General features: G+C 45.1%; 1 protein-coding gene across 1 annotated transcript; it reads left to right on the forward strand.

Moving 5' to 3' along the window:
- Nucleotides 1-215: 215 nt before the first annotated feature.
- On the forward strand, nt 216-50,259 carry LOC121576759 (serine/threonine-protein kinase STK11). Its single transcript, XM_041890190.2, has 11 exons — nt 216-553; nt 1,608-2,497; nt 2,898-2,981; nt 5,038-5,127; nt 5,232-5,364; nt 5,537-5,673; nt 5,760-5,887; nt 6,387-6,444; nt 39,237-39,439; nt 47,433-47,719; nt 49,668-50,259. The coding sequence occupies exons 2-10, from the start codon at nt 2,211-2,213 to the stop codon at nt 47,675-47,677; spliced, it is 1,365 nt and encodes a 454-aa protein (XP_041746124.1). The 5' UTR covers nt 216-553; nt 1,608-2,210; the 3' UTR covers nt 47,678-47,719; nt 49,668-50,259.
- The last annotated feature ends 1,117 nt before the right edge of the window (nt 50,260-51,376 follow it).

Raw genomic sequence — 51,376 nt, forward strand, 5'->3', positions numbered from 1 at the left:
TGCATTTGGTCCAGAAAAATATAATCTACAAGTGCTGCCATCAACTGGTGAGTGTTGACATCACATCCACATAAGGGAAGGCTGAATTAAATGTGTTTTTATAATTATTAACGTAATCCAATAATGCATTCACGCAGCCTCAGAAACAATAATCACCTGTGATAAGTGACATGACAGAGCCCATTTCACATGGCCCTCAATGGTCCTTTGCTCATAGACAGACGTTTGCATTGAGGTCAACGCACTGAAACCATCCTTTTCTACAAGAAACTACACATTTGGTAAAAAGCCCGTTTTTAAATCTTATTTTTTTTGTACCATAAGCAACCTTAGTAGCAGGCAGCCTATTGTATGGCTTTGATATCGATACTTTTAACGCCTCGGAGGATCGCACAATGTATTCCTATACCACAATTCTTAGCAGTTGATATATATTTCCGCATGGTGAATTTCTATGGTTTGGAGCATGGATAATGTAAACAAGATGGAGGCGTTTCTGACAGCCAGCACTTCTTCATAGGCAATCGATGACACCGGTAAAGGAGCATACAAGGTAAAGTTGACCTCTTTCAACATACAGCCAATATACCCCATACCTGAAAATGTAATGCAAAATGACATAAGACAGGAAATAAATGTAGCAATAGCTAACTTGTCGTGCATAGCTAGCTTGCTAGTAGCTTACTAAGAGATAGCTAAATACTAATAACATTGCTTGGTTTGTGGATGTGACTGCGAAACGTTGCAGTTGCTAAGATAGCTAGCTGGCAAGCAGGCTTGTTGGGGAGATGTTTATTGCACAAGAGTCGGCTGCTACAATGAGTCTTCTCAGAATTGTTATTGTGCCTTTATATGTGTTTCCTTATAGCTAAAAAATGAACGATATCTAGCTAGCCTTGCTGTTTCAATATGCTTTGTGTTGTAGCTAGCCGACTAAACTCAACGATTTACGATGGCGTTGAGCGGCGACTAGTGTGGGCGGGCTGGCGCTCCGACGTCACATACAATGAAGGTTTTATCCAAAACTATTGATTTCAGCACCCAAAGAATAGCCCCAAATTACACAGAACAATGTCGTATGTAATTGCGGGCTATTCTTTGGGTGCTGAAATCAATAGTTTTGGATAAAAACTAGATTGTATGTGACGTGGGAGCTCCAGTTCTAACTATTGTCGCCGCTCAAATCCTGGAGTTGAGTTTAATCGGCTATGTTGTAGCTAGTCACGACAGACAAAGACCGCTAGTTTGCACTTTCTGACCTCACTGGCACTGATTATGTTATTCATGGAATGCTATGTTGTTGAGTGGATGTGATTATAATATAAATATTTAGCATTGCCGTTTGTTGTAATGATAGGAGCTAGTTAACTAGTATTCAAATGCGTACCGTTATGACAGCACATCCAAATCATTGGTAGTGTGTATTGCAATGGTGGTATTGCAGTGTGTATGGACATCGTGTGTATTGCAATGGTGGTATTGCAGTGTGTATGGACATGGTAGTGTACAAATACATGGACTACACCATTTTGAAATGCATGGAAAGTCCAATCTCATGTGAATTTAATCAAAATGCTTATGCATGTGATTGTGCATTTGTATTGCAGATCTGAGGATCCCTACAACGATTAATTGAATCTGGCCAGCCAGTTGTGCAGTCTTGGCAAGTACACAGGATTTTTTCGGTACATGGATGGAAGTAGAACATTAGATTATCCAAGCTTTGTAACAGACTTCATTGAAAATCTATCATCATACACCAGATTCACAATTCATTATTACACTTGAATAATAGCAATTATGCAAACAGAACGTTATGACTTGGTTTGCCCTAAACATGATGACATTCACCAACAACCAAAGCACACATCACAGCACTGCAGTTTCCAGGTGTCACAGGGACATGGCTAAGAAGGATGGAATAAGCTTGTATCATCTGAGAACATAGACAGAGAACCAAACATTGTTAACCAAACTTGTTATCAGAGCCAAACTCTGTAGACCTGTAATATTGGACACTCACCTCTCTGGACACCCTACTGAGCAGGTTAAGGAGAACCTTCTGTTGCATTTCTTTAGTTGCAGCTTCCCACATTTGAATACATTAGTCTGCATTCGTATTCAGTATTGGAGTATTGTCCGACCCAGGATATCCAGGAACATACAGTACATAAGTATTAAAAAACAGTCACATCGCTGAAGGGGCAACCATGAGTGACGAGGACTTCCATGAACACATGGACTACTTGGAGAATCACCTGACCATGGGCATGGACACCTTCATCCATCGCATCGACTCCACAGAAGTCATCTACGAGCCGCGGAGGAAGAGGGCCAAGCTGATTGGGAAGTACCTGATGGGAGACCTGCTGGGGGAGGGCTCCTATGGGAAGGTGAAGGAGATGCTGGACTCTGAGACGCTCTGTAGGAGGGCCGTCAAGATCCTCAAGAAGAAGAAGCTAAGACGCATCCCCAACGGGGAGCAAAATGTCAAAAAGTATGTGAGATGCTTTGCATGGGTCTTCACAGTAATTTTAGTGTTGATAATGCAGAATAGACTAGTTGTGTTTTTTTGGTGTGTGAATGTGCTTCTAATCAGTGCATGTACCTCAGGCGTTACTGTGCCTTTTTAAGAATCACTGAGCGTAATATTAACCACTATTGATTGAAGTGTGATTAAGTTGAGCTTTTTAAGAGTAATTCTATTTTTCTCACTAAATCCTGCCTTTGAAAGGCCAGAAGATAAAACAACGTTGAGGTTGTTCAATTTACTTTGTCCCTCTGTATTTTTTGTTGTTGTTATGAGTGCTGATGAAACTGCATAATTATTCCATATTGCAATTAATTCAGTTTTCCCATTGCCAAATATTGAAACATTAAAAACATTTTCCTTACAGAGAGATTCAGCTGCTACGAAGATTGAGGCACAAGAATATTATCCAGTTGGTGGAAGTTTTATATAACGAGGAGAAGCAAAAGATATATCCTTTAAAAATGATGAATATGTTTTTATTCTTTAGCAGGAGTCTATCTAAACCATAGAGATGTGTCACTAGTTGTACGAGTCGCACTAACGAAGCCTTTGTAAGCACTGCATAAGATTTGTCCAAGCATAATAATGTGTGGATAGTGGGATAAGCTAGTCTATTTTGGGGCGACTTTTCTCACAGTTAGGGAATTATTGTTTTCCCATGGAACAGTAGAGTAAGCTATGTAGATCAACTGTAAAGGCAAGTATGCGCTGTCCTTCAAATGAGTTTGAATGCACCAATAGTCACTTTCACCGGAAATGTCATGTTGCTGTAATTCAGCGGTATGACCACAAGGGGTCTCTGTTGGCCTGTTGGGGGAATACGGCAACATGAAGCTCAGGATCAGATGGACTAACTAACTTCATGAGGGCTTTACCTTCTGCTCTCTTCCTCCCCCCAACACACTCACTCTTTGACTCTAATAATCTCTGGCTTGTCCTTAGAAGTCTGCCGCTCTACACCACATAAAACACTCATTACCCTTTGTGTCTGACATTAGAAGGGCCTCCCCAATTGATTTAGTACTCTTAAGACAATTAATGATTCAGCCAGTCAGTCAGGTAACATTTTTTCCCAATTTACATTTTAGAACAGGTAATTGTTGAGGTGAGAACATATTATAGGAAGTTATGACGTGGTTGTCTTTTTAATTGCTGAGTCATACTAGCTAGATTGACTTGATAGAATGTCTCCGCTTTGACTAGCAACACGTCTTTGTGAACGCTCTGTGTTTTTATTTTAGTGTGTAGGGGTCTATTATTTTCATCTGTGGCACGCTCTTCCTCTGTTCCCTTTCTCCTGATTGTCTGAATTGCTCTGTTGGAAAGTTGTGGCACACAGGTCACTTTGCATTGCGGCTGTAAAAGAGCAGTGGTGATGAAAAATGTGACTGAGTTATTTGTGTGGAACACGAAGATGTTAAGGGCATGAGAGCTCTGGCTTCTGCTTCTAAACAACTCTGAGAATAGTTGCAAACTGAACATCACAGTTTCTAAAGGAAACATTGAACCATATGTTTTTGCTACCCATCTTTTTGCACAGAGCCAGAAGTGCGAATACGTAGAATTCTACCTTTAAAAACAGAATATCAAGGGCACCAGCCTCCGATAGCAATAAAAAAATAGTTTTTGAGAGGCAATGATTTTTGTTTCTGCCCACCCCCTGTCTGAAAGCCCACAGCTCCTACGTCAGATGGGCCCATCAGTGGTGAGTACTCTTCCAGCCCCGTCTGACTGCAGCCCAGCCCGCTGCATCATCTATTCACTCAATTCACTCCTAATGTGTGTTACTGATTGAACCGGCAATGGGGGCAGCCGCCCTTTCCCTTCCCTTTTCCTCTCTCCCGCTCCTTCCTGTGCCTTTCTCACCGGTGTTGTGAAGTCCCTCCAGCGGTTAGTTAATGGGGGTTCTAATATGGGTGTGCAGCTCATACTGTGGGCTGACTGGGCTCCCCCCCCCCTCCTCGGGAGAAAGGGCCACTGACGCAGTCGTGACTAATGGACTCCCACTGTCATAGACCTGCCTGTTTACCCAACCAACCCTCTCCAATCCAACAGGATGGAAATATCCCCACCTTTCACGTCTCTCTCCTCCCCACTCTCCTTCCTCTCTGGCTGGGGCTGCTGGCTAGATAAGTGCCTTTTATAAGTGACCCTGAGAAGTGTGACTACAGAATTGAGTATTGTTTTGACATTCAATTTCACAATCCATTTGTACACTTTTATTGTCTGTCATCTTTGGTCCATTCAGGAAAATACATTTATTCTCAAGGACAAATTGCATGTCTTGGATCGACTATATTTTGTGTGTGTAGCTAGTTTGATGGATTAGTGACATGTCAGTCAACCACATATTGATTAGTAATGTAGACAGGATTCAAGGTAATTTGTGTTGAATTAATACAGATCCTTTGGTGATGAAGATATAGCACTTTTGTTTTGACGCCTTGCTAAGTTACCAGTATGAAACCATTGCCACCTTGTCTCTTTTCCTTGACTCTGCTTACGTATATGGTGATGGAATATTGTGTATGTGGAATGCAGGAGATGTTGGACAGTGTTGATGAGAAAAGGTTTCCAGTTTTTCAAGCTCATGGGTATGTTTATCTTTTATCTCAATTAAATAGTTGTAGATATGTGGCTTAAAGATGTCTGACCAAACACCGAAGTTAATATAATATATTTTTCTGTTTTTCCCCAGGTACTTTTGTCAGCTGCTAGATGGTTTGGAATATTTGCACAGCCAGGGAATAGTTCACAAAGATATTAAACCAGGGAATCTACTGCTGACGACGGACGGTGCACTAAAAATCTCTGACCTGGGTGTAGCAGAGGTAATTATAGTCTCTAATAGTTTTTAGATGTCTACTTTATTGCGTTTCAATTTCGGCCTAGTTCAAAATCAGTGGGCTACATTTGCAAACCCCAAAACAAGAAACTTGCCCAGGAAAAGCTCTGGGCCCTTCTGATGATGTCAGTGTGTCTCCATGGTGTTCTCCCTCCCAGGCGCTGCACCCATTTGCGGAGGATGACACGTGTTGTACGAGCCAGGGCTCTCCGGCCTTCCAGCCTCCAGAGATTGCCAATGGCCTGGACACCTTCTCGGGGTTCAAAGTGGACATCTGGTCTGCTGGTGTCACACTGTGAGTGGTCACTCGCAGATTAATGGTTTCAGATGGTATATTTATTTCATGCCTGATTTTTGAATGTATTGAATTTTTCCTTTCAGATATAACATAACGACCAGCCTGTACCCTTTTGAAGGGGACAACATCTATAAGCTGTTTGAGAACATTGGGAAGGGACACTACAGTGTTCCAGAGGAGTGTGGCGCTCTGCTCTCTGGCCTGCTGAGAGGTAAGAGTCTAGACTGACTAACACTACTGCTGGCACTCCCAGTATTCTATTTCATGGTATTAAGCCTTATTAGAGATGAAAGCATTAGCTGCAGTAGTAAGAGTATTACAAGAAGGGTATGACCACAGAATTATAGATTTTCCTCTTTATTGGACTTAATTTGTCCACTCAGATGTACTTTACTGTAAGTAGCGGTGATTCATTCTTGGAGGTTTTTCTTTAGGAGCTGTAGATGGCACTGTGGTTTTACATTAGCACAACAATTATCATTTTGATGTATCATGAATATGCAGTTTATAGAAAATGCATTTCTAAGATAAAGATGTGTTTAAAGGACACCCTTTTTTCCTCTATGGAAACAGTCATTATGCACAATTGTCTGTTCATTGTTTTCAAGTAGTCCTGATTTGAACACACCACAGAAATAATGAAAGGAATAAATGCATCTCATCAAATGGTTACAAAGCTGTCAATAATTTATTTTGTATTTTTCTTCCAGGAATGCTTGAGTATGACCCTGAGAAGAGGTTCTCAATACAACACATTAGACAACACAAGTAAGTAATCGTACCCTCTTTGTACAAATTGAACAGGAAATTAATTGGGGAAAACAGCAGTCCGATGATGAGCGATGTCCAATCTATTTATTTTCAACACACGATGATGAATGTAATATGCATCTCTTCTGTGATAGATTTGTTGTCATTTGCATCTGAGCTCCACTGAATGCCAAATTGTCTCATTTTGATAATGGTGGGGGAACAGGGGACTGGAGGAGAAAAAATAAAACACACTGCCTCGCTCTATCATTTGGAGCTCTTATGTGAGGCCCATTGTCTTGGAACAGGCTTTTATGATCATTTAGCGCCTGTTTGTTTTCTCTCTTTTATCTGCCTGTGTGTGTGTGTGTGTGTGTGTGTGTGTGTGTGTTTGACCAAGCCTTCAGCTCAGTGTGGAGGCGGACTCCTGTCCAGTGGTAAACAGGAGCTCTGGAAGGTCAACAACCTTCCCCTCTCTGAATCTGAGTCACGACATGCTGCTGCTTACAGATTCACATATTCATCTCTTTTCATGGTGTTAACCTTACTTTTCTTTGGCCTTGCCCAAGGAATGCACTCTCTAGTCTAGAACACCAAGTAAAATGGCGCTGGAGGAGATGGCTGCTGTTTTTCGGGCTCCTAACCAATTGTGCTTTTCTGTGTGTTATTCTGCGATGTTTATAACTTATTTTGTACATAATGTTTCTGCCACTGTCTCTTATGACCGAAAATAGCGTCTGGATATCAGAACAGCGATTACTCACCTCAAACTGGACAAAGATTTTTTCTTTAACGAGTCAGACGCAAAGGATTTACTCCAGATACCTGACCAGGCCCAAATCCCCATCATTCACATGAAGAGAAGACGTCGATACAGGGGACGCAGGTCCGGGTGCCTTGTGAGAATTCGTCGGCGAGTGGGTAAACCATCTCTACCATGCGTCCTATTGGCCAACGTGCAATCATTGGAGAATTAACTGGATGAGCTCCGTTCAAGACTATCCTACCAACGGGACATTTAAAACTTTAAGAACAGCTGCCTCCGGTAAGACAAGGGGTGGCGGTCTGTGTCTATTTGTCAATAACAGCTGGTGCGCAAAATCAAATATTAAGGAAGTCTCAAGGTTTTGCTCGCCTGAGGTAGAGTATCTCATGATAAGCTGTAGACCACACTCTACCAAGAGAGTTTTCATCTATATTTTTCGTAGCTGTCTATTTACCACCACAAATCGATGCTGGCGCTAAGACCGCACTCAACGAGCTGTATAAAGCCATAAGCAAACAAAAAAATGCTCATCCAGAGGTGTCGCTCCTAGTGGCCAGGGACTTTAATGCAGGGAAACTTACATCCGTTTTACCTAATTTCTACCAGCATGTTACATGTGCAACAAGAGGGAAAAAATAACTCTAGACCACCTTTACTTCACACACAGAGACGCGTACAAAGCTCTCCCTCGCCCTCCATTTGGCAAATCTGACCATAATTCTATCCTCCTGATTCCTGCTTACAAGCAAAAACTAAAGCAGGAAGTACCAGTGACTCGCTCAATGTGGAAGTGGTCAAATGACGCAGATGCTAAGCTAGAGGACTGTTTTGCTAGCACAGACTGGAATATGTTCCAGGACTCAGCCGATGGGATTGAGGAGTATACCACATCAGTCACCGGCTTCATCAATAAGTGCATCGATGACGTTGCCCTCACAGTGACCGTACGTACATACCCCAACCAGAAGCCATGGATTACAGGCAACATCCACACTGAGCTAAAGGGTAGAGCTGCTGCTTTCAAGGAGCGGGACTCTAACCCTGACGCTTATAAGAAATCTCGCTATGCTCTCAGACGAACCATCAAACAGGCAAAGCGTAAATACAGGACTAAGATTGAATCCAACTACACCAGCTCTGACGCTCGTCAGATGTGGCAGGGCTTGCAAACTATTACGGACTACAAACGGAAGCCCAGCCACGAGCTGCCCAGTGACACAAGCTTACCAGACGAGCTAAATGACTTCTATGCGCGCTTCGAGGCAAACAACACTAAAGCATGCATGAGAGCACCAGCTGTTCCGGACGACTGTGTGATCATGCTCGGTGTAGCCGATGTGAGTAAGACCTTTAAACAGGTCAACATTAACAAGGCTGCAGGGCCAGACGGATTACTAGGACGTGTACTCCGAGCATGCGCTGACCAACTGGCAAGTGTCTTCACTTACATTTTCAACCTGTCCCTGGCCAAGTCTGTAATACCTACATGTTTCAAGCAGATCACCATAGTCCCTGTGCCCAAGAACACCAAGGTAACCTACCTAAATGACTACCGACCCGTAGCACTCACGTCTGTAGCCATGAAGTGCTTTGAAAGGCTGGTCATGGCTCACATCAACACCATCATCCCAGAAACCCTAGACACACTCCAATTTGCATACCGCCCCAACAGATCCACAGATGACGCAATCTCTATTGCACTCAACACTGCCCTTTCCCACGTGGACAAAAGGAACACCTACGTGAGAATGCTGTTCATTGACTAGAGCTCAGCGTTCAACACCATAGTGCCCCCTCAGGAGACTGAAAAGATTTGGCATGGGTCCTCAGATCCTCAAAAAGTTATACAGCTGCACCATCATCAAGAGCATCCTGACTGGTTGCATCACCGCCTGGTATGGCAACTGCTTGACCTCCGACCGCAAGGCACTACAGAGGGTAGTGCGTACGGCCCAGTACATCACTGGGGCCAAGCTTCCTGCCATCCAGGACCTCTATACCAGGCGGTGTCAGAGGAAGGCCCTAAAAATGGTCAAAGACTCCAGCCACCCTAATAATAGACTGTTCTCTCTGCTACAGCACGGCAAGCAGTACCGGAGCGCCAAGTCTATGTCCAAAGGCTTCTTAACAGCTTCTACCCCCAAGCCATAAGACTGCTGAACAGCTAATCAAATGTCTACCCGGACTATTTGCTATTTTTTTTACACTGCTGCTACTTGCTGTTTATTATCTATGCATAGTCACTTTACCCCTACCTACAGTACATGTACAGTACCAGTCAAAAGTTTGGGGAGACCTACTCATTCCAGGGTTTTTCTTTATTTTTTACTATTGTAGAATAATAGTGAAGACATCAAAACTATGAAATAACACGTATGGAATCATGTAGTAACCAAAAGAGTGTTAAACAAATCAAAATATATTTTATATTGGAGATTCTTCAAATAGCCACCCTTTGCCTTGATGACAGCTTTGCACACTCTTGGGGCATTCTCTCAACCAGCTTCATGAGGTAGTCACCTGGAATGCATTTCAATTAACAGTTGTGCCTTGTTAAAAGTTAGTTTGTGGAATTTCTTTCCTTCTTAATGCGTTTGAGCCAATCAGTTGTGTTGTGACAAGGTAGGGGTGGCATACAGAAGATAGCCCTATTTGGTAAAAGACCAAGTGCATATTATGGCAAGAACAGCTCAAATAAGCAAAGCGAAACGACAGTCCATCATTACTTTAAGACATGAAGGACAGTCAATCCGGAAAATGTCAATAACTTTGAAAGTTTCTTCAAGTGCAGTCGCAAAAAACATCAAGTGCTATGATGAAACTGAGGACCGCCACAGGAAAGGAAGACCCAGAGTTACCTCTGCTGCAGAGGATAAGTTCATTAGTTACCAGCCTCAGATTGCAGCCCAAATAAATGCTTCACAGAGTTCAAGTAACAGACACATCTCAACAACAACTGTATGATTCATTTCATTATTATTATTATTATTAATTTTTTTAACCTTTATTTAACTAGGCAAGTCAGTTAAGAACACATTCTTATTTACAATGACGTCCTACACCGGCCAAACCCGAACGACGCTGGGCCAATTGTGCGCCGCCCTATAGGACTCCCATTCACGGCCGGTTGTGTGTCATGAATGTCTGTGGAATGCGGTAGGCCACAGTCAAGCGCAGGACACAGAATGAAATGAAAATCTACTTTACTGAATAGTAAAGAAACAAGCAAAACCTCCAAACACAGGGAGGAGCAAACCCGCTCACAAACGACACTTGTAACAAACACGCACAACACACAGTGGGGGCGAACAGGTTAAATAGGGAATGACATAATACTATAATGGGAAACAGGTGCGCAACACTAGACAACAATCAGGTGAACATGGAAACATAAAACATAGATCAGCAGCAGCTAGAATTCCGGTGAGGACGAACGCCGTAGCCTGCCCGAACCAGAAGGAAGGGCAGTCTCGTCAGAATCCGTGACAGTACCGCAGGCTCAAGCCGTGCGTCGACACCGGCCTCGGGGACGGCCAGGAGGACGCGGCGCAGGGCAAGTCGGATGATTTCGATGAAACTCTCTCAACAAGGAGCGATCGAGGATATCCCTCCTAGGAACACAGCATCGCTCCTCCGGACCGTACCCCTCCCACTCCACGAGATACTGCAGGCCCCCCTTCCGACGCCTCAAATCCAGGATGGAACGGACCGAGTATGCCGGTGCCCCTTCGATGTCTAGTGGGGGTGGATTAACCTCCCGTATCTCAGATTCCTGGAGTGGGCCAGCTACCACCGGCCTGAGGAAAGACACATGGAACATGTAACCTATAACATACCTCGTTCAATCTCCTCAGGACTTTAAATGGGCCCACAAACCGCCTACCCAACTTCCGGCAGGGCAGGCGAAGGGGCAGGTTTCGGGTCGAGAGCCAGACTCGGTCCCCCGGCGCATACACCGGGGCTTCACTGCGGTAGCGGTCGGTGCTCGCCTTCTGCCGCCTGATGGCCCGCTGCAGGCGTTCATGGGCAGCGTCCCAGGTCTCCTGCGAGTGCCGAACCCACTCATCCACCGCAGGTACCTCGATCTGGCTCTGATGCCACGGTGCCAGGGCCGGCTGATAACCTAACACACACTGGAAAGGAGTGAAGTCAGTTGAGGAGTGGCGGTTGGAGTTTATTGCCATCTCTGCCCAGGGTAGGAAAACCGACCACTCCCCTCGCCGGTCCTGGCAATACGACCTCAGAAACCTACCCACCTCCTGGTTGATTCTCTCCACCTGCCCGTTACTCTTGGGGTGAAAACCTGAGGTAAGGCTAACCGAGATCCCCAACCATTCCATGAACGCCCTCCAAACCCTTGAGGTGAATTGGGGACCCCGATCAGACACTATATCCTCAGGCACCCCGTAGTGCCGGAAGACATGTGTAAATAGGGCCTTGGCAGTTTGTAGGGCCGTAGGGAGTCCGGGCAGAGGAAGGAGGCGACAGGACTTAGAAAACCGATCCACAACGACCAGGATGGTTGTGTTCCCTCGGGAGGAAGATCAGTCATAAAATCCACCGATAGGTGGGACCACGGTCGTTGTGGAATGGGTAGGGGTTGTAATTTCCCTCTGGGCAGGTGTCTAGGAGCCTTACACTGGGCGCACACCGAGCAGGAGGAAACATAAACCCTCACGTCCTTAGCTAAGGTGGGCCACCAGTACTTCCCACTAAGACAGTTCACTGTCCGACCAATTCCAGGATGACCAGAGGAGGGTGACGTGTGAGCCCAATAGATCGAACGATTGCGGACCTCCAGCGGTACGTACATACGACCCTCTGGACACTGGGGAGGAGTGGGGTCGTTATGTAACGCCCGCTCAATGTCCGCGTCAACCTCCCATGCCACCGGTGCCACCAAACACGACGCCGGAAGTATGGGAGTGGGCTCCATGGAACTCTCCTCTGTGTCATACAGTCGGGACAGAGCATCTGCCTTAGCATTCTGGGAGCCTGGCCTGTAAGAAAGGGTGAAAACAAAACGGGTTAGAAACATAGACCACCTTGCCTGGTGAGGGTTTAACCTCTTCGCCGCTCGGATGTACTCCAGATTGCAGTGGTCAGTCAAAATGAGAAAAGAGTGTTTAGCCCCCTCAAGCCAATGTCTCCACGCTTTCAGGGCTTTGACCACAGCCAACAGCTCCCGGTCCCCCACATCATAGTTGCGCTCCGCCAGGCTGAGATTCTTCGAAAAGAAAACACAGGGGCGGAGCTTGTGTGGCGTGCCCGAGCGCTGAGAAAGTACAGCGCCTATCCCAGCCTCGGATGCGTCCACCTCAACCGTGAAGGCCAAGGAGGGATCCGGATGAGCCAGCACTGGAGCCGAGGTAAACAGGTCCTTCAGGCAACTAAAAGCCCTGTCCGCCTCAGCTGACCACCGCAGACGTACCGGTCAACCCTTCAGCAACGAGGTAATGGGAGCCTGACCAAAGCACCGGATAAACCTCCGGTAGTAGTTGGCAAACCCCAAGAATCACTGCACCTCCTTCACCGTGGTTGGAGTCGACCAATTACGCACGGCCGAAATGCGGTCACTCTCCATCCTCACCCCAGACGCGGACATGTGGTACCCTAGGAAGGAGATGGACTCCTGAAAGAACAGGCATTTCTCTGCCTTAGCATACAGGTCATGCTCCAACAGTCTTCAAAGCACTTTACGCACCAGGGACACATGCTCGGCACTTGTAGTGGAGTATATAAGGATGTCATCAATATACACCACTACCCCTTGTCCGTGCAGGTCCCTGAAAATCTCATCCACAAATGATTGGAAGACTGATGGAGCATTCATTAACCCGTATGGCATGACAAGATACTCATAATGTCCAGAGGTGGTACTAAATGCCGTCTTCCACTCATCTCCCTCCCGGATACGCGCTCCTGAGATCCAATTTTGTGAAGAAGCGTGCCCCGTGCAATGATTCCGTCATACTAGCTATCAGGGGTAATGGATAGCTGTACTTGATGGTAATCTGATTTAAGCCACGGTAATCAATGCACGGGCGTAAACCACCATCCTTCTTCTTCACAAAAAAGAAACTTGAGGAGACCGGTGAAGTGGATGGCCGAATGTATCCCTGTCTCAGAGATTCGGTGACATATGTCTCCATAGCCGCCCTCTCCTCCTGAGACAAAGGAAACACGTGACTCCGGGGAAGTGCAGCTCCTACCTGGAGATTTATCGCACAATCCCCCGGACGAAGGGGTGGTAATTTAGTCGCCCTCTTTTTACTGAAGGCGATAGCCAAATCTGCATACTCGGCAGGAATGTGCATAGTGGAAACCTGGTTTGGACTTAGTTGCCCCCAAGGAAACTTCTACACACCTCCCTGAACACTGACGTGACCATCCCTTGAGAGCCCTCTGTTGCCATGAAATCGTGGGGTCATGAGAGGTTAACCAGGGAAGTTCCAACACCACAGGATACGCAGGAGAGTCATTCAGATAGAGGCTAATCCTCTCCTCATGACCCCCCTGCGTCCTCATCAGAAGTGGAGTGGTGACCTCCCTGATTATGCCTGACCCTAACGGGCGACTATCTAATGCATGCACAGGGAAAGGTTTATCAACAGACACAGTAGGGATCCCTAAACTACGAGCATACTGCCGATCAATAACATTCCCAGCCGCGCCTGAATCTACTAGCGCCTTATGCTGGGAATGGGGGGAAAATTCTGGAAAAACAATATCAATACACAGATTAGCAACAGGAGGCTCTGGGTGAGTCGGGTGCCTACTCACCTGAGACGGTCGACCAGTGCCCTGCCTGCTGCCTCGACCTGCTGAGGACCCTCCCCAGCACCGACCAGCAGTGTGTCCTCTGCGGCCACAGTTGGTGCAGGGGACGGTCCCTCTCCCCGTCCCTCTAACCGCAGCACCTCCGAGCTCCATGGGGGTAGGCTCGGAGGTGCTGGGGGATGGAATGGATAGCCCCTGATCAGAACGTCCGCGGGCTGCCAACAGGTTATCCAACCTGATGGACATGTCCACCAGTTGGTCCAGGTTGAGATCGGTGTCCCTGCAGGCCAGCTCCCAACGGACGTCCTCCCTTAAGCTCTACGATAATGGTCGATCAGGGCCCTCTCATTCCATTGTGATACAGCCTGGAATCGAACCAGGGGGTCTGTAGTGACGCCTCAAGCACTGAGATGCAGTGCCTTAGACCGCTGCGCCACTTGAATTGCTGCAGAAAAACACTACTAAAGGACACCAATAATAAGAAGAGACTTGCTTGGGCCAAGAAACACGAGCAATGGACATTAGACCAGTGGAAATCTGTCCTTTGGTCTGATGAGTCCAAATGTGAGATTTCCGGTTCCAACTGCTGTGTCTTTGAGAGACGCAGAGTAGGTGAATGGATGATCTCTGCATGTGTAGTTCCCACCGTGAAGCATGGAGGAGGAGGTGTGATGGTGCTTTTCTGGTGACACTGTCAGTGATTTATTTAGAATTCAAGGCACACTTAACCAGCATGGCTACCACAGGATTCTGCAGCGATACGCCATCCCATGTGGTTTGCGCGTAGTAGGACTATAATTTGTTCAACAGGGCAATGACCCAACACACCTCCAGGCTGTGTAAGGGCTATTTTACCAAGAAGGAGAGTGATGGAGTGCTGCATCAGATGACCTGGCCTTCACAATCATCCGACCTCAACCCAATTGAGATGGTTTGGGATGAGTTGGACCGCAGAGTGAAGGAAAAGCAGCCAACAAGTGCTCAGCATATGTGGAAACTCCGTCAAGACTGTTGGAAAAGCATTCCAGGTGAAGCTGGTTGAGAGAATGCCAAGAGTGTGCAAAGCTGTCATCAAGGCAAAGGGTGGCTATTTGAAGAATCTCAAATATAAAATATATATATACTTTTTTGGTTACTACATGATACCATATGTGTTATTTCATAGTTTTGATGTCTTCACTATTATTCTACAACGTAGAAAATATTCCAAATAAAGAAAAACCCTTGAATGAGGAGGTTTGTCCAAACTTTTGACTGGTCAAAAGTTTGGACAAACCTTTCAAAAGTTTGGGGTCACTTAAATATTTTCCTTTTTTTTGAAAGAATAGCAATTTTTTTGTCCATTTAAAATAACATCAAATTAATCAGAAATACAGTGTAGACATTGTTAATGTTGTAAATGGCTATTGTAGCTGGAAACTGCTAATTTTTTTATGGAATATCTACATAGGCGTACAGAGGCCCATTATCAGCAACCATCAGTCCTGTGTTCCAATGGCACATTGTTTTTGCTAATCCAAGTTTATCATTTTAAAAGGCTAATTGATCATTAGAAAATCCTTTTGCAATTATTTTAGCACAGCTGAAAACTGTTGTGCTGATTAAAGAAGCAATAAAACTGGCCTTCTTGAGACTTGTTGAGTATCTGGAGCATCAGCAATTGTGGGTTCGATTACTGGCTGGTAGGTAGTGCAGGCCAAGGACAATGGTGAAGACCGCTAACGGTGGCTAATAGCAAGTAGCTAGTTAGCTGGCTAGCTGACTAGTTTCAGCCAGATGTTCTAGATAAGAAGGTATAAAGAAATAATAGAATCCTTCCACATTGGGTGAGGCGGGTTGCAGGAAAGTATATTTAGTTAAAGGATGGAAAGTGAGATTGAGAAATATATATGAAAAAGACAAAAAAACTGGCTATTTACATGAGGACACTACAGAAAACACGACCGCACTGCTACGCCATCTTGGAGATTTTGATTGTTACCCAGAAATGAGATAAAAACAGCTGCATTGAACCTTTTAAAAAGGCATCAGTCATCGCTGCCTCGCTCTCCTAACTTTCCAGTCTTTTTTTACAGCCCTTAAAGACTCTTTACTTCACAAGAGCTGATGCTCTGGCGAATGTCGGCTGCAGTTACTATGGCAACAATTGGCTGAAGCATATCTGTATGCTGGTGTGATGTTAGACCACTCAGAGAGAGAGAGAGAGAGAGGAAGGGGCTGTGGGCGTCTCGAAACGGCTTTAAAATCATATTTCATTTTGGCTCACTGTATTTGGTGCTAAATAGAATGAGAGAAAAATGAGGAAAACAGGCAGATTCTTGTAGAGTGTAGACAAGTACACATACACACACACACTTGTAATGAACTATGTTGGAGAGTTATAGCCTAGTAATAGACACATTTGTAGTTACTTTTACATTAGAAGTTTGTCATGGTTAAGATATGTGTAATATACGCTTTTTGAATATTCTGTTTATTAAAATAGCTTATTCATGATTTATTAACATGATAGCAAATATGACTCATCTGACGTCAAAAACTATAGACCTGTATGCCTTCTTTCTTTTATTTCCAAAACACTTGAGCGTGCTGTCTCTGATCAACTCTCTTGTTATCTCTCTCAGAACAATCTTCTTGACCCTAACCAGTCAGGCTTCAAGACGGGTCACTCAACCGAGACTGCTCTTCTCTGTGTCACGGAGGCTCTCCGCACTGCCAAAGCTGACTCTTGCTCCTCTGTTCTCATCCTCCTTGACCTATCCGCTGCCTTCGACACCGTGAACCATCAGATCCTCCTCTCCACCCTCTCAGGGCTGGTCGTCTCAGGCTCTGCACGCTCTTGGATTGCATCTTACCTGGCAGGCCGCTCCTACCAGGTGACATGGAGAGGATCTGTGTCTGAACCACGTACTCTCACTACTGGTGTCCCCCACGGCTCAGTTCTAGGCCCTCTCCTCTTCGCTCTATACACCAAGTCACATGGCTCCGTCATATCCTCACATGGTCTCTCCTATCATTGCTATGCGGATGACATTCAACTACTTTTCTCCTTCCCCCATTCTGACACCCAGGTGGCGACACGCATCTCTGCATGCCTGGCAGATATCTCCGCTTGGATGTTGGCCCACCACCTCAAGTTCAACCTCGACAAGACAGAGCTGCTCTTTCTCCTGGGGAAGGCCTGCCCGCTCAAAGACCTCTCCATCACGGTTGACAACTCCACAGTGTCGCTCTCCCAGAGTGCAAAGAACCTTGGCGTGACCTTGGACAACACCCTGTCGTTCTCTGCAAACAGTGACTCGCTCTTGCAGGTTCATGCTCTACAACGCTTGTGCCATCAAACCACTACAACTTATCCAGAACCCTGCAGCCCCTCCCTCCCTTCAGGCTATGCACAAACCCAACACCCCAACCCGAGCACACTTTTGGTCTCTTGGCCCTCTCACCCCTACAGGAGGGTAGCTCCTGCTCAGCCCAGTCCAAGCTCTTCTCTGTCCTGGCACCCAAATGGTGAAACCAGCTTCCCCTTGAAGCTAGGAAAGCAGTCCCTGCCCATCTTCCAAAAGCACCTGAAAACCCTACCTTTTCAAAGAGTATCTTAAATAGTCCCCCCTCCTCACTTCAAAGTGTACTTACTATGCCTGTGATATGTGATTGTCCCACCTAGCGATCTTAAGATGAATGCACTAACTGTAAGTCGCTCTGGATAAGAGCGTCTGCTAAATTTCTAAAATGTAAATGTAATGAGTTTAATTTTAACAACTTTATTTCACTTCCAGGTATAAATTAGACACCATGATAGAATGTGGTGTGTCCTGTGTCACCTAACCTAACCTACCTTAGTGCATGTTAATACCAAAGTTAATAACAATTAATTAATCAGGAGAATCTAATCTCTCCTTCATATGTGATCCTTCCATGTGTGGCCATGCCAAAAGCCGAAAGGAAGGATAAGGAGGAGTAAATAGAAGCTGGGGAAAAACGACTGTATAAATATTTAACCAGGCAAAAGGGCAGATGGGTCTTTAAAATTAATTACCCAGCTCTGTGCAAATATTAACAATAAGGGGAATTACAATGGATAGAGAAGCCATGCTGAGTCAGTGTAACTTTAATGACCTGACTCCTGAGGTGCACTTTATTCTTAAGGTGTAGCAGCTTCACTAGGCTGCATTATGGAGGCTTGATCACTTATTATCCTACACACACACATACACAGGGCTGTGCACAGACCAGGGTCAGGTGCTCAAAACGAAAACAGTCCACACCCAGCGCTTGAAACAAATATGACTGTCATTCATACTGTATGTCTAAAATCATTACTTACCAACTGCCGCATAGGCATATTTATTTCTGCAACAACACACATCACAAATTGTAAACAAGCTAGTTACATTGCCTCCTAAAGACATGACTGACATCGGGTTTTTCGGATTGTGATTTATCTTCAATGCTCTTAAAATTCTTACATAATAACTTCATAATATTAATAATCTTCTAACTCATGATATATAGCTGGCTTGTGTGGATATTTTAGTCTATGGTGGTTAGCTAAGGTCTAGACTACCTGTATTGCTGCTGCCCTGACACGTGCAATTCCCGACTGAAGAAGGGATGGAGTTTGGTCGGAGGGTCGTTTTGGCAGTACGGTTGATATTTAAACTAGGTAGCTAGCTACACACACTCGACCGGTGACTGCATCTCAAGCCATGCATGTTTAGATACCCGGCGTCCGCAATCTCCGTACAGGGCAGACAAACAGGTGCAACCAACGGACGGGGTGGCGAACTTGACGATGTCACGACGACTTGTGGGCAGTGGGTTCAAAAACCCCAATGACAAGAACTACATTTTTATTTTACCTTTATTTAACTAGGCAAGTCAGTTAAGAACAAATTCTTATTTACAATGATGGCCTACACCGGCCAAACCCGGACGACACTGGGCCAATTGTGCGCCGCCCTATGGGACTCCCAATCACGGCCGGTTGTGATACAGCCTGGAATCGAACCAGGGGGTCTGTAGTGACGCACGCCTCAAGCACTGAGATGCAGTGCCTTAGACCGCTGCGCCACTCGGGAGTATTCACACCCCTTGGCATTTTTCCTATTTTGTTGCCTTACAACCTGGAATTAAAATGGATAACTACTGAGGCAAAACTGCTCCAGCTCCTTCAAGTTGGATGGGTTCCGCTGGTGTACAGCAATCTTTAAGTCATACCACAGATTCTCAATTAGATTGAGGTCTGGGCTTTGACTAGGCCATTCCAAGACATTTAAATGTTTCCCCTTAAACCACTCGAGTGTTGCTTTAGCAGTATGCTTAGGGTCATTGTCCTGCTGGAAGGTGAACCTCCGTCCCAGTCTCAAATCTCTGGAAGACTGAAACAGGTTTTCCTTTACCCTATATTTAGCGCCATCCATCATTGCTTCAATTCTGACCAGTTTCCTAGTCCCTGCCGATTTTAAAAACATCCCCACAGCATGATGCTGCCACCACCATGCCTCACTGTGGGGATGATGTTCTCGGGGTGATGAGGTGTTGGGGTTGCGCCAGACATAGCGTTTTCCTTGATGGCCAAAAAGCTCAATTTTAGTCTCATCTGACCAGAGTACCTTCTTCCATATGTTTGGGGAGTCTCCCACATGCCTTTTGGCGAACACCAAACATGTATTTTTTTCTTTAAGCAATGGCTTTTTTCTGGCCACTCTTCGTAAAGCCCAGCTTTGTGGAGTGTACGGCTTAAAGTGGTCCTATGGACAGATCTTATTTAGGGGCTTCATAGCAAAGGGGGTGAATACATATGCACACACCACTTTTCCGTTATTTTTATTTTTTATTTTTTTGAAACAAGTAATTTTCTTCATTTCACTTCACCAATTTGGACTATTTGGTGAATGTCCATTACATGAAATCCAAATAAAAATCCATTTAAATTACAGGTTGTAATGCAACAAAATAGGAAAAATGCCAAGGGGGATGAATACTTTTGCAAGGCACTATATATATATATATATATATATATATATATATATATATATTGTGATGTCACGAGAGGCTACACAGCTTTCAGCGGGATTGCTCAAGTAGTGCAAGGAGACCAGGTTCAACCAAAACAAGGATTTTATTAAAGGTCTTGGGAAACTAACGAAAGTATAACACAATTCTGTTCTCTGGTGGCTCTTTAAGGGTTAACAGTTCAGGGATGTCTCTTCCACATCCAAAATCATAACTCTCCCTCGCTCAAATAACTTTTCCCCAGTCTTACTGTATTCCACGTTGCAGCTAGTGGCCAACCCAGCAAAACGTCCTTCCAAATGTCCCACACGTATTTCCACAGGTGCATATATCCAAAGGTGAGTATTTCCCAAAGGTAAGTATCTCCAAATCCTTATATTCCTCATGGAAGTGGACGTGCAGCACTCTTGTCCTCCCGAGAGCTCAGCTTGAGACCGTGTCTCTTCCCTTCAACAAACCTTCAGCTCATCAGCTCCTGATTGGTTTCAGCTGCGTGGGAAGATTGGCCATAGAGGGTTGGAGTTCCCGACCATACCAGCAGATGGAGCCATAGCTGTCTGGGTTTGCAGCCATCTCAGGGGGATGTAACGTCCCTCCAGGACACAGCCTCTCGTGACATCACACATCCCCCTCCTCGGGACCGACGTCCTCGTCGGGGTAAAGGCAGCGAAGAAGGCATCACGCCGGGAGAGGGCGTCCGCATTGCCGTGGTGCTTGCCAGCCCTGTGGACAACAGAAAAGTTAAACGGTTGCAAGCTCAAAAACCATCTGGTTACTCTACTGTTTGATTCCTTGTTCTTGGCCATCCACTGCAGAGGGGGCGTGATCAGATACCACCATGAAACGTCGGCCCAGGAGATAGAACCGAAGGGACTCCAGGGCCCAGACTACAGCCAGACATTCTTTCTCCACCGTTGAATAGTTCTTCTCTCTTGGAAGTAACTTTCTGCTTAGGTAGAGAATGGGATGTTCTTCACCGTCATGTGCCTGGGTGAGGACAGCACCCAGACCCACCTCCGAAGCATCCGCTTGGACAATGAATTCCTTCTTGAAGTCTGGTGCCACCAGGATCGGACTGGAGCAGAGTGCTCGCTTCCAGGTTGAGGAAAGCCGCCTCCGCCGCAGGGTTCCACTTCACCATTCGTGAGTGGCGTTTTGGTCGTCAGCTCCGTCAACGGTGCAGCTATGGTAGCAAAATCTGCAATAAAGCGTCTATAGTAGCCAGCGAGGCCCAAAAATGACCTTACTTGCTTCTTGTTGATGGGCTGCGGCCAGTCCTGTATGGCCCGCAGTTTGGCTTCCTGTGGTTTGACCAACCCCCGCCCAATGGTGTACCCCAGGTAGTTTGTCTCACTGAAGGCCACCTTGCACTTCTTCGGGTTTGCCGTGAGCCCTGCTTCCCTGAGCGAATCCAGCACCGCTTGTACCCGGGGTAGGTGGCTGGCCCAATCCTGACTTTGTATAACAACATCATCCAAATAAGCCGCTGCGTGCCTCTTGTGGGGCGCAAGGACTCGATCCATCAGGCGTTGGAACGTGGCAGGTGCCCCGTGGAGACCAAACGGAAGTCGGGTATACTGGTAGAGCCCCTCCCGGGGTGGCAAAGGCTGTCTTCTCCTTAGACGCCGGGGTCAAGGGCACCTGCCAGTAGCCTTTTGTGAGATCAAGAGTGGTTAGGAAACGAGCATGCCCCAAGGAGTCTATTAAATCATCGACACGAGGCATTGGGTATGCATCAAATTCAGACACTTCATTCAACTTCCGATAGTCATTACAAAATCGTACTGAACCGTCTGGCTTGGGAACTAGTACGATGGGACTTGCCCAGGCACTGTGGGACTCTTCGATTACTCCCAACTCCCGCATCTTCCTTACCTCCTTCTGTATAACCACTTTACGAGCCTCTGGCACGCGGTACGGGCGCTGGTTTACCGTTCGGCCAGGCATGGTGCGGATCTCATGTTGGACCACCTCTGTGTGACCGGGAATGGAGGAGAAGACATCCTGGTTCTGCTCCACGAGTTCCAGGGCCATCTGTCGTTGATGTGGGGACAGATTTGGACCCAGCTGAACCTCTTCTCGCGCCGGTTCCTGGGTCTCTGTGGGGGTAGAGAGCTGAACAGCGCCTCTCTGGCGTGCCACTTCTTTAAAAGGTTAACATGATAAATCTGCTCAGTTTTCCTTTTATCTGGTTGCCTCACCTTGTAGTTTACTTCTCCCATGCGTTCAATGACCTCATATGGTCCTTGCCAGGTTGCCAGGAATTTGCACTCAACGGTTGGCACCAGGACCAGCACTCTGTCCCCCGGCTAAACTCCCTGGGTTGAGCAGATCTGTTGTAGGAGGCTTGCTGTTGCCGCTGACTGGCCTCCAGGTGTTCCCGCATCATGGGATAGATGGCCTTCATTCTCTCCCCTCATAGCCCCTACATGGTCGATCAGTGTCCGCTGTTGGCATGGCTGCTCCTCCCAGGCCTCCTTGGCGATGTCGAGCAGTCCTCTGGGTCTGTAGGAAAGCAAGAGCTCAAAGGGTGAAAAACCAGTAGAAGACTGAGGTACCTCTCTCACCGCAAATAATATGTATGGTAACAGCTGATCCCAGTTGCGCCCATCTTCCCCTACCGCTTTCCGCAGCATGGATTTTAGTGTTTTGTTAAAACGTTCGACTAGGCCATCTGTCTGGGGGGTGGTAGACCGAGGTTCTCAGCTGTTTGATTTTCAGTAAAGCACAGAGTTCTTTCATCACCCTGGACATGAATGGAGTCCCTTGGTCCGTCAATATCTCTTTTGGGATTCCCAGACTAGTTGAGAGACGGAACAGCTCCTTGGCGATTTGTCTGGATGTAGCCTTCCTCAGCGGAATGGCCTCCCGGGTACCGGGACGCATAGTCCAGAATGACCAGAATGTATTGATGTCCCCTGGCACTTTTCGGTAAGGGCCCGACTATGTCTAATCCAATCCTCTCAAAAGGAGTTTCGATAATGGGCAAGGGAATGAGCGGGTTTCTATATGTGGGCTTTGGCGCAACCTGCTGACACTCAGGGCAACTACGGCAGTAGTTCTCTATCTCTTTGTGTACTCCTGGCCAAAAGAAACGTTGCATGATTCTTTCCTTAGTCTTCTCTACCCCCAAGTGGGCCCCTAGCGGGTGTGTGTGGGCTAGGTTGAGTACTGTGGCCCGATAGGGCTGTGGCACGAGGAGCTGTTCATGCACTTCCTCATTTTTCTTGACTATCTGATATACTAACCCCTCGGTTTACGGCGAAATGGGGGTAAGTAGGGGTTGTCTTATCACCTAACACTACACCTTCTAATACCTGCACATTTCTTAAGGCATTTGCAAGAGTAGGATCTTGTAATTGAGCCGTACCATACTGGCCTGTGAGAGGGGGAAGCTCTTGGGTGCCTGGGACGTCTTCTTCACTGGAGAACGGAGCACTTTCCTGGGCTGCGTTCTCTTCTCCCGTATCCGGACCAGTCTCGGTGTCGGTCTGGGCACCTGCCATCCCTATCAGAGCCCGGGCGGGAGTGAGTAACTCGGAGGATTGCACCGGAGCCTTCCCAGGATGAGTCTTGCCTCTCCGTTTCCGAGGTACTCGGGTTATCCTCTCCTGAGACTCTCTCCAGAGTGGGTAAAAGGCTGGGCAGTCTCGGCCCAATTAGGACAGGGACGGGGAGGGAATCAACCACCCCGCCGTCGTGTGTATGGTTCCCCGTGTGCTGGTCATTGTAAGTTCAGTAATGGGGTATTCTCTGGTGTCCCCATGGACACAGGAAACTGGGAGGACTTTCCCCGGGGTCAGACACGTTGGGCCCACCAAATCCCTTACGCACCAGGGTGGCCCGGCTACCAGAATCCAGTAAGGCCTCCACATCATGGTGATTCACAGTTACCGGGCAGGTGGGGGGTCGATCTGGGCCGCCATCTACGACTCCCAAGAGCGAGGCAAAACGATGTGTGGGTGCTGAGCTGGAGGACTCCGCAGTGGGCATAGGTTCATCGGCTGGTTTCCCACACTGCCAGGAGATATGTCCCATCTCCCCACACCGGTAACACTGTCGAGTTTCCCCCTCCTGGTGTACTCTTCTTGGCCCCGCCTGGTTTCTGGCTCCCCCTGGAGCCGGGATAAGTCCTGACGTGGCTGGGTTCGAGACCTTGGGGTCCTTTGGACGGGTTCTTCCCATTTGTGGTGGGGCCGCACTCCTGGGGTCTTTTCGGGAAGCATTCAGCATCTCCGCTGTGGCCTGGTACTTTTCCACAGCTTCCACGGTCAGATCAGCCGTGGTCAAGGCCTGTTGACTGATGAACCGTTTTGCCTCATAAGGCAGGGCGCGTAGGTAACGATCCACCACAACGGCCTCCACCACCGCCGCTGCTGTATTCCTCTGCGGATCCAGCCATTTCCCTTGCGATTCGGACAAGTTCATGCATCTGCGCCCGAGGAGGTTGGTCTGGTTGGAAGGTCCAGCTGTGAAAGCGCTGGGCCATACCAAACTTTGTGAGTCCATATCTGCTGAGGATCTCAGACTTCAGGGCATCATAGTCAGTAACCTGGTCAGGGCCCAGGTCCCGGACAGCATTCAGCGATTCCCCGGTTAGAAAGGGGGCTAACAGACCAACCCACTGTTGCTTGGGCCAGGCTTCCCTAGTGGCCGTGGCCTCAAATGCATGCAGGTATGCCTCAATGTCATCGGTAGCTCCCATCTTAGATATAAAGTCACTTGCCTTTATTGGGCGGGTATTTTGGACAACCCTCTGTCTCTGCAACTGCAATTCCTCTGCCTTCAGAAGGTTGGCTTTCTTTTGCTCCTCCAAGAGAGCCACGTTTGCTTGCATCTGGGCGTGCTGGCCAGCAACAAGGGCTTTCAATATGTCCTCCATTTCAGTCGGCGGGGAGCCTACGGCCAACTTGGAAAACTGGGTGATCAAACCTTCGGTATCCTCCTCTGACATGCACTATTAACGCTTGAGCGTGCCTGTATTCTCCACCATCTGTGATGTCACGAGAGGCTACACAGCTTTCAGCGGAATTGCTCAAGTAGTGCAAGGAGACCAGGTTCAACCAAAACAAGGATTTTATTAAAGGTCTTGGGAAACTAACGAAAGTATAACACAATTCTGTTCTCTGGTGGCTCTTTAAGGGTTAACAGTTCAGGGATGTCTCTTCCACATCCAAAATCATAACTCTCCCTCGCTCAAATAACTTTTCCCCAGTCTTACTGTATTCCACGTTGCAGCTAGTGGCCAACCCAGCAAAACGTCCTTCCAAATGTCCCACACGTATTTCCACAGGTGCATATATCCAAAGGTGAGTATTTCCCAAAGGTAAGTATCTCCAAATCCTTATATTCCTCATGGAAGTGGACGTGCAGCACTCTTGTCCTCCCGAGAGCTCAGCTTGGAGACCGTGTCTCTTCCCTTCAACAAACCTTCAGCTCATCAGCTCCTGATTGGTTTCAGCTGCGTGGGAAGATTGGCCATAGAGGGTTGGAGTTCCCGACCATACCAGCAGATGGAGCCATAGCTGTCTGGGTTTGCAGCCATCTCAGGGGGATGTAACGTCCCTCCAGGACACAGCCTCTCGTGACATCACAATATATATATATACAGTGAGGGAAAATAGTATTTGATCCCCTGCTGATTTTGTACGTTTGCCAACTGACAAAGACATGAACAGTCTATAATTTTAATGTTAGGTTTATTTGAACAGTGAGAGACAGAATAACAACAAAAAAATCCAGAAAAACGCATGTCAAAAATGTTATAAATTGATTTGCATTTTAATGAGGGAAATAAGTATTTGACCCCTCAAACATGACTTAGTACTTGGTGGCAAAACCCTTGTAGGCAATCACAGAGGTCAGACGTTCTTATAGTTGGCCACCAGGTTTGCACACATCTCAGGAGGGATTTTGTCCCACTCCTCTTTGTAGATCTTCTCCAAGTCATTAAGATTTCGAGGCTGACGTTTGGCAACTCGAACCTTCAGCTCCCTCCACATATTTTCTATGGGATTAAGGTCTGGAGACTGGCTAGGCCACTCCAGGACCTTAATGTGCTTCTTCTTGAGCCACTCCTTTGTTGCCTTGGCTGTGTGTTTTGGGTCATTGTCATGCAGGAATACCCATCCACGACCCATTTTCAATGCCCTGGCTGAGGGAAGGAGGTTCTCACCCAAGATTTGACGGTACATGGCCCCGTCCATCGTCCCTTTGATGCGGTGAAGTTGTCCTGTCCCCTTAGCAGAAAAACACCCCCAAAGCATAATGTTTCCACCTCCATGTTTGACGGTGGGGATGGTGTTCTTGGGGTCATAGGCAGCATTCCTCCTCCTCCAAACACGGCGAGTTGAGTTGATGCCAAAGAGCTCGATTTTGGTCTCATCTGACCACAACACTTTCACCCAGTTCTCCTCTGAATCATTCAGATGTTCATTGGCAAACTTCAGATGGGCCTGTATATGTGCTTTCTTGAGCAGGGGGACCTTGCGGGCACTGCAGGATTTCAGTCCTTCACGGCATAGTGTGTTACCAATTGTTTTCTTGGTGACTATGGTCCCAGCTGCCTTGAGATCATTGACAAGATCCTCCCGTGTAGTTCTGGGCTGATTCCTCACCGTTCTCATGATCATTGCAACTCCACGAGGTGAGATCTTGCATGGAGCCCCAGGCCGAGGGAGATTGACAGTTCTTTTGTGTTTCTTCCATTTGCGAATAATCGCACCAACTGTTGTCACCTTCTCACCAAGCTGCTTGGCGATGGTCTTGTAGCCCATTCCAGCCTTGTGTAGGTCTACAATCTTGTCCCTGACATCCTTGGAGAGCTCTTTGGTCTTGGCCATGGTGGAGAGTTTGGAATCTGATTGGTTGATTGCTTCTGTGGACAGGTGCCTTTTATACAGGTAACGAGCTGAGATTAGGAGCACTCCCTTTAAGAGTGTGCTCCTAATCTCAGCTCGTTACCTGTATAAAAGACACCTGGGAGCCAGAAATCTTTCTGATTGAGAGGGGGTCAAATACTTATTTCCCTCATTAAAATGCAAATCAATTTATAACATGCATTTTTCTGGATATTTTTGTTGTTAATCTGTCTCTCACTGTTCAAATAAACTTACCATAAAAATTATAGACTGATCATTTCTTTGTCAGTGGGCAAACGTACAAAATCAGCAGGGGATCAAATACTTTTTTCCCTCACTGTGTGTGTATATATATATACAGCTCTGGAAAAAATTAAGAGACCACTGCACATTTTTCTTAAATCAGCATCTCTACATGTATGACAGCCATTCCATTCCAGTGTCTGTTGAATTCCAACACAGGCACACCTCATTCTACTGAATGAGGTATTGATTAGGTGGTCACCTGAACCAAATCTTATTTAACGAGGAAAAGTATAAAAACCACTGCTGTGGTCATCACTATCCTCTTGCAATAGGACCAGCTGGATGGCAAAAACAGTGCTAATAGTACCTCAAAAGTAATATTAATCAAAAAATAGCTATTGACCATGCCAAAAGTTTTTAGTGAGGAAAAGAAGGGTTCAATTCTGGCTTTACTGGCAGAGGGATACAGTGAGCGTCAGGTTGCTTCCATCCTTAACATTTCAAAGACGGCGTTTCATAAGACCAAGGTCAAGCAGAAGACTTTGGGGACAGCAAAGCTACAGACCGGCAGAGGGCGAAAACGACTCTCTACTGACCGGGATGACCGCCAACTCATTCGAATGTCACTCAACAACCGTAGGATGACATCAAGTGACCTACAAAAAGAATGGCAAACGGCAGCTGGGGTGAAGTGCACGGCAAGGACGGTTCGAAACAGGCTCCTAGGGGCACAGCTAGAAAAAAGCCCTTCATCAATGAGAAGCAAAGAAGAGCCAGGCTGAGGTTTGCAAAAGACCATAAGGATTGGACCGTAGAGGACTGGAGTAAGGTCATCTTCTCTGATGAGTCCAATTTTCAGCTTTGCCCGACACCTGGTCGTGTAATGGTTAGACGGAGACCTGGAGAGGCCTACAAGCCACAGTGTCTCGCACCCACTGAAATCTGGTGGAGGATTGGTGATGATCTGGGGGTGCTTCAGCAAGGCTGGAATCGGGCAGATTTGTCTTTGTGAAGAACGCATTAATCAAGCCACGTACAAGGTTATCCTGGAAGAAAACCTGCTTCCTTTTGCTCTGACATTGTTCCCCAACTCTGAGGATTGGTTTTTCCAGCAGGACAATGTGCCATGCCACACACCCAGGTCAATCAAGGTGTGGATGGAGGACCACCAGATCAAGACCCTGTCATGGCCAGCCCAATCTCCAGACCTGAACCCCATTGAAAACTTCTGGAATGTGATCAAAAGGAAGATGGATGGTCACAAGCCATCAAACAAAGCCTAGCTGCTTGAATTTTTGTGCCAGGAGTGGCATAAAGTCAGTCAACAGCAATGTGAAAGACTGGTGGAGAGCATGCCAAAACACATGAAAGCTGTGATTGAAAATCAGGGTTATTCCACCAAATATTGATTGCTGAACTCTTCCGAAGTTAACATTAGTATTGTGTTGTTTAAAAATGAACATGAACTTATTTTCTTTGCATTATTCGAGGTTTGACAACACTGCATCTTTTTTGTTATTTTGACGAGTTGTCATTTTCTGCAAATAAATGCTCTAAATGACAATATTTTTATTTGGAATTTGGGAGAAATGTTGTCAGTAGTTTATACAATAAAACAAAAATGTTATTTTTACCCAAACACATACCTATAAATAGGAAAACCAGAGAAACTGATAATTTTGCAGTGGTCTCTTATTTTTTTCCAGAGCTGTATATACCACCACCCAAAAGGGGACTTGTCTAGTGGAATGGCAATGGGCATGTGCTCGGCACTGGTAGACTCCTATCTGTGAACGTGCCTGCACACACATACACGCACATACACAGACACGTACACTGAGTGTACAAAATATTAGGAACACCTTCCTAATATTGAGTTGCACCCCCTTTTGCCCTCAGAACAGCCTCAATTCGTCGGGGCGTGGACTCTACAAGGTGTCAAAAGCGTTCCAGAGGGATGCTGTCCCATGTTGACTCCAATGCTTCCCACAGTTGTGTCAAGTTGGCTGGATGTCCTGTGGGTGGTGGACCATTCTTGATACACACGGGAAACTGTTAAGCATGAAAACCCAGCAGTGTTGCAGTTTCTGACTCAAACCGTTGCGCCTGGCACCTGCTACCATACCCTTTCAAAGGCACTTAAATATTTTGTCTTGCCCATTCACGCTCTGAATGGCACACATGCACAATCCATGTCTCAATTGTCTCGAGGCTTAAAAATCCTTCTTTAACCTGTCTCCTCCCCTTCATCTAGACTGATTTTGAAGTGGATTTAACATGTGACATCAATAAGGGATCATAGACTGACCAGGTGAATCCAGGTAAAAGCTATGTCATGGAAAGAGCAGGTGTACACTCAAACACAAACACACACACACACACTGGGAAATAATAATACTGCCTGAATTGAACATGCTCTAGCAACCCTACCATGTATAATGTTTGGAGTAATACTAATACATTATACATGGTAGGGTTTCTAGAGCATGTTCAATTCAGGCAGTATTATTATTTCCCAGTGTGTGTGTGTTTGTGTTTGAGTGTACACCTGCTCTTTCCATGACAGGTTATTACCCTACACACACATTTTACCAGCCATCTCTTAACTGTACACCACAATTATACATATACAGTGGGGAAAAAAAGTATTTAGTCAGCCACCAATTGTGCAAGTTCTCCCACTTAAAAAGACGAGAGAGGCCTGTAATTTTCATCATAGGTACACGTCAACTATGACAGACAAATTGAGAATTTCTTTTCCAGAAAATCACATTGTAGGATTTTTAATGAATTTATTTGCAAATTATGGTGGAAAATAAGTATTTGGTCACCTACAAACAAGCAAGATTTCTGGCTCTCACAGACCTGTAACTTCTTCTTTAAGAGGCTCCTCTGTCCTCCACTCGTTACCTGTATTAATGGCACCTGTTTGAACTTGTTATCAGTATAAAAGACACCTGTCCACAACCTCAAACAGTCACACTCCAAACTCCACTATGGCCAAGACCAAAGAGCTGTCAAAGGACACCAGAAACAAAATTGTAGACCTGCACCAGGCTGGGAAGACTGAATCTGCAATAGGTAAGCAGCTTGGTTTGAAGAAATCAACTGTGGGAGCAATTATTAGGAAATGGAAGACATACAAGACCAGTGATAATCTCCCTCGATCTGGGGCTCCACGCAAGATCTCACCCCGTGGGGTCAAAATGATCACAAGAACGGTGAGCAAAAATCCCAGAACCACACGGGGGGACCTAGTGAATGACCTGCAGAGAGCTGGGACCAAAGTAACAAAGCCTACCATCAGTAACACACTACGCCGCCAGGGACTCAAATCCTGCAGTGCAAGACGTGTCCCCCTGCTTAAGCCAGTACATGTCCAGGCCCGTCTGAAGTTTGCTAGAGTGCATTTGGATGATCCAGAAGAGGATTGGGAGAATGTCATATGGTCAGATGAAACCAAAATAGAACTTTTTGGTAAAAACTCAACTCGTCGTGTTTGGAGGACAAAGAATGCTGAGTTGCATCCAAAGAACACCATACCTACTGTGAAGCATGGGGGTGGAAACATCATGCTTTGGGGCTGTTTTTCTGCAAAGGGACCAGGACGACTGATCCGTGTAAAGGAAAGAATGAATGGGGCCATGTATCGTGAGATTGTGAGTGAAAACCTCCTTCCATCAGCAAGGGCATTGAAGATGAAACGTGGCTGGGTCTTTCAGCATGACAATGATCCCAAACACACCGCCCGGGCAACGAAGGAGTGGCTTCGTAAGAAGCATTTCAAGGTCCTGGAGTGGCCTAGCCAGTCTCCAGATCTCAACCCCATAGAAAATCTTTGGAGGGAGTTGAAAGTCCGTGTTGCCCAGCGACAGCCCCAAAACATCACTGCTCTAGAGGAGATCTGCGTGGAGGAATGGGCCAAAATACCAGCAACAGTGTGTGAAAACCTTGTGAAGATTTACAGAAAACGTTTTACCTGTGTCATTGCCAACAAAGGGTATATAACAAAGTATTGAGAAACGTTTGTTATTGACCAAATACTTATTTTCCACCATAATTTGCAAATAAATTCATAAAAAAATCCTACAATGTGATTTTCTGGATTTTTTTTCTCATTTTGTCTGTCATAGTTGACGTGTACCTATGATGAAAATTACAGGCCTCTCTCATCTTTTTAAGTGGGAGAACTTGCACAATTGGTGGCTGACTAAATACTTTTTTTCCCCACTGTATCAGTTGTTTTAAGTAACTGCTTATTCCATTGGTTAGCCTTCTTTATACACTGAACACAAATATAAACGCAACATGTAAAGTGTTGGTCCCATGTTTCATGAGCTGAAATAAAAGATCCCAGAAATGTTCCATACGCACAAAAAGCTTATTTCTCTCAAATGTTGTGCACAAATTGGTTTACATCCCTGTTAGTGAGCATTTCTCCTTTGCCAAGATAATCCATCCACCTGACAGCTGTGGCATATCAAGAAGCTGATTAAACAGCATGATCATTTCTCAGGTGCACCTTGTGCTGGGGACAATAAAAGGCCACTCTAAAATGTGCAGTTTTGTCACTCAACACAATGCCACAGATTTCTCAAGTTTTGAGGGAGCGTGCAGTTGGCATACTGACAGCAGGAATGTCCACCAGAGCTGTTGCCAGTTCATTTCATGTTCATTTCTCTACCATAAGCCAACTCCAACATCGTTTTAGAGAATTTGGCAGTACGTCCAACCGGCCTCACAACTGCAGACCACGTGTATGGCATCATGTGGGCGAGCGGTTAGCTGATGTCAACGTTGTGAACAGAGTGCCCTATGGCGGCGGTGGGGTTATGGTATGGGCAGGCATAAGCTACGGACAACGAGCACAATTGCATTTTATCAATGGCAATTTGAATGCACAGAGATAACGTGACCAGATCCTGAGGCCCATTGTCGTGCCATTCATCCGCTGCGATCACCTCATGTTTTGGCATGATAATGCACGGCCCAATGTCGCAAGGATCTGTACACAATTCCTGGAAGCTGAAAATGTCACAGTTCTTCCATGGCCTGCATATTCACCAAACATGTCACCCATTGAGCATGTTTGGGATGCGCTGGATCGACATGTACAACAGCGTGTTCCAGTTCCCGCCAATATCCAGCAACTTCGCACAGCCATTGAAGAGGAGTGGGACAACATTCCACAGACCACAATCAACAGCCTGATCAACTCTTTGCGAAGGAGATGTGTCGCGTTGCATGAGGCATATGGTGGTTACACCAGATCCTGACTGGTTTTCTGATCGACACCCCTACCTTTATTTTTAAGGTACCTGTGACCAACAGATGTACTGTATATCTGTATTCCCAGTAATATGAAATCCATAGATGAGGGCCTAATGAATTTTATTTCAATTGACTGATTTCCTTGTATGAACTGTAACTCAGTAAAATCTTTGAAATTGTTGCATTTATATTTTTGTTCAATATATAACTAACTACATTTTTGTCATTTAGCAGACGCTCTTATCCAGAGCGACTTACAGGAGCAATTAGGGTTAAGTGCCTTGCTCAATCGACAGATTTTTCACCTAGTCGACTCGGGGATTAGAACCAGCGACCTTTCGGTTACTGGCACAACGCTCTTAACCACTAAGCTACCTGCCGTTCCAACTAGCGAGCGGAGGTGGAGGAGAATGGCTGTTAGCCTTTGATCAGAGAATAGAAGTGAGTAGGAGTGTGTCCTGTTATAATAAAGGAAAAAGTGATCTCTGGGGAAGATAATGTAAAGAGGAGGTGTGTTAATGATGCACACACAATGTACAGAAAGAAACACACAATCCCATGCCACAATGTACAGAAAACACAGGTATGCACAAACACATGCACACTTTTCAGAACATGCTGTGTGCACACACACCTACCTCTATTGCCCGATGGCATGGCTGTCGTCACTGACGCTCCATGTGTTGTTACGAAACAAAAGGCCAAGGTCTCTACAGAGTTCTCTCTCTCTACCATTACTCACGCCTCTCTCAGAAAGGAAGCTGCCTGTTTGCATATAGTGGGTTACTCAGCTCTATTCACTATTTCTGGTAATAGGAGAAAGGGGACGTGGGACATTTGTCTCCTAAAATATCAACTTAACATATTGATTCTGCTTCATGACATGCAAATCAAAACAAATTGTATTTGTCACGTGCCGAATACAACAGGTGTAGACTTTCCCGTGAAATGCTTACTTACGAGCCCTTTCTCAGCAATGCAGAGTTCAAAAGTAAGAAACATTTGCAAAAGAAAATGGTAACACAATAAAATGACAATAAAGAGGATATACAGTGGGGAGAACAAGTATTTGATACACTGCCAATTTTGCAGGTGTTCCTACTTACAAAGCATGTAGAGGTCTGTAATTTTATTTTTTATCCAGAAAATCACATTGTATGATTTTTAAGTAATTAATTTGCATTTTATTGCATGACATAAGTATTTGATCACCTACCAACCAGTAAGAATTCCGGCTCTCACAGACCTGTTAGTTTTTCTTTAAGAAGCCCTCCTGTTCTCCACTCATTACCTGTATTAACTGCACCTGTTTGAACTCGTTACCTGTATGAAAGACACCTGTCCACACACTCAATCAAACAGACTCCAACCTCTCCACAATGGCCAAGACCAGAGAGCTGTGTAAGGACATCAGGGATAAAATTGTAGACCTGCACAAGGCTGGGATGGGCTACAGGACAATAGGCAAGCAGCTTGGTGAGAAGGCAACAACTGTTGGCGCAATTATTAGAAAATGGAAGAAGTTCAAGATGACGGTCAATCACCCTCGTTCTGGGGCTCCATGCAAGATCTCACCTCGTGGGGCATCAATGATCATGAGAAAGGTGAGGGATCAGCCCAGAACTACACGGCAGGACCTGGTCATTGACCTGAAGAGAGCTGGGACCACAGTCTCAAAGAAAACCATTAGTAACACACTACGCCGTGTAGTTCTGGGCTGATGAGATCTTGCATGGAGCCCCAGACCGAGGGTGATTGACCGTCATCTTGAACTTCTTCCATTTTCTAATAATTGCGCCAACAATATGTACAGTTGAAGTTGGAAGTTTACATACACCTTAGCCAAATACATTTAAACTCAGTTTTTCACAATTCCTGACATTTAATCCTAGTAAAAATTCCCTGTTTTAGGTCAGTTAGGATCACCACTTTATTTTAAGAATGTGAAATGTCAGAATAATAGTAGAGAGAATGATTTATTTCAGCTTGTATTTCTTTCATCACATTCCCAGCGGGTCAGAAGTTTACATACACTCAATTAGTATTTGGTAGCATTGCCTTTAAATTGTTTAATTTGGGTCAAACGTTTCAGGTAGCCTTCCACAAGTTTCCCACAATAAGTTGGGTGAATTTTGGCTCATTCCTCCTGACAGAGCTGGTGTGACTGAGTCAGGTTTGTAGGCCTCCTTGCTCGCACACGCCTTTTCAGTTCTGCCCACACATTTTCTATAGGATTGAGGTCAGGGCTTTGTGATGGCCACTCCAATACCTTGACTTTGTTGTCCTTAAGCCATTTTGCCACAACTTTGGAAGTATGCTTGGGGTCATTGTGCATTTGGAAGACCCATTTGCGACCAAGCTTTAACTTCCTGACTGATGTCTTGAGATGTTGCTTCAATATATCCACATAATTTTCCTTCCTCATGATGCCATCAATTTTGTGAAGTGCACCAGTCCCTCCTGCAGCAAAGCACCCCCACAGCATGATGCTGCCACCCCCGTGCTTCACGGTTGGGATGGTGTTCTTCGGCTTGCAAGCAACCCCCTTTTTCCTCCAAACATATAACGATGGTCATTATGGCCAAACCGTTCTATTTTTGTTTCATCAGACCAGAGGACATTTCTCCAAAAAGTACGATCTTTGTCCCCATGTGCAGTTGCAAACCCTAGTCTGGCTTTTTTATGGCGGTTTAGGAGCAGTGGCTTCTTCTTTTGCTGAGCGGCCTTTCAGGTTATGTCGATATAGGACTCGTTTTACTGTGGATATAGATACTTTTGTACCTGTTTCCTCCAGCATCTTCACAAAGTCCTTTGCTGTTGTTCTGGGATTGATTTGCACTTTTTGCACCAAAGTACGTTAATCTCTAGGAGACAGAACGCATCTCCTTCCAGAGCGGTATGACGGCTGCGTGGTCACATGGTGTTTATACTTGCGTACTATTGTTTGTACAGATGAACGTGGTACCTTCAGGCATTTGGAAATTGCTCCCAAGTATGAACCAGACTTGTGGAGGTCTACAATTTTTTTTCTTAGGTCTTGGCTGATTTATTTTGATTTTCCCATGATGTCAAGCAAAGAGGCACTGAGTTTGAAGGTAGGCCTTGAACGTCTTGCTGACGTTGAGGGAGAGGTTGTTGTCCTGGTACCACACTGCCAGGTCTCTGTCCTCCTCCCTATAGGCTGTCTCATCGTTGTCGGTGATCAGGCCTACCACTGTCGCGTCGTCGGCAAACTTAATGATGGTGTTGGAGTTGTGCGCAGCCACGCAGTCATGGGTCAACGGGGAGTACAGGAGAGGACTAAGCACGCACCACTGAGGGGCCCGCGTGTTGAGGGTCAGCGTGGTGAATGTGTTGTTGCCTACCCTCACCATCTGGGGGCGGCCCGTCATGAAGTCCATTATCCAGTTGCAGAGGGAGGTGTTCAGTCCCAGGATCCTTAGATTAGTGATGAGCTTGGAGGGCACTATGGTGTTGAACGCTGAGCTGTAGGAGATGTAGTGATGACATACTGCAGTGAGGATGACAATGAAGAATTCCTTGGTCAATTGTCATGACACATCCCTCAATTGCTGTGCATTGCAGCTCTGCTTCTGTCCTCAAACCACACTCTTATAGTCTGCCCACTTCAGAGCAAACCACGCCTGGCTGCAAAGACTTTGTCAACTTTGTCAGTTGGTTGTCCTGTATTTAGACCAATGCGAAGAGAAAGTAGGTTTTGGCTTCACAGCTGGCTTGATGAGTAGGCTATTTAGACTCTGCTAACAAGTCTCTTTATCTCTGTACTGTACAGAGGGACAGTAGTTGAGTATTTCCATGTAAAATTACTATGATCGTAATGGATGACAGGGAGTCTCGTTATTATGTAACACTTAAAAGGCCTGCGCTCTTGGGGGAGACCAGCTGATGATTATTATAACCATTATTTTGACAAGGAAATCATACTGAGACTAGGGTCTCTTTTTCAGATGAGCCCTGCATAAAGACATCAAACATATATACAACATATACAGTGGCTTGCGAAAGTATTCACCCCCCTTGGCATTTTTCCTATTTTGTTGTCTTACAACCTGGAATTAAAATTGATTTTTTGGGGGTTTGTATCATTTGATTTACACGACATGCCTACCACTTTGAAGATGCAAAATATTTTTTGTGTGTGAAACAAACAAGAAATAAGACAAAAAAAACAGAACTTGAGCGTGCATAACTATTCACCCCCCCAAAGTCAATACTTTGTAGAGCCACCTTTCGCAGCAATTACAGCTGCAAGTCTCTTGGGGTATGGCTCTATAAGCTTGGCACATTTTTGCCCATTCTTCAAAGCAAAACTGCTCCAGCTCCTTCAAATTGAATGGGTTCCACTGGTGTACAGCAATCTTTAAGTCATACCACAGATTCTCAATTGGATTGAGGTCTGGGCTTTGACTAGGCCATTCCAAGACATTTAAATGTTTCCCCATAAACCACTCGAGTGTTGCTTTAGCAGTATGCTTAGGGTCATTGTCCTGCTGGAAGGTGAACCTCCATCCCAGTCTCAAATCTCTGGAAGACTGAAACAGGTTTCCCTCAAGAATTTCCCTGTATTTAGCGCCATCCATCATTCCTTCAATTCTGACCAGTTTCCCAGTCCCTGCCAATGAAAAACATTGTGTTCTCGGGGTGATGAGAGGTATTGGGTTTGCGCCAGACATAGCATTTTCCTTGATGGCCAAAAAGCTCAATTTTAGTCTCATCTGACCAGAGTACCTTCTTCCATATGTTTGGGGAGTCTCCCACATGGCTTTTGGCGAACACCAAATGTGTTAGCTTTTTTTTTTCTTGAAGCAATGGCTTTTTTTCTGGCCACTCTTCCGTAAAGCCCAGCTCTGTGGAGTGTACGGCTTAAAGTGGTCTATGGACAGATACTCCAATCTCCGCTGTGGAGCTTTGCAGTTCCTTAAGGGTTCTCATTGGTCTCTTTGTTGCCTCTCTGATTAATGCCCTCCTTGCCTGGTCCGTGAGTTTTGGTGAGCGGCCCTCTCTTGGCAGGTTTGTTGCGGTGCCATATTCTTTCCATTTTTTAATAATGGATTTAATGGTGCTCCGTGGGATGTTCAAAGTTTCAGATATTTTTTTATAACCCAACCCTGATCTGTACTTCTCCACAACTTTGTCCCTTTCTGAACAGGTGTATATATACTGAGATCATGTGACAGATCATGTGACACTTAGATTGCACACAGGTGGACTTTATTTAACTAATTATGTGACTTCTGAAGGTAATTGGTTGCACCAGATCTTATTTAGGGGCTTCATAGCAAAGGGTGTGAATACATATGCACGCAACACTTTTCCGTTATTTATTTTTTTGAATTATTTGAAACAAGTTATTGTTTTCATTTCACTTCACCAATTTGGACTATTTTGTGTATGTCCATTACATGAAATCCAAATAAAAATCCATTTAAATTACAGGTTGTCATGCAACAAAATAGGAAAAACGCCTTGGGGGAGGAATACTTTTGCAAGGCACTGTACTTTGAGTATACCAAACATTAAGGAACACCCAGTGGTGGAAAAAGTACCCAATTGTCATACAGATACCTTAATAGAAAATGACTCAAGTAAAAGTAAAAGTCACCCAGTAAAATACTGCCTGAGTAAAAGTCTAAAACTATTTGGTTTGAAATATACTTAAGTATCAAAAGTAAATGTAATTGCTAAAATATACTTAAGTATCAAAAGTAAAAGTATAAATCATTTCAAAGTCCTCATATTAAGCAAACCAGACAGCACCATTTTCTTGTTGTTTTTTATATACGAATAGCCAGGGGCACACTCCAACACTCAGACATAATTTACAAACGAAGCATTTGTGTTTAGTGAGTCCGCCAGATCAGAGGCGGTAGGGATGACCAGGGATGTTCTCTTGATAAATGTGTGAATTGGACAATTTTCCTGTCCTGCTAAGCATTCAAAATGTAACGGGTACTTTTGGGTCTTAGGAAAAGGAACAATATTTTCTTCAGGAATGTAGTAAAGTAAAAGTAAAAGTTGTAAAAAATATAAATAGTAAAGTAAAGTACAGACACCAAAAAAAAACGACTTAAGTAGTACTTTAAAGTATTTTTACTTAAGTACTTTACACCACTGGGAACACCTTCCTAATATTGATATGCACCCTACAGAACAGCCTCAATTTGTCAGGGCATGAACTCTACAAGGTGTCAAAAGCATTCCACAGGGATGCTGGCCCATGTTGACTCCAATGCTTCCCACAGTTGTGTCAAGTTGGCTGGATGTCCTTTGGGTGGTGGACCATTATTGATGCACACGGGAAACTGTTGAGCGTGAAAAACCCAGCAGTGTTGCAGTTCTTGAAACAAACCGGTGTGCCTGGCACCTACTACCATACCCCATTCAAAGGCACTTAAATATTTTGTCTTGCCCATTCACCCTCTGATTGGCACACATACACAATCCATGTCTCAATTGTCTCAAGACTTAAAAATCCTTCTTTAACCTGTCTCCACCCCTTCATGTACACTGATTGAAGTGGATTTAACAAGTGACATCAATAAGGGCTCATAGCTTTCACCTAGATTCACCTGGTCATTCTATGTCATGGAAAGAGCAGGTGTTCGTAATGTTTTGTACACTCAGTGTAGAATCAATGTGGTAAGCAAAATGAAAAAAATATGGTTTTCATACTCAGTGTATATAAACGCAAAATTAGCTGCAGAAAGAAAGAAATAGCTTAATGTAGATATGTCCACAATGAAAGGTATTTAAACAATAAAGAGATAGGGGCCTAAAACAAAAAACTAATTGTCTCTTCAAAATCAGTGTTGCATTTTAATGTATAACCAATCTTTGTGTGGTTTCAGCTGGGTGAGGAAGAAACACCCTGCCACGGAGCCTCCGGTGCCAATGCCCCCCAGTGCTGACCGGAGGGACGCGTGGCGTAGCATGACCGTACTGCCTTACCTGGAGCACCTGCACGGCTACGCCGACCAGGATGACGAGGATGATGATGAACTCTTCAATGGAGCTAGAGACATCATCTACTCTCAGGGTTTCACTATGCCAGGTGAGATACAGAGATATGGAGGGAGAGAAGGATGGAGAGATGATGTAATAGAGTGATATTTATAAAGACTAGGAGAAGGATGATGACAAGCTGTTCTATGGAGAAAACAACATTTCCTCTCAGGGTTTTGCTATGCAAGGTGATGGAGGGAGAGGGAGATGGAGAGATGTTGGGGTGGAGAGTAAAGGTTATTGGGAGAGAGAGGATGTTTAAAATATGAACACCACATTAAACAGCAGTATTGCGTTAGCTGGTGTTATTTTATGCTTACTTCAGTCTAGACATGCTATTTGTTTCCCAACATTTTTCACCTGAAGGGAGGAATGCAGTAAATCAAGTCCCTCCACCCCCTCTCTTCTTACTCCCACTCTACTTCCAAACACACACACACACCACCCACCATCTACCGCTCTCTCAGCGTCAGCCACCTTTGTCCACAAACACACAGAGAGACACACAAAGGGAAGGGGGTGGCTTCTCTCTAGCCTGTTTAATAATTTAGTCATCTCTGGGTAGACAGTAATGGGATGTGATTGTCTTGGACTGATGCGCTGTGCTCCCTGCTTCTATTTTAAAAGAAGTGATGGTTGTGTGGACTTCCCTCTGTTCTGTCTCCAGTGGGTTTTTCCTCTTTTCCTCCAGTCTTTGTCTCTTGTCATAATAATCTGATGTTGCCAATAGTGCAGGAGAGGAGACAGCCAGGCCTGGTGGAGCCAATGAGATGCTGCTGATATTGTGCAGCACTACGACCTACATTTACATTTACGTCATTTAGCAGACGCTCTTATCCAGAGCGACTTACATAATTTTTTTTCATACCCCCTGTGGGAATCGAACCCACAACCCTGGCGTTGCAAACACCATGCTCTATCAACTGAGCTACATCCCTGCCGGCCATTCCCTCCCCTACCCTGGACGACGCTGGGCCAATTGCGCGCCGCCCCATGGGTCTCCCGGTCACGGCCGGCGGCGACAGAGCCTGGATTCGAACCAGGATCTCTAGTGGCACAGCTAGCACTGCGATGCAGTGCCTTAGACCACTGCGCCACTCAGGAGACACACAGGGGACCCACACTATGACAAATGTTTTGTGTTTTCTTTAGGATAAAAAAAAAATATATATATATATATTTGAATGACAAAAAACTTTTTGCCATGGATGTCAGTTAGCCTTCTGTAGTGGTGTCATCAACACTACAGGGTTATGTCATGCGTCAGAGGCCACATCCTCTGACCAAAGTCTTACTCACTTCTCCCGGACCCTTTTTCCTTCGAATGGATTGGATTGTTATCTCTTTGTGTGTGTGTGTGTGTGTGTCCCGGTGTGTCCATCTCTCCAGAGGATCAGGCTGCTGTCTGTCAGTCTGTCTGTGATTGCATCAGCCTAGTGCGTATGTGGGCTGGCAGCCACTATGGACCAGTGAGTCACTTTGCCCACGCTGAGAATAGTGATTGAACAAGGTCATAGCTGATAGGAGAGGAGTCTGGAGGAGGAGGGAGCAGAGCAGGTGAAGTTGAGTACGTCAGGCTCAGAGAATGTCCATGGACTTGGTCATTGGGTTCATTTCTACTTTCATTGGTAGAACTCATTTCTTTCTCTAATCATACGGTCAACTTCTCTCTTAGTAACACAATGCAGATGCTGTGATGTGCTCGCCTGGACTTTCACATGATAGCTGTATCTGATTCATTATATTTGATGACATTGGCACCAGCATTGTTTTTTATTCTAGCTAACATTGTTGAATGTGATAGACTTGAATAGCTGTAGTTGTGGCCTGAAGGTAAATGTAAATGTAAATGTAAGGTAGACTTATATTGTAACATTAAGGTGCTAGAAGCACTCAATGTTATGTCCTCACCTGCCTTGGCTAATTACTGTATGCTGTTGGTGTCATGGCTCTGGTTAGAGACACATTATAGTCATTCTTGGCCCACTGCTAAAGCCCTAGGCACTGGCTGTGATGTAGGGTACACTACACAGAAAACAATGTATTTCAAGGCTATAGCCTACTACGCGCTTCAGAACCTCAAAACGACAAGGATCCAGTATTGAATGAATACAAAAAGCACATTAAGCATTTGATATCAAAAGATAAAATCGAAAAGGTGACAGATTAGATTCCTAGATGCCATACAATCTGAAATCAGATTCTTCCTGTGTCCCTGTAATCTTCTGATTTTTCACTGATAGCAGTACATTTGATAGATGCCATGATAAGACCATACAGCTACTTGCCTGTTTTGCCTGTATTCTAGTGGGTTAGTTTTGGGTTCATTTGCACATTTTTCCTGTTGACTACCTGAGTCATCATATAAAAGATTTCCCAAACTGCCTCCGCTCTGATAACACAGTGAAGTTCAAAATCAACACTCATTCAATCATTCCTAGTTATTCTGTCTTGACCTATATGAGAGATAAGAAGTGATGGAAATTGTTTTTATTATATTAGCTTTCAAGTAGATTACATTATTCATCTTTCCGCAAAATAGTTTTATGAGCTTGCTTGAACTGTGATAACATGTCCAATCTGGCCTTACCCAATTACACGAGGACAACATGGAGAGAGACTATCTATCATACATTTCTTCACAGCTGCTGCGCATGTGTTGCCAATGATTTCTATGTTGGGGGAAAATGTAATTCCGACCATGTACTGCGCCTCCTTACACACGTAAACCCCTTAGGAATTCTAAAATCGCTTAAGAATGCTTCAGCGAAATGAGAAAGAGAGAGAGAGACAGAAAGAGAGAGAGACAGAGCGTGTGAGAGAGAGAGAGAGAGAGAGAGTGAGAGAGCGTGTTAGAGAGAGATTAATGGAGGAATGATGAAGAATACGGGACTGTGTGGTGTGCATTATAGGAGGCTCAGACTGGGGAGAAAGTGCGCAGACTGACAGCAGCAAGGGAAAATGAAAGGATAGTGGATATAATTTCACAAATATGATTAGTTTTTTCCGATTTGATTCACCGCTGCTTCCGCTGTTGGGCGGTCTGTGGAAGGTATTTTGTGAAATTATACCCACTATCCTTTCATTTTTCCCTTGCTGCCGTCAGTCTGTTGTGTTTGCTCTCTGTGCCATGCTGAGGCTGTTAAAACGTATAGAATAGAGCTTAAAAATTGTAGGAATCACACAATAATTTGTAGTAGCGTGGCTTTGTAGGGCAATGCCTGGTGGGAGGCTGATTTGTGAGAAAGATGAACAACAGTGTGAGTATGTAGAAGTCTGGTAGAAATGTGCAAATTCAATTGAGTTTAAATTTGTTCATATAGTAATCTATTTTCCAGCGCACCTTCTCCCCAGTCTGAGCCTCCTATACTGCACACAACACAGTCCCGTATTCTTCATCATTCCTCCATTAATCTCTCTCTTACACGCTCTCTCACTCTCTCTCTCTCTCTTGCTCTCACAGGCTCTTTCTCTCTCTCTCTTGCTCTCACACACTCTCTCTCTCTCGCTCTCACATGCTCTCTCTATCTCGCTCTCACACGCTCTCTCGCTCTCTCACACGCTCTCTCTCTCTCTCTTTCTGTCTCTCTCTCTCTTTCTCATTCTGCTGAAGGCTGAAGCATTCTTAAGCAATTTTAGAATTCCTAAGGGGTTTATATGTGTGTAAGGAGGCGCAGTACATGGTCGCTACTTATCTAGGAACTAGAAACCACCCCAGCACCACCAACTCTTACTGTGCAACAATGCATCCCACTATAGAGGGAGCCATAGCTTGACTGCATTAGAGCGGTGAGGTGTTTTTGAGAAAGAGAGGCCTGTGGTGTATTTGACGTTAAACATCCTGGTTTTGACCCCCGTATCAGCCTTTCTTGCTCAGTTTGTGCCCACACACCACCACCACTTATTTCAATGATTTCCGGAAACATACATTCCCCCCTCCCTCCCTCCGCTCGCCGGCTCCACAAGCAGCAGTTAGAAATTCCTGATTAGAGAGTAGCGAGGGTTTAAGTTGCCATGGCAACTGGGTGAGTCTTCCCACTGCAGTCAGTTTAGTCACACTTGCACTGTATATCCCCCCCCTCTTCCTCTGCTTCCTTCTCTCCCTCCTTTCCTCCCTCTCTCTCTGCTCTGACACCATATGATTCTACCTGTTCTTTTGTCACCTTTGCTGTCGTCAAAGAGGGGGTGACAGATGCAGGTCTTTACAGGTCAGCCACTGTTAGATTCGTGAGTAAAGGATGGTAGAGCGTCGCTGTGAGGGGGAGTTTGATGAGGGCAACCCGAGTGTCGATGTGCTGCCTTGGATTACTTATTTATGGCCCAGGCTAATCAGTAAGCCCAGTGTCGACAGCTTCACAGGGGGGTTAAAGGAAGAGAGAGCGTGCCCAGACAGACTTCATTTAGCTGGTCTTCATTTGCTGAGAATGCCCAGAGCACTTGGATTTCTGATTTAACAAGTCTAATAATGTGCGGATGTACATTTTGGTTAATTATGGGGATGATTGTCGTTATGAGTGTGGCTTTAGTCATCTGGTGCTTTGTGAACCTGTGTGTTCACATCAGGGCGACCTCATCAAATCATGACTCATTATTATTATTATTATTATTATTATTATTAATGTCATCTAGTTTTGTTTTAGACAATTGATGTGTTTTATTTTCCTATTTCAACTTGGTATATTTTACTTACCTGTTAGACCCTTTGTAATCTTGGTTCCTCAAGCAACAGATCACTGACAGATGTAACATGTTCTGCTCTCTATAATGAAGCGAAACAAGCTGCTTATTGCTGACGCTGTAACTACTTCTTCTACTCGCTATACTACTCTGTTTTCTGCTAGCCCACCACCACCCCAGCCTGCACCTGTTTGGCTGTGCTTTTGTTCTCGTCAGGGGGATTGGTATATATCTCGATCAGTGCCTGTAGTTGTTTAATAACGGTAATAATTGATGCATTGCTCTGGCAGTGAGCTCCCCTGAAGGAGCAGAGCCTAACGCCAAGACCACATGTATTGTCATCTAATACGTGGGTTTCCTGTCTGAAGTTCTATTGTTGAACAGCTTCAGTTTGGATCAGCTACTCTACACTAGGGGACGGTTTACCGGGACACAGAAGCCTAGTCTTGGACTAAAAAACACTTTCAATGAAGAATCTCAATTGAACAGAATCTTTAGGTTAGGACTAGTCTTAATCTGTGTCCGGGAAACTGGCCCTAGATGTAGATACAGTGGCTTGCGAAAGTATTCACCCCCCTTGGCATTTTTCCTATTTTGTTGCCTTACAACCTGGAATTAAAATGGATTTTTTGGGGGTTTGTATCATTTATACAACATGCCTACCACTTTGAAGATGCAAAATATTTCTTATTTTGAAACAAAAAAGAAATAAGACAAAAAAACTTCAGCGTGCATAACTATTCACCCCCCGCAAAGTCAATACTTTGTCGAGCCACCTTTTGCAGCCATAACAGTTGCAAGTCTCTTGGGGTATGTCTCTATAAGCTTGGCACATCTAGTCACTGGGATCTTTGCCCATTCTTCAAGGCAAGACTGCTCCAGCTCCTTCAAGTTGGATGGGTTCCACTGGTGTACAGCAATCTTTAAGTCACACCACAGATTCTCAATTCTTAAACCACTCGAGTGTTGCTATAACAGTATGCTTAGGGTCATTGTCCTGCTGGAAGGTAAACCTCCGTCCCAGTCTCAAATCTCTGGAAGACTGAAACGGGTTTTCCTCAAGAATATCCCTGTATTTAGCGCTATCCATCATTCCTTCAATTCTGACCAGTTTCCCAGTCCCTGCCGATGAAAAACATCCCCACAGCATGATGCTGCCACCACCATGCTTCACTGTGGGGATGGTGTTCTCGGGGTGATGAGAGGTGTTGGGTTTGCGCCAGACATATCGTTTTCCTTGATGGCCAAAAAGCTCAATTTTAGTCTCATCTGACCAGAGTACCTTCTTCCATATGTTTGGGGAGTCTCCCACATGCCTTTTGGCGAACACCAATGTCTTTTTTCTGGCCACTCTTCCGTAAAGCCCAGCTCTGTGGAGTGTACGGCTTAAAGTGGTCCTATGGACAGATACTCCAATCTCCGCTGTGGAGCTTTACATCTCCTTCAGGGTTATCTTTGGTCTGTGAGTTTTGGTGGGCGGCCCTCTCTTGGCAGGTTTGTTGCGGTGCCATATTCTTTCCATTTTTTAATAATGGATTTAATGGTGCTCCGTGGGATGTTCAAAGTTTCGGATATTTTCTTATAACCCAACCCTGATCTGTACTTCTCCACAACTTTGTCCCTGACCTGTTTGGAGAGCTCCTTGGTCTTCATGGTGCCGCTTGCTTGGTGGTGCCCCTTGCTTAGTGGTGTTGCAGACTCTGGGGCCTTTCAGAACAGGTGTATATATACTGAGATCATGTGACAGATCATGTGATACTTAGATTGCACACATGTGGACTTTATTTAACTAATTATGTGACTTCTGAAGGTAATTGGTTACACCAGATCTTATTTAGGGGCTTCATAGCAAAGGGGGTGAATACATATGCACTTACCACTTTTCCGTTATTTTTTTAATTTCACTTCACCAATTTTAACTATTTTGTGTATGTCCATTACATGAAATCCAAATAAAAATCAATTTAAATTACAGGTTGTAATGCAACAAAATAGGAAAAACGCCAAGGGGGATGAATACTTTTGCAAGGCACTGTAGCTGTGCTCTGTGCTAGTGGTTATACTGTTTGCTACTGGAGGGTTTGATTTCGTGAGTGTTTCTTTTTACTTCAGAAGTACTGTATCAGCTGTAAATGAAGCAGGCTGTTTTGGGTTGTGCTTTCACACGGTGAAGAGCACAGAAATACCATGAAACACTGTGAAATGAAATATATTTATTATCTTAGCGAGACATTTTAATTTTCAGCGACAGTTCATGTGTGAATGTGCATTTTCTTGTAAGCGTTTGTGAATGCAGCGTTTGATTTCTATGCAAAATCAAATCGAATCAAATTGTATTTGTCACATGCGCCGAATATAACAGGTGTAGACCTTACAGTGAAATGCTTAATTACAAGCCCTTAACCAACAACACAGTTTTAAGAAAGAATACCAAAACAAATCACAAAAAATACGATATAAAATAATACTAAATAAAAGTAACAAATAATTAAAGAGCAGCAGTAAAATAACAGTAGGGAGGCTATATACAGGGGGTACCAGTACAGAGTCAATGTGCGGGGGCACCGGTTAGTCGAGGTAATTGAGGTAATATGTACATGTGGGTAGAGTAAAAGTGACTATGCATAAATAATAAACAGAGTAGCAGCAGCGTAAAAGAGGGGGGTGGGGTGTGGTGGGGGGGGGGCAATGCAAATAGTCCGGGTAGCCATGATTAGCTGTTCAGGAGTCTTATGGCTTGGGGGTAGAAGCTGTTTAGAAGCCTCTTGGACCTAGACTTGGCACTCCGGTACCGCTTGCCGTGCAGGAAGCTTGACCCCAGTGATGTACTGGGCCGTACGCACTACCCTCGAGCAGTTGCCATACCAGGCAGTGATGCAACCAGTCAGGATGCTCTCGATGGTGCAGCTGTAGAACCTTTTGAGGATCTTAGAAATGACCCTGATCAGTCAAATGCGCCTGTCATCAACCATCTCTGTAAAAATTTAAACCGCAGAAGCACAAGTTAAAAATAGGTTTACATTTAGAAAGTCTCCCAGCACTTTCTGTCTTCTACAAATTGTTGTTCAAGGCTGCTCTTTGCTCACCTCCCTCATTATCTTGGTCACTCTGACCTGTTTCTAACAGTGTGTGGAGGTGAGCAGGAAAAAGTTCCTTCTACTAGACACAGTATCTGATACAGATCTAATATCAATTTGTCATTTCCCCCTAATGGTTTGGGGGAGTAAGCTGATCCTAGATCTGTGCATAAAGCCGACTTCTACCCGGAGTCTAACAAGATGGCTGACAGCATACTGTATGTTTCTCTGGTGAGCCATCTCAGACCGCTGACCTCTAACCCCTGTCTCTCTTTGTCCTCTCCCCAGGACGGGTGCATGAGGACGGGCTGGAGCAGAACGGGCACCGGGGGGGGTGTGTGGGGCCAGGGCTGGGGCTCAGGACCCTGTGTGTGAACGGCACAGACACAGAGAAAGACCAGGACCACTACCCAACCACCAGCAGAACCAGGTCCCGATCAGAACGCCTCTCCAGCTCCTCCTCCAACCCCTCACGCAAAGGAGTGTCCACCTACAGCCGCATCCGCAAGCTGTCCAACTGTAAGCAGCAGTGAGAGCAGCCCCCAGACCCCTGGCCCTGAACACACACTGGACAGGTGAGGAGAAGGAGTAGTCATACAGGACACCTGTACAATGTTGTGGTCTACATCTTAGTGTATGGAGACACCCTTTGGAGCTGATCCTGTGACCTTGAGAGAATAATTCTACTTAATCCAACTGAGATGTTGTCTTATCTGAGATGTTCTCTTATCTGAGATCCTTAATAAATACAAATGCAAGGATGAACTGATCCCTTGATCCCCTACTGAAACATACAGCTAATTGAAAATGTATGCCCCCCAACATATCAAGGAAATAAGATTGTGGTTAAGTCTGCCTGGTGTAATTATCCATGAGTGCCTTGATTTCTTTCTTCCGAGCCGCTCTCAATGTAAACAACAGCACAGAAGAGTCTGAGTGTAATTATGAAGCCAAATAGAACAGTGGAGTGGTGCTGCCTGGGTCTCCAGGGAGGGAGAGGCAGGCTGGTTTGGTGGAGAGCCTGGATGGAGGGTGCTGAAGAGGGGTGGGGGAGGCTGGAAGAGCCCAGACTGACGCTAATGCTCTGTATGGATGGAGAGGAGCGGAAGAGGAGAGGACAGGAGGAGTGTGGGGGGACTACGTGGAAGGGAGATGCAGCATATTCAGCTTTTTCTAGGGTTTTCTCTTCTCTCCCTCTCTTTTTCTATATATTTTCTCTCTCTGTCTGCCCTTTTGTTTTTCTCTCTTTCCCTCGCTCCGTGTTCCCCCTGTGGCACCTGCTTATTCATGTGAATTCCTCTCTTTCTTCCTCTCTCACTCCTCTTTCTTAAAATCCCTCCATCTCTTTTTATGAGTCATTCCTGAGTACAAGCTCTGACTCTTTAACAAACTCCCCCTGCCTCACTCCTCACATTCCTCTTTCTGAAGGAGAAATGAAGGATCCCATCACGTGCTGCTGTACTCCTGCCTGGTTAACAGGCTCATACAAATCCATTGTGTTCGAACACAAATACCCTCACACCATCTCCCGAGCCAATAAGGGATTCTGATGCTGATTGAAGAATACTTCTGACAAGAACATTCCTTCCTAACCCACATGTTTTTGGCCATTTTATCATAATTTACAGCATTGTGATGGTGCTATATGAAAATAACTATTTGTCAGACTATTTGTTCAAAATAATGAGTTAAAATAAAATAGACCTGAGAACTAATTTCATTGTCATATTTTAAATGCCACATCATCTACAGTACTGTATGTAATTGAGTGTGACTGATAAGATGACATCATCTCCAACTTATTGTTTTTTGCCGTCAGTCACATGGATGGATCTGGGACCACAGCTAATCAGTGAGAAATGGAGTAGCTGTCCAATAGCAGCAACTAGCTGAGCGGCATCCTTTCTGCGATATAGGCATGCAGGCATCTCCCACGCATTCTGCCGAGGGGGAGTGGGGGATCACTCCTCCACAGCATCATCCCAGAGACACAGAGAATACTGAGAAGCCTTTTCACAATAAGGGAGAGAAGGGTGGAATGTAGGATGTGGTGGGGGAGGAGCAGGGGACACCATCCAATCTATATTAGTTTGTGCAATGAATGACTCACAGCCCGGCTGAGACTGGGCGTAATGGACTGGACAGGATATTGTGTTTGGTAAAAGTTGGGCCGATCTAGGTCCTGGCTGCAGTCTGGAGTCCAGCAGATTCCAGCAGTAACAGCCTGCTGCCTGGTTGGTTCACAGAGGGAAATCCTCCACATCTGTCTCTGCATGTCACGCTGGCTGATTCTGTGTGGGCGTCATCCCACTCACTGTGAGTGGCCACAGTGAGAAGGGCTGGAGAGATACAGATGCAGGACACTATCCATAAAACCTTGGTTCTATTGGTCTTATAGACTGTAATACTATGTGAATCCACCATTATTCAGCGATCTCTAACTGTACTGTGTAAATGTTAAATGACTGATTGAGTAATACTGTAAAAGTCTGGAGCTAATTGTGTGTTTTGATTCCCTCGTAGGTCTGTGTTCTCTAATTCCCTGGTCCCTGACGTTGGGGAGATGAATGTTTTGACAGCCTGGTCTGCAGGATGCGATAGCAGGACATGATGCGCTACAGTGGTTTGTTTCCCTTGATCTGCCTGTCTGAAGACTGACAACATGACGATGATGAGGATGATGATAATGATGCAAGAGTGAAGCACCAGAGTGAAATGGAGAAGAAGCGGGTAAGAGGACTAGGACTACCCCCTCTGCAAATCACATACTGGGACTCCCCCCTCCCTCTCCCTGTATTAATGTAGCTCGTTTTAGACTACTACACTGTTTATCCTACAGTTACTCTGTATTAAAGCGCACATTGTGGTGTGTATTGAATGACATTGATCATTTCAATAAACAACAATATTGGTAATAATAATGATCATAAATAAAATGCATAAACTGCATGCTATGCAGGCTAAAGGAAAGGGATCTATAGACAAGCCAAGCATACATAACTATTCAAGAATGTCTTGGCTTGGTTTTGAATTTTGCGTCTGGGTTTTGTTTTGGTGTTTTATTCCCCACGATATGTTTTTCATTATTATTTCTATAAAACGCACCCCAACCTCACCAGCTGTGTTTGTTCAGTGATTTCTCTTTGTTAGTGGCTGTGTTGTACATTTCTCTTGTCAATCAAACAATAGGCAGTTTGAAACTTTATAACCTCGTCCCCAGGCTCAATTGCTAGATTCAGAGAGAGAGAGAGAGAGCTAACTGATGGGCGAGATTACAAACGTTATGACATTTCACTGACATAAATTCATTTGGTCTGCTTTTCACTTCTCCAGATTCTTTAAAGAACAGCTGTATTTGTTTACACGAGTGTGCTGTTTACACGAGTCAACCCTGCAGGCTGCTCTAGAACCACAGCACTATACTGCAGATCGCTTCACCTTGACTTTGATGTATTATCCTTATGGGTCTATTGGCTGGTGGGAGGGTTGGCTGCAGCCTACTTTGATAAGATGATATGTGGCTCCTGCTGTGACGGGCTTGTTTTAGTAGAGCTGGCCGGTCCAAGGTATTGATCCAGGGTATTACTTTATCCTGAACTGGAGCACAACAGAGGGATCTTCACACAGACCCAACATGCTACTCCAACCATGCAACAGTAGATTCTTTATAAAACGAAGAGCAAAAGAGAAAGAACAGAAGTCATAGCTTTGCTGTAGGGTGGTAAATACATCCACACATTAGTAATAGTCTAGGGTTGCAAAGGGAGGGTTTATTACTGGAATCTTTCTAAGTTTACCAGTAAACAACCATAATTTTGGTAACTCAAGTTTTTGGGGGAATTTTATCAGATGACATCTAGTGGCCTTTTTGGGTACTTCAGATTATCACAGGTATGGTGTAATTATCTCTGGCCCTCTGTGGCCTTATCAAATGTAGAATATATAAAATAATCAAATAAAATTATTTTAAAATCAAAAATAGAATGACAAAGCTGTAAAATATTATCCTAAATATAAACCATAAATTTAGTGAATACCATTGGTGTTTAATATGAGGGTCTCAGCATGAAATATCCTTTATGTTTTGTACACTTTTTATTTATTTTGCTATGGCAATATGTCTTTGTTTTAAGTGTTTTGGCGCCAAATTGGTGGCAGTTGTGAAAAAAGTCAATCGTTGGAAGAGTTACAGAGTTCATTTTAAGTAATGCCATTGTTGATTAGATGCTTTT

The sequence above is a fragment of the Coregonus clupeaformis genome, chromosome 11, assembly GCF_020615455.1.
Source record: "Coregonus clupeaformis isolate EN_2021a chromosome 11, ASM2061545v1, whole genome shotgun sequence".
NCBI classification, from domain to species: Eukaryota; Metazoa; Chordata; class Actinopteri; order Salmoniformes; family Salmonidae; genus Coregonus; species Coregonus clupeaformis.

Excerpts from the sequence above, each read along its gene's own strand:
- LOC121576759 (XM_041890190.2), top strand. The coding sequence starts at position 2,211 with ATGAGTGACGAGGACTTCCATGAACACATGGACTACTTGGAGAATCAC. Across the intron at positions 5,128-5,231 it reads CCAGTTTTTCAAGCTCATGG|GTACTTTTGTCAGCTGCTAG; the intron begins GTATGTTTATCT and ends GTTTTTCCCCAG. Across the intron at positions 5,365-5,536 it reads CTGACCTGGGTGTAGCAGAG|GCGCTGCACCCATTTGCGGA; the intron begins GTAATTATAGTC and ends TCTCCCTCCCAG.